Below are 71,518 nucleotides of genomic sequence, written 5' to 3'. Positions count from 1 at the left end.
AACAATCAACCTTAATTTATCTAGTTCCCATACAGAAACAACCACCAAATGACAAGTATTCCCAAAGCTATGGAAGAGCTCACTAGATTCCTGTGGATATGTTAGATTTGAGGAGATTTAAGGAAGCAATAGTCTCATATGGTATGCCTTCACCTTTTCTGAAGCAGACTTAAAATTCACGCTCAACTAGTAACAGAATTGTCCAACAAGACTGGAAGGACTTGGTTTCAGCAGTATTGGAACCTGGTCCTCAATTACAGTGGAGGACCTGGTAGAAAGATGAGGGTAGGACCATTGAACAACAAAGTAGGGCAAGACCAACTTCTTGGAGAGAGATATTATGCTGATGTACAAAGACAGTTTCTATATGATGACCACACCCTGGCTCTATGCCATGCAGCAGCTTTAAATGCTCAGGACAGAATTGAAGTTGGAAAGAGAACTGAGTCATCAGGTAACTAGGAATTAAGTTATACAGGACCCAAAAGAAACCTTCATTTATTTATTTATTTATTTATTTATTTATTTATTTATTTATTTATTTATTTTTACAAAGATTGACTTCAGCTGTAAATATAATGATACCAAATCCAGAAGCTAGACAAATAGTAATTGAATCTTTGGCTTTTGAAAATGCTAATTCACAATGCAAAAGGTTAATTAGGCCTTTAAAGGCAATTTCAGCACACATAGATGAATGGATTAGAAAACTAACTTAAGACTAAAAAATGCTTTTCATTTGATCAGATATAACTTGCCAAAAGGGAAAGTCCTCAAAGTTAGGGGCAGGGTTTTGTTTTTGTCTTTCCAGGAGAATGAAGGCATCCAACTAAGGAATCAGAAGACCACTGGACAAATGAGACATTTGAAGAAAAAGGAAGAATCATCCAGAGAAAATATCCCAAGAAAAAGAGTAAATTGGCCTATTGGTATATCATATTTCCAACAGGATAATGTGGGGGGCCCAAAACAGTTTGACCACACAACTGTTATGACAGACTTAGATAGAGGCCCAGACACAGCTTCTGTAACAGGCTTACTGGCAGGTAACACCCAGAACCAGAAAAAGCTATGAGCTGACCCCACCCAGGGAGGGCCTGCATCTAAGGGGAAATACCTGATATTCCAAACATTCCCTATACCCCTAGACAAATGTCAGCCAATCAGGGTCCTGAATCTTGGAAATCTCCTCACCCCAACCTCTGCTATGATAAAAACCCTACCCTGCCTGGACTCGGGGCTCTCTGTTCTCATGGCTGCATCAGACTGAGTCCAAGCTCTGAGCTTTAAATAAAGGCTCTTTGCTTTTACATATGGGATTTGGTCTCTGTGATGGTCTGTTGGGGGGGGGGTCCTCTCAAATCTGGGAATAACATAAAATTTCATAAATCTTCCCAAATGTTTGTTTCTGCTGTTCTCTACAGATACATAAAGCAAATGGTCTTTTTGTAGTCACAATTCAATTAAAAATTAAAGCTGGATATGGAGTTGGAACGTGGCTCTCTCTTCAGGGTTGGGGATTTAGCTCAGTGCTAGAGCACTTGCCTAGCAAGCACAAAGCCCTGGGTTCAGTCCTCAGCTCTGGAAAAAAAAAGATAGAAATATCTCCAAATTTATAAAATTAATATATATGTATATATATTTTAAACTTTTTGTCATGATATTAATGGTCATATAGAGTACTAACTCTAGAAAAAGGCTTCATGTAGTTTCCTGTACATGATTTCAGATTTGAGTCTCTATCAGGTAACTAGGAATTAAGTTTTTGTACTCTGGATGGACATAACACATTATGGTCCTTTAACCTCTTTGAGATCTGCTGCACATGACATTTAAAATGTTTAGGTTTTCTGCGGTGAACCATGACCATGCCTAACAGCGTCCTTTGAAATCGTCAAAAGGAGGATGGGGCCCCACAATGACAATTCCACCTGGACTATGGTAATGCCATTAAGCTGACAAACATCACCTAAAGATCGCCTTTGGACTACAAACTGCTCAGAACAATTTCAAGGTGGCTAGCTGAGATGGTCCAGCCTCACAGACCACTCTAGCCAGAACTTTGACATAAGCCCTGCACTTTCCCATTACACAGAAATCAGACAACAAATGATACAGCTAGCTCTTCCAGGACTTGACAATTTTCTCAGTTTTTTTCAGGGTCCCCTAAAGATGCCATCACTCCTAGACAACAGGAAGTAATTTTAAGAACATGACACCCAACAGTCCCAAGAGATGGGGTAGGTAGTTTTTGGTTGTTCAGTTGATTATGGATATTTGTCATCATTTAGGGGGGTTGGTTGCTATTGGTAATGGTCAGGAAAGAAGCTGAACAAAGGAGATTAGATTCAGGAATCTCATTCTAAAAAGAAAACAGGGATATAGAAATAGGATAAAAGGGTAGATTATTGAATCTATTTTTAAACCAAAAAAAGCAACTACTAGTCTTAAATATTTTACATTGATATGAATTATTGTATATTGATACAAATTTGAAGTTATTTTTGTTATACTGTATAGATGTTTCTATTTTTGTTTAAGACATTTTGTATATTGATACATATTTAAGGTTATTTTGGTTGGAACATACTGTACATGCATTTCTACTCTTGTCCAAGGTATAGTACCTATCCAGCTCATTTAACAATGTAATGTAAATTTCTATTCCTTGAAAGTTATTACAAACTTTAGGATAGTAAAGAAATTCAGGTTAGTAGTTAGTTACTATTACAATCAAACTTGTAGTCATGTTAAGTATGTTTTCAAGGTCAAACAGAGATATACTTTAGGATAGACAGGTGGTCTTCAAACACTTCAGAGACCTACAGAATATGGCATTTGAGATGTTTTAATAACATAGGTTCTTTTTTTATGACAATGAGACATGTCTGCTGGCAGCACCAATCTACTTCAGAAAAGATTATGGGCATTGAAGAAACTCCTCATGGAGTTTCTTTGTGGCAAAAGTTAGCCACTGGGCAAGAAAGTGCTCTTGCCTCAACTGCTGACAGTATGCTGTCCAAATTGGACAAGCAAGACACAAAAGAAAGTGACTGCCAAACTTTGCCAAGACAAGGCAGGACAGTCCTTCAAAAATCCTGCTTCACAGAAAAGTCTGTCAGCTATTCTAGGTCTGTAGGTTGAAGATGGATGCCCCAACATTGCAGAGGAATCTTGGGTGACTGTCCATGTATTCAACTGTTTCTGTCATTTCTCACATTTTTTGCAAATCACTTGCTTATCCTTCCTGCTTACTCAAGTAATATTATTTCCTTCTCATGTCTCTGATGGAGTTGAAGACTAGATAGTTATATTTTTCCTTGTGAACAAATTCAGAAAAAAAAAAAACCCTCACAAAAGAGGTGTAAAGTGTATAAGGTTGAGAGATATGAAAAGATAGTTTGGGTTCGTAATTCAAGTCAGGATTGAAAGTGAATTAGGTACAACATTTTAGACTCACCAAGATAGGATAGAGTATTTTCTCTGAATTTATCATATGCTATGGACTAGACATTGTTAACGCAATTATTGCCTGTATATATATGAATATAGTTATTGTACTTATTGTATATAGTTTTTCTATGTCAGTTAAAAATCTTTGCTTTTTTTTTTTTTGATTTTTCGAGACAAGGTTTCTTTGTGTAGCTTTGCACCTTTCCTGGAACTCACTTGGTAGCCCAGGCTGGCCTCGAACTCACAGAGATCCGCCTGGCTCTGCCTCCCAAGTGCTGGGATTAAAGGCGTGCGCCACCATCGCCCGGCAATCTTTGCTTTTTATTTGGACAAAAAGGGGGAAATGTGTGATGTTTTTATTGTGTTCTGACAAATAAAGCTTGCTTGGAGTCAGAGGGTAGAGCTAGTCACTACCTAACCATAGAGATTTGGAGGACTGTAGAGAGAGGGACAGGGAGTGGTAAGGCGGGGCTGAGACAGGATCTTAGCCTTTTTGATTGGAGAAATGGAAGAGGTAGGAAGCTACTGGCAGCTGCTCCTGGTTCTCTGATCTTTTAGGTTTTACTCTGATATCTGATTCCTGGTTTTTATTGATAAGATTAATTAGATTTATGCATCATGTATATGTGTGTTCCTTTGTGTGGGTGTGTGCACATAAATACAAGTGCCCTTTGAGGTCAGAGACATCGGATCGGATCCCCCTGGAGCTGGAGTTATAGGTGGTTGTAAGTTGCCTGATGTGAATGCAGGGAGCTACACTCTGGTCCTCTGGGAAGCAGTACTAGCTCTTAACCACAGAAACCACTGTTTCTCCAACCACATACATTGTTTTTGTTTGTTTGTTTGTTTTGTTTTTCAAGACAGGGTTTCTCTGTGTAGCTTTGCACCTTTCCTGGAACTCACTCTGTAGCCCAGGTTGGCCTCAAACTCACAGAGATCCACCTGCCTCTGCCTCCCGAGTGCTGGGACTAAAGGCATGCACCACCACAGCTGGGCCATACATTGTTTTTTGAGTGCTCATATGAACCTTGTAAGGATGCAGAGCAGGTGACAAGAGAGAAACTTGGGTTTGATAGACTCTGTTACTTACTAACTGTGTGGCCCTATCCAAGCTGCTTAACCTCTCTGAACTTTGCTTCTTTTCTGCTGTATACATTGTGTCTAGACGGTCTTTTCTCTAGGGAAGGTCCAGCTACTGGAACAGGCTGGTGGGCAGGAAGAGCTTCTGAGCTTTTGACTTATTAGCATTTTACTTCCTGAGCTGAGACAAGCTGATCTGAAACATCTCCACTCTCAGGTTTGTTCAATGATTTGCTGTGGTGGTATTGTGTTCCCCAAAATATTGTGCACCCTAATAAATTTATCTGGGGTCAGAGAACAGACAGCCACTAGATACAGAGGCTAGAAAATGGTGGCAGTCAACGCCTTTAATCCTAGCATTCCAGAGGGAGAAATCCATCTGGGATCTCTGTGAGTTCAAGGCCACATTGGAAATGGCCAGGCATGGTGACTCACGCCTTTAATCCCAGAAAGTGAGCCTTTAATCCCAGGGAGTGTTGGTAGAAGACAGAAAGGTATATAAGGCGTGAGGACCAGAAACTAGAAGCTTTTAGCTGGTTAAGCTTCAGGCTTTTGAGCAGCAGTTCAGCTGAGAGCCATTGGGATGAGGACACAGAAGCTTCCAGTCTGAGGAAACAAGACCAGGTGAGAAGTTGGCCAGGTGAGGTTAGCTGTGGCTTGTTCTGTCTCTCTGATCTTCCAGAATTCACCCCAATACCTAGTCCAGGTTTGATCTTGTTAATAAGAACTTTTTAAGATTCATGCTACAATTTGCTCCTTCTTTGGAGGTTGGAAAGGCCAGTCATTCTATAAATAGTGCGTTCAGGTTAAACTTCAGCCAACCTATGGCCTGGCCACAGCTGGCAGGAAAATATGGGATCCAATTCCCATTGTACCGACACACTAGAATTCAAAGCCAAACTGAAATTTTCCGTAGCAGAGTTGACCCATACTGGTCTTGACTGGCATCACCAAAGATTAATTGAGTAGTTATTGTGTGATAGGAGCCCAGAGAGAAACAGCCAAGCAAAGCTCAGGAGATGGAAGGTGTTCATGCATACATTCACTTTTTTTTTTGAGACAGGTATCATATGGCTAGGTTGGCTTGAAATCACTGTGTTGCTGAGGATGATCTTTGTCTTAGTCATAGTTGTTTTTTTGTTTTTTTGTTTTTTTGTTTTTTGGTTTTTCGAGACAGGGTTTCTCTGTGTAGCTTTGCGCCTTTCCTGGGACTCACTTGGTAGCCCAGGCTGGCCTCGAACTCACAGAGATCCGCCTGGCTCTGCCTCCCAAGTGCTGGGATTAAAGGCGTGCGCCACCACCGCCCGGCTTAGTCATAGTTTTATTGCCATGAAGAGACACCATGACCAAGGCAGTTCTTATAAAAGAAAGCATTTAATTGAGGGCCTGCTTACAGTTTCAGAGGGTTAGTCTATGATCATGATGGCAGGGAGCAGACAGGTATGGCTCTGGAGCAGTCGCTGAGAGCTTTATATCTGGATTCACAGGCAACAGGCAGAGAGAGACGTTGGGCCTGGTGTGGGTTTTTGAAACCTCAAAGCCCACCCCCAGCAACACACCTCCTCCAGCAAGGCCACACCCATTCTAACAATACCACACCTCCTCCAACAATGCTATACCTCCTAATCCTTCCAAACAGTCCATCAACTGGGGATTAAGCATTCATTCATTCATTTATATTTTATGTGCATTAGTGTTTTATCTGCATGTACGTCTGTGTGAGGGTCTCAAAATCCCTGGAGCTGGAGTTACAGACAGTTGTGAGCTGCCATGTGGGTGCTGGGAATTGAACCTTGGTCTTTTGGAAAAGCAGTCAGTGCTCTTAATCACTGAGCTAAATCTCTAGCCCAGGATTAAGCTGGCTCTAAATATGTGAGCCTGTGAGGGCATTCTCATTCAAACCACCACAGCCTCGAACTCCTCCTGAACGTTTCTTCCTCAGCTCCCAAGTGCTGGGATTTCAGGCGTCCGCTGCCATGCCTGGCTAGAAGGTGGAAGTTTAAAAATAATACTTGAAGGCTGGCAAGACGGCTTAGTGGGTAATGTGCTTGCCACCAAGCCCGATGACCTGAGTTCAATTCCTGGAACCCACATGATGGAGAGGAGAGAACTGACCCTTGAATGTTGTCCTCTTGACATTGTTTTAAACCACCCCAACCCCCCAAAACAACAACAAAAAACTCACCAGCAAAATCTCTGTGTGTGTGTGTGTGTGTGTGTGTGTGTGTGTGTGTGTGTGTGTGTACATGAATAAGGTTCCTTGCCTTCTAAGACCACAGTATGGGGCAGGAGAAATGGTTCAGCAGTTAAGAGCATATACTGCTCTTGCAGAGGACCTGAGTTCATTCACATCAGGGGACTTTCAACCCCATGTAACCCAGCTCCAGGGAGATCTAATGCCTCTGGTCTCTTTGGGCACTGGTATCCACATGCACATATACTCACACGGCATACAAATATACATAATTAAAAAATAAAATAGGGGTTGGAGAGATGGCTCATCAGTTAAGAGCACTAGATGCTCTTTCAGAGGACCCTGGTTCAATTTCCCAGCACCCGCATGGCAGCTCACAAATGTCTGTAACACGGGTGTAAGACTGGTCTCCAGGGATATGATGTTCTCTTTTGGTCTCCCCAGGCATGACATGGTACACATGCAGACAAAACACTGAAATGCATAAAAAGAAATAATTTCAAAAAAGAAATAAATCTTTAAAAAATATGGATAGTTTTGGCCATTCTATGGAAAGTGAATTGAATGGAGGAAATAAGGTAAAAATTACTCACACTGGCGCACGAACACATAATTAAAAGGAAAATAAATGTTAAAAAGGAATCTACCAAGAGGAGACTTTCATATGAATGTTGGTGGCTAACATTGATCTATGACTCTTTGTTCTGTGAACTATCCTCACTAACCCTCTCAATGACTGTGAGTTGGCACGTTCCAGGTCACATGGCTTAGGTACTTTGCTGCTCTCTATGCTGTGCAAGGAAGCTCCTTGAGGCAGATGTTTGGGGTTTTTCTTGGGCCACACTCACTCGAGGTACAGCAGTGCAGAAGAACACTAGCTCGCTGATGGCTCCACCATCTTCAAGTCATGTGACTTGGGGTAAGCCGTTCCCTGAGCCTGAGGTTTCCACATCTGCCAAAAGAGGATGATGAGAACTGTGCCTGAGAAATGTCCCCACGAGGACACAGGAGTGACTATGAAGACCCCGGCTAGGTGTGTGTCACACAGCATGGAGCTGGTGAGCGGGCCAGTGTGCTGCCTGGTGGGTATCACGCCAGCACCCGGAACTGACAGAGCTGCTATTGCAAACACTTCCCCATTAACTCACGGCTGAACCTGTTAAATGGGTTCCGATTGAGACCTGTTCTACAGAGCACAAAGAGAGTCAGTAAGCCACCCTGAGCTGGGAAATGACAGTCAGGACTGGATGGAACCAGGCAATCAGCCTGCTGGGAGCTCACTGGAGGCCTACCTTGTGCTTTGGAAAACTCGACACTTTTTGATGTGGTATTTATTTACTTAGAGACATGCATCACGTAGCAGTAGGCCATCTTAATCCCTAACCATCCCTCCGGCCTCCCTTTCTTTCCACTTTCACGTGGGTTCGGGGATTCAAACTTGGGTCGCCAGGCTTAAGAGGCAAGTGCCTTTACAGCTGAGCCATCTCACTACCCCAACCCCCCCACCCCCTTGCTTCTTAGGCACAGGGTCTCACAGGACTGGCCCAGAGCTTGCAGATGTATTCCTGCCTCAGTCTCCAAGCATGAGGATTCAGACATGATGAACTAAAGCCTCCTGGTGGTTAGGCCATGTGAGATGTGCCCAGGTACATGATAGGTACTGCAGTATGGTTGATGGAGTGGAGCTGTTTCCTGTAGGCTTGGTGTGACCATGGAGCAGAGCAGCTGTGGTGACCCACAGAAGACCTTGGCCTGCAGTCATAGCAACGGGAGAAACAAACCTATACACCACACACCTAAGCCTAAGGTACTGGGGCTGTTGACATTCCCTCTTGGAGAAGGGAGATCACAAGACCCTCCCCTGAGATTCCACTCACCACTCCCTCCTGCCCTGGCTACTGTCATCTTAGAAATGCCAAGGCTCATGCGGGCTGCAGACTGGGGTGGGACTTCTCCGTGATGGCAGCTGCTCGTGAGTCACTCACGCTCCGTACGTATCCTGAGAAACTCAGGAATTCTCCAAGGTGGACTTGGTGGTTCTTTGTTCTGTCCCTTCCCTAAGTGAAGTGAATAGATGTTTAAGTCTCCCCAGGAAAGGCACCCAACCGCAGGGCTCTGTCATTCTGTGTACACTCTTATTGATGACCCAGAGATATTCACAAACGTTGTCGTCACTGAAACTCGACAAACCTCTTTCCCAGAGAAGTGTGTGTGTGCTACTGGGGAGGCAACAGATGCACACACATTGGTTTCCTTCCTGTTGCTGTGACAAATAACAAGACCAAAAGCCACTTAGGGGAGGAAAGGATTTATTTAGCTCAAGCTTTCAGGTCACAGTCCAGTTCTTCACTGAGGGACGTCAGAGGAGGGACTCTGGCAGGAGCTTGAAGCAGAAGCCGTGGAGGAAAGAATGCTGCTGGCTGGCTGACTCACACAAGCATGCTTAGTGAACTGACCTTTCTTATACAGCCCAGGACCACCTGCAGAGAAACGATGCCGCCCACAGTGGGCTTGGCTTTCCTGTATCAATTAATAATCAAAGGAATCCCTCACAGACGTGTCCACAGGCCAATCTGATCGAGGTGATTCTTCAATTGAGACTGACCTCTCCGGTGACTCTAGGCTGTGTCAAGTTAAAGCCTAGTATATAGGACTATATACTAGGAACCCACACACATACACACACACTATACACACACACAGTATACACATACACATATGTACGCATGTACATGTTCTGGAGAGGAAGAAGGCAGAGGCTGGATGAGTGATGGTAGGGCCCAGAGTGCACAGGTCGTAGCTATAGTGAGACTTCTAAGGAGTTACTATTTGAGCAAAGGACATGAGTGAGCGAGAGTTCTGGGAATTCTGGTAGACAAAGGGTTCAGAGGTACATGAGAGCAGGTCAGTACAAAGGCCCTGAGGCAGCACTGTGCTTGCTACGTCCAAGGACTAGAAAAGATCAGGTGGGGCTGGGGTGGGGCACACAGGGGAGAGTGGAAGGGGATGAGGTCAGAGGGGTGTGTATGGATGAGAACACACCTCCACCCATCTTCAAGATTTCTCTGTCATAAAAACAAACAGGAGCACCGGGCGTAAAACAGTCTTGTCTTTCAAAGTTGGAAGCAAGGTGCTATGGGATCTCCCAGGATAAACAACACCTTTTCCTCTTCCTAGACCTGTGCTCCCATGCTCGGGAACATCAGAGCGGAAACTGGGACCCCCTAGGCATCTCCGTGACCAGGTTCCCAAGCACAGGCTCCCGGTCTGAGCCAGTGCCTAAGGGTGGTCAGGTGGACGGCCCATCCTGAGGAATCACACTACCTTAGGGCTTGGAGGAGAATGCAGGCTTCCTCTCACTTAAGCAAAGCAACCGGAAGACGAACCCCTGCTGTGCTGATGTTTCCAGCGCGGGTCTTTGCACTGGGGTGCGGTGGGCTCAGCGCAAACACGTGTGGATGAGCAGTTCAGGGACCCAAACTGACCTGGATAAACCCTAAATGGGACCCAGTGGATGCATGTCTTTGGGCCAGTCTGGGGTCTTTTAGGTTGTGCTGGGTCATTTTAGGTGTGCCTGTGTTTTGAACTTAGCATTTGGGATCATGTCAGAAAGGGTAGGCTGCAAGGGAACTTTAATCTGTTAACGGTTCTGTGAAAAATTAACATGAGACCCAGTTCAGAGTCCAGCTGTCACTTTGGTTGGTTTCTAGTTCACGTTTTGGTCTGTAAGACAGCTTGCTATCACTTCTTACTCTTCAACTAACTTGCTGGTCACTGAGTTGAACAAGGTGCCGGCCTCGCCTGTAGGGGTGGATAGGACGCCAGAAGGCCCCATGAGGTATCAGCCCCCCCTAACTACACAGGGCAGTAACCAGCACCACCCTCTAGTCTAGGTACTGAGAGGAAGTCTTGGGTTTTTGTTTTTGAGACAGGGTCTCATGTAGCCCAGGCTGGCTTCAAACTCATGCTATAGCTGAGGATGACCCTAAACTCCCGATCTCCTGCCTCCACTTCTGGGGTGAGGAATGACAGGCAGTGTTCTCAGTTTACGAATTGCTGGGAACTGAACTCAGGGCTTTGAGCATACTAGGCAGAAGGTCTACCAACTGACTCTATTAAAAATTCACTAGGGAGGTAGAGGCAGGCCGATCTTTGAGTTTAAGGCCAGCCTGGTCTACAGAGCAAATTCCAGGACAGGCAGGGCTACACAGAAAAACCCTGTCTCAAAAAAAAAAAAAAAAATTTACTATTATTTGACACCTTTGACCTTAGCCCTTGGGAAGTAGAGGCAGAGACAGGCAGATCTCTGAGTTTGTCAGCCTGGTCTACACAGTGGGAACCTACCTTTTTTTTTTTTTCTTCAGAGCTGAGAACCGAACCCAGGGCCTTGCTAGGCAAGTGCTCTACCACTGAGCTAAATCCCCAACCAGGGAACCTACCTTTTTGGTTTTTTGGTTTTTTTGTTTGGTTCCCCCCCCCCCCTCCTCCCAGAACACTGGCTCTGCCTCCTGAGTGCTGGGATTAAAGGCAGTGCCACTGCCGCCCAGCCTGGGAACCTATTTTAAAAAACATTTATTGTCTGTGTGTCTTGACTCTCCTGTGGAAGTCAGAGGACAACTTTATTGAGTAGGTTTTCTCCTTCTGCCTTTAGGTGGGTCCCCCACCATCAGATCCATCAGTCTTGCAAGGCCGGTGCTTTTATCTGCTAAATCATTTGGCTGTCTTTACTGTATTTTTTCTTTTTGAGACCGTCTTGCGGACTGCTTCAATCCTCAGGCCTGTTGTCTGAGCCTCCCGAGAGCCATGCACGTGTCACTACGTCAGGCCGAGGTTTAGGGTGTTTAAGGCCATTGTCAAACTGAGGACTTAAAACAGTTGCACTTCAGAGCATTGCTGGAGAATCTAGTGGCTTGCATTGGATTGAGCGAGGGTAAAGTGGCAGGTTGCATCGTGTTTTTACACACCATTCCAATTTGTGGAAGCATTCTGATCCACAGCAGGCCGTCCTCCCCAACCCCCAGCCAAACTTTGGCCTTTCTAATCAACTCGCTCATCACCCTAACCTGGGAGGAACATAGAATGATTAGATTAAGGAAAGCCAGGAGGCACGTTTTCCTGAGGTGACATTCACCCCAGGCATTCCACTGCAGACCACATGTCTCTCTGGTCTCTGCCCTCAGGGTCTAAAGTACTCTGGCCCCTGCGCGCTGAGGGCGCCACTCAGGTGGCTCTAATGCGCACTAAAGTTCTTCAGGTGAACGGAGGAAAGGAATTGGTCCAGGTGGTGCAAAGAGCGTGGATAACGATTTAGGAATCTGACGCTGCCTCAGGCACGGGGGTTGTGATGGAGCGGGATCCTGTCCCGTCGTTTCGGCCTAACTCAGAGCCTGTGACACAGCACGGCTTTATACGAATTTTTTGAGTATCTTGACATCTAATAGAGAAGCATCCCGAGAGAAGTCCGCAGTCAGAAGAAGAAAAAAAATACTTCTTAAGGACATGAAAACTTTCGCAAAAGTTTTCCAGGAAAAGGCGGCCGCGCCTAACAGAAGGAGCCCGGGAGGCCGCCGCCCCGGGAACGGGCGGGGATGATGAGTCCTGCGGCTGCAGCGGGGGAGAGGGCGTGAGGCGGGCCGCCGCATGAGGTCACCTGGCACCCAACCAGCAGCAGCTGCGGAGGACGCGGCCGCGCCGCGGAGGGAGGCGGTGTCAGGCTCCGGCTCCGGGGACCTTTCCCTCCCGCCCCTGGGGGGGCGTGGCTCACGGGGACCGCTCCGCCAATCCGCGCTGCCCAGCCTAGGCCACGCCCCTCAGCGTCCTCCAGGCTCCGCAGTGGTCCATCGGCTGGAGCTAAAGGGCCCCACCCACCCGCCCGTCCCCGCCTTCCCCGCCCGGGGCCACGCCCCTGGAGGTCCGGCCCGCCCACTTCCCCCGCAGAGTCCCGAGGCGCCGGGCCGCTGCCCCGCCCACACCACGCCCACCGGGGCCCGCCCAGCGGTTTGAAGTGGCTGGGACCGCAACCCCCTCCGAGTCGCGCGCGAGGCGTGAGGCGGTGCTGAGGAGCCGAGGCCGCGGGCAGCTTAGACGCCGGGACTGTCCAGCGAGCGAGCGAGCGAGAGAGCGAGCGCGGCGGGAACCCGCAGCCACAGCAGCCCTACAGCCGCAGCCGCCGTCCGCGGAGCCCAGCCCAGCCGGCCATGGCGCTGTCGATGCCCCTGAACGGGTTGAAGGAGGAGGACAAAGAGCCCCTCATCGAGCTCTTCGTCAAGGTGAGCGCTCGCCGTCCCGGGCGGCCCGTGTCCCCCACGACGCCCCGAAGCGCCCCCACGTGGCGTCCCCGCGGCCCGAGGCAGCGCCGTGCCTCCCGCGCCCCCTGCCCATTGTCTCGGCCCCGCGCCTTCCCGCCTCGCAGCGGGACCCTGGCGGACCCCGCGGGCTCGGCGACACAGCCGACTCCGCAGGGCGGGACGCGCCCCAGCCGCGCCGCGTGGGTCCTGTCACCCTCCTCGCCCTGTCCGACCCCACCCCGCCCGCGGAGCCCGGCTGATCGCCCGGCCAACTTACTTGAAGGCTGGCGCTCCGCCGGTGTGAAACTGAAACTTTCGATGCGAAGCTAAATAAAATAAATAAAATAAAGGGGAAAACCGGGAGCGGGGCTGGGTGGCGCACGCCTTAAACCCAGCAACGGGGAAGGTGGAGCCAGGAAGATGGGGAGTTCAGGGCCAGCCTTGGCTACTTAGTGAGCTCAGGGCAAGCCTGGGATGCGTGGGACCCCTCAACCCTGCTCTCCTCCCCCCTGGGGGAGGGGAGATTCCTTTTCTTCCCTAATGCGGGCGTGGTGACTAGGCTATGACCCAGCGGTTGAGGCTTGAGGAGTGCCTCGAGTTCGAGTCCAGCTACAAATGTGAGCCCACGCCCTCCCCCCCCAAAAAAAACCCAGACAACAACGGGGGGGGGGGAAGATAGGAAAAGAAAAAGCGAGAAGAAGGGTGGATGCCCCAGGGCTTCCGGAAAAGACGGAGATTCCCGACTCGGGTTTTCCTGTCCGGTATTTTTACCACCATCTGGTTTTCTTGTTTCTCAAGCGCGGCGCCTTTTCATATGATGCAACCTTTTTGGCTGCTCCGGTTGGTGTTGCCACCTCGACAAGCGCTTTTGGTTCGAAAGAAAAATTGATTGCCAGAAAGAATAATTCTCAGCTCCCTCGGGCTTTAAAAGGTTCATTCCTCTCGCCCCTTCAGCTTTTAAATCCTGAGACTGCCTTCTTTGCCTAGAAACTATGCTCTCCGCGCCCCTCCCTTTGGAGCGTAGGGAAGGAGAGAAAAGTTACAAACATCTGGGTCCTCTGCTTTCCTGAACCGCCTTTGAAACCCCGAGATTCTGTCAGCCGCTAAATAGCCAGGCTTATGTAGAAACAGGCGACACATTAGAAATTCAACAGGAATCCATACTAGTCTGCCCTTTCTTAGTTTTCATTTGAAAGAGCGGAAATTATTGAAGGATATGTTCCAGAGGTGGAAGGCAGAAATCTGCAGGGTGTTAACAATGTTCGTCTTAGTATTTTTCTTTCAGTTGCCAGTTTTAGAAACGGTTTGGTCTAGAGCAGTTGTTCTCAACTCGTGGGTCGTGACCCCGGGAGCTAACGACTCTTAGGGGCCGCCTAAGACCATCGGAAAACACAGATATTTATTTACATTACAATTCATAACAGTACCAAAATTACAGTTATGAAGTAGCAACGAAAATAACTATGTCTGAGAGTCAACCACAATATGAGGAACTGTAATAAAGTGTCACAGCATTGGGAAGGTTGAGAACCACTGGTCTAGAGACTTGAAAGAAAGGCATAGGACTCCCAAAATATCATTGTCTCTGTGACTGAGGCCGCAGACATAATTTAACTTTGAGGTGCGTAGGAAGGAATCTGAGCTAAGGGAAAAGGAAGAGGGGAGTGGAGAAAACACAGAGAAGGGATAAGGCTAGACCAGAAACCTGGACACAATGAATTTTCCTCTTCTCATCTGCTCTCTCCTGTTTTTCTTCTTAGAACTCATTATGTAGTCCAGGCTGCCTCAGCCTGCCGAGTGCTGGGATTACAGGTGTGAAACATCATACCCAGCAGGAAGGAGTTCAGATAAACTAAACACAAAGCAAAACAACCTCCAAACTGTATATATAATCTGAAGAACAGTGCTTATTGGTAAAATCTTAGAAGTGTTATTCAACTCAGAATTATAAGCTGAGTAATACAAGCCCAGCCCTTTAAATCCCAGCACTTGGGAGGCAGAGGCAGGCAGACCTTTGAGCTGGAGGCCAGCCTGGTGAGTGCCAAGTTAGCCAGGGCTACATAGGGAGACCCAGTTTCAAAATCAGCAACAAACATAACTTAGAGTCACACACAAATACTACCATTTCTAGCTTCTACTCAGTGTGGTTCTGGAGGTCTTAGCCAATACAATAACAGCAAGGAAATGTTTAAAAACTAGGAAGCGGTTGGAGATGTAGCTCAGTGGTAGAACACTTGCCTAGCGTGGGCAAGGCCCTGTGTGCAATTTTTAGCAACACACAAACACACCCTTAGAAAGGACATGATGGATGCCTGATGCCCTGCTCACTGTTGATTTAATACTTCCATGAGGAGATGGGTGGGTGCACTTTCCCAAGGATGAGTCACTTGCATGCCCCTTCCCAGTCTTCCATATCTGTGGTGTGAACCATTGAATTCACAGGTCTGTCTGCACTTGGAGCCAAAGGCCAGTCACAGAATTCTGTGCTCATTGGTTGGGCCATCCTGGGCAATTTTTCTCTCAAGCTTTATTATTTTCAACTGTGAAATTATTTTTTACTCTTCTGTGCTTAATATAGGGCCATTTTATGCTGATCCAGACCCGGTTAGTTGTTTGAAAGGAGAAAAAAGAGAAAAGTAAAATGTGGTAAAGGGTGTTGATTTCTTCTCAAAACCTGTATGTGGGGAAGGCAAATGGGGAAATACTCTTATAAATAGTTATTTTGAAAGTAAGAAGGGACAGAAACTGGTTGTCTAGGGTGATATGCTAAACAGCGTTAGTTATTCAGCCAACTGTCCTGAATTTGTAGCAGATAACTTTTTTTTGGGGAGGGAGTGATGGGGAACATGGGATCTCACTGTAGTTCAGCCTGGCCTGAATTAGCTCTGGAGCTCACACTGGCCTCAAATTCACGGCAGTCCTGCTTCAGCCACCCAAGTGCTCTATGTACAGGCTTGAGTCACCACTATGTGTCCGAAAACTTTTTGTGTTAAAAAAAATTGCATTCATGCTGGGCGGTGGTGGTGCACACCTTTAATCCCAGCATTGGAGGCAGAGCCAGGCGGATCTCTGTGAGTTCGAGGCCAGCCTGGTCTACAGTGCAAGATCCAGGACAGGAACCAAAACTATACAGAGAAATCCTGGCTCAAAAAAACAAAAAACAAACAAACAAACAAAAAAAACGAAACAAGACAAAACTTCATTGTGTGTGTGTATGGGACAGCACACACATGGAGGCCATTGGGCAGTTTATGAGAGCTAATTCTCTCCTCCTACCTTGTGGGTTCTGGAGCTTGAACTCAGCTAGCCAGGCTTGCTCAGGTGACCCACTAAGCTGTCTTGCCTGGTCTATATCTTGTCCAGAGTGCCTGGATGTTAAGGTACTCAGTACTGGAAAGGAAATTGCTTCTCTCCCCTTTCAGGGCATTTAAAAAATATGTGATTAAAAGACATTTTTATCTTTAGGTATGTATGTAAATGTCTGTATGTGGGTATATGCACATGTTTGCAGGTGCCCTCAGAAGAGGGTGTCAGATCCCCCAGAGCTGGAGTTACAGGTGGTTGTGAGCGGCCCAACATGGATGCTGAGAATCGAACTCTGGTCCTCTGTAGGAACAGTGGGGGGCCCTTAAGCCCTGAGCCATCTCTAGATAATTTGTTGTTGTTATTAGTGTATGTCTTGTTTGTCCTTTGAAATTGGAAACAATTTTCTTTGTTCTCCCTGACCTCATTTTTGTTTTTTGGTCTTTTTTTTTTTTTTTTTTTTTGGTTTTTTGAGACAGGGTTTCTGTGTATAGCTTTGTGCCTTTTCTGGAACTCGCTCTGTAGACCATGCTGGCCTTGAACTCACAGAGATCCTCCTGGCTCTGCCTCTCGAGTGCTGGGACTAAAGGCGTGCGCCGCTACCGCCACCCTGCATTTTTTGCTCTTTCTTTTGGACAGGTTTTTCCTTTGTGTCTCAGCTATCCTTGAACTCCCTGTGTAGCCCAGGCTGGCCTCTGACTTGCAGCAGTTCTGTCTCAGCTTTCTGAGCGCTGACGTTACAGGCATGCAATACCCTGCTCTCCTTGAAACACTTATTTCTTGGATCCTGATGTTCTGAGTCATGAACCTTGCTCTTGGTCCTTTGTCCTACTTTGTCTAGCCCTGATTGCCAATACCATGTGATTTTTATCTACTTAACTCTCTCTCTCTCTCTTTTTTTTTTTTTGGTTTTTCCATACAGTTTCTCTGTGTAGCTTTGGAGCCTGTCCTGAAACTTGCTCTGTAGATCAGGCTGCCCTCCAACTCACAGAGATCCACCTGCCTCTGCCTCCCGAGTGCTGGGCTTAAAGGTGTGCACCACCACCGCCCGCCTCTACTTAACTCTTTTTCCTTCCTAATTTAATACTTCTGATCTTTTCATGTATCTGTCCTTATTTTTCACCAATATTTCTTATTGGCTATAGCCATAATTATGCAGCCCAGGCTACCCCTGAATCAGTGAGAGTTTTCTTGCCTCAGCCTCCTGAATACAGCGATTACACACAGGAGGAGAGTAATCAGGAGTCTGGATTTTTGATTTGTTGTATAAGCCCAACTTGTTTTGACACACTGTTTCCCCCTCTCACTGGTTGCGTCTGTATGAAGTGATACATTTCGAATCCCAAGTAGGAGTCAATCCTTCCCAGTGTTTAGTTTTATGGGCTGTAATTTAAACTTTATGTAGTACCCTTTTGAATTGTGATATCACTGTCTACAGTAGTCCCCAAGCTTCTGCGATTGGGAGTGTTTTTTTTAATATGCAATTTTCTTTTTTTAAGAACATTTTTAAAAAAGATTTATTTGTTTATTATATATTATGTATGCAGTGTTCTGCCTGCATGTATGCCTGCAGGCCAGAAGAGGGCACCAGATCTCATTACAGATGGTTGTGAGCCACCATGTGGTTGCTGGGAATTGAACTCTGGACCTCTGGAAGAGCAGTCAGTGCACTTAACCTCTGAACCATCTCTCCAGCCCCTGGGAGTGGTTTTTATAGGACATTAATCTGCAGAGTGAGTTCAAGACTTGGACTAGATGGTGATAACCTGTCTCAAAGAGAGGACTGGGTTGTAACTCCGTGGTAGAGTTCTTACTCAGCTTTTTAGGTCCTAGGATTGACCCCCAGTACCACAAAAGAGAACAGATGGCAAGAGGTATGTGCTTATGGAGTCATACAGTTCATGGCAAATTAAGCCAGGAGACAGACATAAAGGTTGAAGGAGGCTTGAACTTGACCCTGAAAGGTAGCGGGGAGTAGGTGGGTTGGAGGTAGGTAGCTGAGAAAGGGAATGTGAGTTTAGACATCATTTGTGAACTCCAGGAGCAGCTGGTAGTGATGCCTCTGAACGAAGAGCCCGAATTCAGATCCTGACAAGATCCTGACTAGTCAGCTGCTCTGTTAGTGTGCCCATTTTTGCACACTTTGCTCTCCCGGGCTTCTCCTGTCCCTCCTGGCTTACTCTCTGCTCACCCTCCTAGTCCCGTTGGGGAAGATGTGAATGGATCCTGCTGCCGGTCTCAAGTGGGAGATTTTTATGTTTCCTTTCAAGGGCAGATTTCAAACCTTTCAAACAACAGATGAAATCATTTTTCTGTAGAAACTGGTGCCGAGATGGAACAACTTCAAATTCAGTGAAAGACAGTGTTCTCCTTTCTAACTGGTTTGCGCCTTCGGGCTTTCTAGAGAGCAAGTTAAGGACTTGGAATTGTGTAAAATGTGAGGTTAGTGGAAACTCTGTCCTTGTTACCTTTTCCCAGGGCTGTTTCTATAGACCTGAAGCAGGTTTCCTTTTGGCAAATGCCAAGTGATGATTTTGGTTAAATACAAAATTCTGAAAGGAGCTCAGAATGGGGAAGAGACAGGAGGTATTGGAGCCAGGGAAGCCTAATGCAGAAGTGACAGGTGAGGGACAGTCAAGTTGTTCTGGAAGGATGCCTGAGGGGAAGGAAGGATGCCTGAGGGGAAGGATGCCTGAGGGGGTGCCTAGGAGCCAATAGAGGAGTGGTGAGCAAGACTTCCCCTCCCCCTGCTTCACCACGGGAGCTGAGGAGCCTAGCTTCTAGCTTCTCGCTTCTCTTTTCCGGTGTTTCCTGAGTAGGGAATGAGTGAGTCTCTGGGAAGTGAGTTAGGCAGGATGGGAAGTATGATTAAGGCATGATGAGTTAAGATTTTTATCAAGTAGAGCAAAAAGCTCGGATAGTTTGCTCAGCTAAAGGCTGGTACAGAGACTGGAAAATGACATTAGGGTTCTGACTACAAACCCTGGAGTATGATAGAATGGAACTCTAAATTAAGTACAGGACATGCGATTCTGTGAATGTCTTAGGAGCTTTTAGTTCTGGTGCCTTTCATGAGACTTGGCTCACAAGACCTCAGCAGTCAGTACCAAGTATCACTGAAGAATATCAATTAGCTTTTTGTTTTATTTCAGTTTTTATGGTACTAGGGATGGAACCCGGGGCTTTATGTATGCTAGGCAAGCACACTTACACTGCCATGCCTCAGCCCTTTAAAAACTTAATTAATTTGAGACACGGTCTCACAAAGTAGCCTTAGCTGACTTGGAACTCTCAATATAGACCAGGCTAGCCTTGATATTGCAGGCACCCCACCTCCTCCTGAGTGCTGAGATTAAAGGCAAGTGTCCTCACTCCTGGCTCCTTTTTAAAAATACTATTTATCTTACGTGTATGGGTGTTTTGCCTGTAGTGGATTAAATGTGTGTACCCCTCATTGTGTGGAGCTGGGGTGTGGGTTCTGGGAACTGAACTCAGGTCCTCTTGCTGCTCCTACACCTAACCACTGAGCTATCTATGCAGCCTCAGGTCTGGGGCTTTTGATCTTCCTGTTTCAGCCTCCAGAGTAGCTGGGACACCAGGCCCAACAATTAACATTATTTAATTTTTTCCCTCTTTATTGAAAATATAGAATCATTATCATGTATTAGACTAATTATAAACTTGTGAAAGTCACAACCTAATGTAGGTAAATCAGACCATGTTTAGAATAAGAGCGTTGGAGCATTGTTTGAACACTAGCAGTATTGTTCCTAGGGCTAAATATGGACCCCAGAGAGCACTGCAGGGTCTTGTACTTCTACTATTGGTGGGGTTTTGTTTCCTTTTTCTTTGAATTTAAAATGCTTGAAGCCTAATAGTCTTTCATGCTTTTGATGTTGGTGTTGTGTATGTGATGAAGTTATTTCCAGCTTTATGGGTGAACTAATTCTTAGGAAGAACATTGAATTCTCATTGTAACCAAGTTGTAAAGCTGTCAATCACCTGGTGTAGCACAAACACAATTTTGTCAGCTCGAAGCATGGCTATTTACTTGTATGTGTGGGAGAAGAAGAAAATAAACTCTGAACAGCGGGGATACAAAACTGCAGTTAGATGGATCCCAGGTAGGGACTTGGTAGGCTCTGCCAGTGCTCTGTGTGTGCCGAACCACCAGACCAGCTGCTGTATTTTCGGAGGTGGAGAGCAGGTGGCAAATTACTCAAGTGAGCAGTCCTTAAAACTAAAAAGGAATCAAATTAGGTGTTTGTGCCACTTAGGAATACTGGGAGAGTAGTCGCTGTGAAATTTGACTACATCCACTAGCTGGAAAAAAAGGAGGTGGTTGGTTCCACTTAAGAAATTAGATGTTGGGCGTGAGCGTAACAAACATGCGAGGCTGGATTGAAGCTTTTGCAAAAATGTAAGCTGATGCAGGGTGTACCCTCTTGTGTTGCTTGACCAGAGGACAGCATATTTTAGTGAATACAGAACTCCAAAATTTTGCCCTAAAGATGGTTATTGCTTTTCAAGTGTTCATTAAGTCCAGTAAAGGTCTCCAGCCATCGGTAAAATGGGTGTTAATTGTACTTCACAGTCAGTAGGGCCCTTAATTGCTAATATGCCCTAATCCTTTTCAAAAACTTCTACTAGTGAGTCCTTGAGAATTTTTGTGTAATGTTTTATTTAGTCCTCCTGTGAGAACAGCTCAACCTGATATGTAACATGTATTGAGTTGACTTAAGGAAAGCTTACTTAGGTTTTATAAAAGAGACATAGACAGTGTCCAGATCTGTCTTCCTACAAACACGTCTCCTGTCCAGTCTTTACTAGAAGGAAGCAAGAGGTTTTTTTTAAAAGATGGTGTCTGTGTAGCCCTTGTTGCCCTTGACCTTACAATGTAGATCAGGCTGGCCTCCAATGCACTGAGATCAGTTGCCTCTGCCTCCCCTGGGAGTAAAGGAATGCAGGACCACACCTGCCCTCAGAAAGCAAGGTTTTCTGTGTGTGAAACCCAGCAGCAGTTACAGCCGCCCCACCCTCTACCAACCGAGCTGTAGAAGAGCACCACTAATACTTAGAATTGTTCAAATAGGTGTTGATGAAATGGTTTTAAGGTAGGAGTTCCTTTTGTACTCTTTAGGAGATCTGTGTAGCAGGCTTTCTCAGACATCCAGCCCCCAAATAGTGACACAGAGACTTGTTGGTAATTATGAATGCTTGGCCTTATCTTATGCTGTCTCACTAGCTCTTATAACTTAATTTAACATGTTTTTCTTCATCTATGGTTTGCCTCAGAGCTTTTTACCTTTCTTTCATTCTGTATGTTCTACTTTACTGCTTCTTCTGTGCCTGTCTGGCTGGGTGCTGGCAGGCTGGCCCCTGGCAGGCTGGCCTCTGGCAGGCTGGTGGCTGGCTGGCTGGCTGGCTCTCCTTTTCTCCCTGCCCGCCAGCCCCTCCTGTCCCTTTACTGCGTAGCTATTGGCCATTTAGCTTTTTATTAGACAAATTAGGTGCCTTAGGCAGGCAAGGTAAAACAGCAACACATCTTTACATAGTTAAACAAATGCAACACACCTTTATATAGTTAAACAATTATTCTGCAACACAAACAAATGTAACACATCGTAATGTCTCCTTTCTGTATGTGTGGACTGGGAAGTGGTGAGATGGTCTGCCTAGGTACTGTTGAGTACGGGTAGGGAGGGATAATGACCCAAGCAAATGGCAGTTGAGAGACCAATAAGCACAGCCTTTCTTGTCTCCTGAAGGAGCTTGCAGTGTATCTGGAAGATGGGTAGGTGAGCCATGGTTGACGAGTGTCAGGTGCTAGCCCCTTCTTTTGACTGTAATTTACGGTGACTTTATTCCATTTAGTCTTCAGAAACCCAGATGAAGCTGGGAGGAGGAGTTCATGTCTGTATCTTGCATTCCTGAAACTGAGACAGGAGAATTATCACAAGTTCCAGGCTACCTTGGATTACACAGTGTAGGACTCTCAAAAAATTAAAAATATAAATAAATAAAAATGAGCTGGGTATGGTGATACAAACCTATAATTCCAGCACTCAGCAGGCTGAAACACAAAGATCTCTTAGTTCGAAGGCCAAAGATCCCATAGTCAAAAAGCAAAACCAAACAGAATAAAATCTAATCCTGGCAGTAAGGAGGTGGAGGCCGGAAGATCAGAAGTTCAAGGTCCTGGCTGGCCCTGGGATATGATCTAAGCTAGCCTATGCTACTTGAGAACCTGTTTCAAAAAATAAACAGAAACCCTCTCACAAACAAAAAGCAAAATTCATTGAATTAAGAACTTCAGAATGATTTTCTATGTGACAGCCTAAATGACGTAATTGATTTAAAGAGGAGTGGAATATTTAAGCATGAAAGGTATTACTGAGGCTATAACTGGCCTGTTAGTTTAAAGAGGCTCATTTATTAGTTCTGTATTCCGTTCTGCAAGTTTGGTTTATTTAAAGTAAAACTGACACTTGCCTGAAATTTGCTGGTTGTTTGTTGAATTTGTTATAAACCCTTCTCCTCCTCTTCTGAGTGTGTGTGTGTGTGAAGACTGTTGGTGGGTAGGGGAGAGGGAGGGGAGAGGAGAAAAGGAGGAAAAGAAACAGAGGGAAAGGAATCATGGGGAAGCAGGGCCACACCCCATCACTCATGACTCCCAATACCCCTTTCCCCGCTGTCTCTCTTTCTCTCTCTCTCTCTCCCCCTGTACAGCACTTCATCACAAGTAGGCACATGTCTCTAGTTTTCCTCTCCAACTAAATCTGCATGCCATAGTGATGGAGAAGTTGCCCACTGATGTACTGCACCTACAACAGTGCCTGAACTAGTTACTAAACAAAGGAAAGGAAAAACAACTGGCTTCCATCTGCAAGTTGACATGGGGGGATGGGAAAGGCTGTAGAAGACGAAGGTATTTCAGTTGATCATTGGAATGGCAACAAGAATCCATGGAAGCAAAGAAGTATGGGGCATGTTTAAAACCAATCTCGCTAGAACATAAAGTACATTTGCAGCCACAGTGGGAGATAAGAATTGCTATAAGCCAGTGGTTCTCAACTTAGGGGTGTTGAATGACCCTTTCATAAGGGTCGACCAAGAGCAGTAGAAAACAGATATTTATATTAGGATTCATAACAGTAGCAAAATTACAGTTGAAATAGCAATGAAAATAATTTTATGGCTGGGAGTCACCACATGAGGAACTGTATTAAAGGGTCGCAACATCAGCAGCATTAGGAAGGTTGACAACCACTGCTATAAGCCATGTTTTTTGAAAATCCAACTGTGTTCCTCCTCTTCCTTACTCCCCAAGTGCAGAAACCATTTTGTTGCTCTTTGCTAAATAAAAAACTAACTTCAAATCCACAGCCTGTCATTCAAGCCCACAACTGTCACCGTCTAGACCCAGTGAATGGACACATGTACCTCCTGCTTCCTGGGCCTTTACCCTAGCTGTTTGGAGTGCTTCTGTTTCTTATTCCTGAAGCAGCCTTTCCTACTGCATTCCCACTTGTGGAAGTCTAGGTGATTCTGTTCATATGTTTTTATTAATTCTTCAGGATCACTTTCCTGTTAGCTCTCTGTGGAAAGCCATTTTCTTTGCCTCACATGTCTTTGCCATAATAAAGAAAGGCCCGTGTAGGTAGGACCCCCTGATGTTCATCTTTGTCTCCACTGCAGGATTTAGTAGATCACTTGCTTCCTAATAGGCATGCAGTAAGTCTTACTGTGAGTCAATGCACTTAGGTAGAGTTGCTAACTCTACTGTTGGTTAGAGTTGGCTGGAAATCCCCTTTAAAATATGCAGTCCTTTGGAAAAGGACCGTCTGTTTAACAGTTGTGTTTGGTGGGTAGTTGACAGAAAATAAAGCATAGGCTGGCTGATATTGCTGGCTGTGTCATTAAAACCCCGATGATTTAGTGGTGAGATTTTGCCTGGTCAGCTGTCAACTCCATTTCTCGAAGCCTTCCACTCACTCTCGAGTGACTTGTCTTTAGTTTGGAAGGGGTCTCAGCTTATAGAGAGTCTCATTTGACTCTAGCTTTAGGATAGCTGGTGAATTACAGTTAGTGCTGAATTTTAGTTCATCTTCAAAGTCCAAAGCAGTAAATTAGGAATTTTCTTTTGGAAGCTGGAGAGATAACTTGGCAGTTAGGAGTATGTGCTGCTCTCGCAGAGGACTCAGTTTGGTTCTTACAACTGCCTGTAACTTTTTTTTTTTTTTTGAGAATTAAAAACTATTATTGTACAAGGGTCAAAATGGATGGGAAAGTATAGACGTAGCAGGCAGTCACTGCCCTGATTAGCGTTGTATGCCCATTCCAGTGGTCATTAATGGACCAAAGGTTCCACCACTCTGCGTCATGGTTTTCCCAATGCTATCCATCAGCTCCCAATCCCGAATTCTGATCCTGAGACAAGAGAAGGTGCCAAACAGTGCCTGGGCCACCATGCCCATGGCATAACCCACGACAAAGCCATCTTCACATGCCCATGGCATAACCCACGACAAAGCCATCTTCACATGCCCATGGTGTAACCCATGACAAAGCCCATCTTCACATGCCCATGGTGTAACCCATGACAAAGCCATCTTCACATGCCCATGGTGTAACCCATGACAAAGCCATCTTCACATGCCCATGGTGTAACCCATGACAAAGCCCATCTTCACATGCCCATGGTGTAACCCATGACAAAGCCCATCTTCACATGCCCATGGTGTAACCCATGACAGCCCATCTTCACATGCCCATGGTGTAACCCATGACAAAGCCCATCTTCACATGCCTGTGGTGTAACCCATGACAGCCCATCTTCACATGCCCATGGTGTAACCCATGACAGCCCATCTTCACATGCCCATGGTGTAACCCATGACAAAGCCCATCTTCACATGCCCGTGGTGTAACCCATGACAGCCCATCTTCACATGCCCATGGTGTAACCCATGACAGCCCATCTTCACATGCCCATGGTGTAACCCATGACAGCCCATCTTCACATGCCCATGGTGTAACCCATGACAAAGCCATCTTCACATAGTCGAAGCAGCTGGGCTGGGACAGCTGTAGGGACCCAAGGCCACCAGCATCTCTTTCGCAGCCACTGTCACTTGGCTCTAGGTCTTGCCATGCCTTTAACTCTCAATTCCAGAGAATTTGGTGTTCTCCTGGCCACTGGGCACTAGGCATGCATGTAATGCACATGCAAAGGCAAAAACACTCGTACAAATAAAATAAAAAATAAATAAGTACCCATGCCTTTAATCCCAATATTGGGAGGCAGAGGCAGGTGGATCTCCTGGAGTTTCAGGCCAACCTGATCTACATACTGAGGTCAGTCTCACCACCCCTATGGGGGCGGGGGGAGGCGTGTGCAGCGGTGTGGAACAACTGAAAAATATGAAAACAATAAACAAAACCAAAACTTTTTATTTTTCTCTGTTTCAGGTGCCTTAGTTGTCATCCTCTCCCCCACCCCCTCCCCCAACTAGGGACTGAACTTTGATACAGGGTCATGTAGTAAACTGCCCTGCTTTCTGGTTGCTGGGATTGCAGACATGTGCCACCACTCGTGGCTCTAGGGAAAGCTTTCTGTGTATGATTTTTTGTTGTTCATTTGAAATAGGGTCTTATTCTGCAGTCCAGTTAGGCTTTGAAAGAGAACTTTCATATGGTAAAGTATAGGAGTCTTTTCTTCTCTAATGCTGGAACTGAGAGCAGTCTTTCCTAAAACAAAGTGAAATTTGAGCTTCAATCAAGCTTGCTTTCAAGATTTCACTTGCTTTCCCCACTGCTTATATCGTCTGTCATTTCACAGACTTGGTACCACTGCCTTCTTCCCTGTTGTTTGGCAGCTATCCCTTTAAATCTGTTTTTCTAAGTAGGCTGTGATGCTGGGGCTTCAGTAATTGCCAAACCTGCCACTTTGCCATGTCTCAAGCAGAGTCAGGACTCACCCATAAAGCACATTGTATTTCGTGTCCTCTTCATTGCAGCTTTTTCGTGACTGCGGAGAGGCACAAATCAGTGCCAGTTTAAGCAATCTTCATTAAACCAGGAGCTGCTTCAGGCCCAGGGGAAGCCGAGCAGATGCACTGTGAGCGCCTGTGGCCGCCGAGGATTGTAGTGTAGGAAGGAGCACTCCTCCAGAGTCCCCGCAAGCCTTTTCCTGGGAGCCATTGTAACTGCCTGGCTGGGAGGCTTTTTCCACTTGCAGAAGCCTGGTGCTAGTGGATTTAGAGTAGATGCTGAGTCTCACGGACTTGTTTTATGTTGCCTTTCCCAACTGCAGGGCAGAAGGGATGCACAGAAGAGCGGTCCATAATAATTGAGCAGATACAGACATTTGTGGAGTGCTGTGTGTAACTGCACTGTGGATTAACTCATTGAACTATTTACTATTCAATAAAATGCTTGCTGAAGAACAGTGCTGGGCTCCCCCACCCTCACCCCTCTTTGCACACGCTTTATTCCAGAGGCAGCTAGAGGAAAAGAAACAAAACAAAAATAAATAAAAAAATCACATGACTGGGAAAATGCAAGTGCTTGTTAAACTCACAAGAAGCCAGATAAATATGTTGAAAGGGTGAAGAAAGTACTGGGTTGGGGCTGGGGATATAGTTCAGTGGTAGAGTGTTTGCCATGAGGCTCTGGGTTCGATCCCCAGTACTATAAAACAAACAAACAAATCCATATAAAACAAATGAAAAAGAGAAAACGATTAGGGAAGGTTAGTGCCTTAGTTCATACTTGTTTGGCTTTAGTATCTCAAAGTGGTTCTTAGGATATACTCAAATGCAAGCTTAACTTCTTCCCCAAGTTAGTCGGAGGGCGGTTGTTGGTCAGAGTATCATCATCCGTGCTTTCGGTGTCGGCACTGGAGTGTCGGTCCGGTTAGAAGGTGCCGTAATTCGGATTCATGTTTCAGGTGTACAGTTAAGTTTAGTGCTTTGCTGTTTGCCAGAATGTACTGGTGAGAGTGGATACTGGAGAGCTGGGAGTGGGTTCAGTGGGGAAAGGGCTTGCCATGCTGGTGTGAGAACTTGAGTTGGGATCCCCAGCACCCATCAAGCCAGAGTAGCATGTGCTGTTATCTCAGTGCTCCTGGGAGACAGACAGACACATGAGAGTCTCTAGAGGCCTGCAGGCCAGCTAGTCTACATGAGCAGTAGTGAATAACAGAGACCCTGTCTAAACAAGGTGGAAGGTGAGGACCCACACCCAAGGTTGTCCTCTGACCCCTACATGCATGCTGTGGCACGTATACACACCTCCACACTTTATTTTAAAAAATTGGATGCCAGAGCCATGCAACTGTGTTTAAATCCTGACTCGCCGCTTCACTTGGTGTCTCCACTGAGGTAGCAGAACCTGACTCTTGGGCTTTGGTAAGATTAAAAGTCTTAGTAAGAAAACCACTTAGAGTGTGACCCACAGCGGGCCCACTCACTTGCTCGAATGCCGGCCGCCTCTGGGATGCAGCTAAGACTGCACTGGCCTGTGGGTTAGTTAACGTGTGCAGTGTGTGTGGTTTCAACCTCTGGGATGTTACGAAGATCTGCTTGGCTGGCTTGGCAAAGAAGTGGAGAGCTTTCCATTCTAAATCAAAAGTGAGGAGTTAGTGTGACAGAAGCCCCAGGATCAGCTGGGCCTCCTTTCTGAGGTAACTGGCAGCTCACAGTTGTGCTGGTAGTCACCAAGTGCCTGACAATGAGTTCCATCTGAGTCCTCCTGCCTCAGCTCCCAGGACTCTAGCTAAAGCATTAGGAAGAGTGTTTTCCCCTGCTTCCTCTTCTACAGTGAAATTTCAAAAGAGGTCAAGAGTCCATCTGTGACGTTGGATAGAGTGGTTCTGTAGGGGTACTTTTAATTATTGATTTTTGGTTTCCCGTGCTTCCAAATTCCATGCTTTTTTATTTTTATTTTTATTGTATGCAATTATTAAATTGATTGGTCATATGTTAACCAGTATTAAATAATGCTCTCTTAAGGGGAAACATAGATGTGTATGGATATTTTAAAATCTTCTCCATCCCAAGAGACTTTGAGTTCATTTAATTTGTAAGAAGAAACGGAGGTAGTGTAAATTTACATGAATTTTTTTTTTTCCTTTTTGAGAGAGTCAACTTATGCAGCCCAGGCTATCACTGAAATCGAAATCCTCCTGCCTCTGCTTTCTGAGTGTTGGGTTATATGGTTATGCTACCACACCCTGACTTACAGGTGTTATGCTTAGATTTTTCATCTCTAGCCGGCCTGGAATTCCTGATGTAGGTAGACTTTGCCTAGAACTCAGGCGTCTTGAGTGCTGAGAGTAAAGGCTTGTGCTATCCTGACCGGCTAGTGGTTTTTAAGGGCTAAGGGTGGATTTGCAGTCTCCTAGTCTTCATTTCTAGACTCTAAGTGTCTAGTTTCCATCTTTCTATCACAGTGGGATGGTAATAAAGCTGTAAAACTTGAGTGTATGGTTGTAATTAGTAGGTGACTCAAGGATCATAAAGTGACTTTATCTTTTATCTTATTATAATGTTATAAACTTTTTGAAAGTACTTAATTTACTCCCACACAGGACACAGTAAACTGATAAAAGCCAAGATACTAAAGTCAGGATAATAGACAGCTCTGGGTGCTGATTATGGGCCAGGCACAGGATGCCAGCCTTTTATATGTGTTAGCCAAGTTAATCCTCACATAAACTCTGAAATAGGCATGTCAATTCTGTGTCATATGTGAGGTTCAGAGAGGGCCAATAAATATAGGCTGGGATCTGCACCAACGCTGCTTAGAATTCCTGTCTGAATCTTTCTTTGTTTTTAGGTGCTGACTCTTGAACCCAGGGCCTCACACATGTCACTCTGTCTGTGCTCTACCATAGAGTGACAACCCTAACACCTCTGATAAAATTTAGAAGGAAATTAGAGGGTTTCCATTGCTTCACCTCTTTGTGTTTTGGGGGCCTGGTTGATTAGTCTCTTGTAAAAGACTTTAAAGAGTCTCTCTAGAAGCACAATAGAGGAACCTCACTTGCACATTGTGTATTTGGATTTCAGAATTGTTTTCCAGTTTAGAAATGTCAAACTGGGCCAGGTTTAATAAGCTACATTCTAATTTGTTAATGTTTTTCTCAAGTCGTTTCTCTTTCCTTTCTTTTCTTTTTTAAAACTCCCCCTTCAGAGGAGCCCACCCTTTGCATTGTTGATAGAAGAAAAGCAAGGAAGTTTCTTTTTGTGGAGAGAGGAAATGGCCCCGTTCAGGACTTCATCCATATTAGGTATAAACTAAATATAGCTGTGTGATCCAGGGGTGAGGTCACACTTACACAGTTTCCTAAGCAGGGCTAATGAGGTCCGCCAGTACTTTTCAATCTGCCTCCCTGGCTTTTTGGCTCCCTGAAAAGGCTACTACATGGATTAGTCCTGTGGTCTTCTATATGGACCTCTGCCCCTTAACATATACCAAACCATTTATAAGGACTCTTAGAGTAAAGAACTAAAATGTCTTGACCTTCTCATTGTCTTCTCATTCCCTTTCAGGCTGGCTTTATCAATGTTCAGCTTTTGTCAAGGGTATTTTTACTTGGGCTGTACTAGTGTAAGAAGCCTGTTCTATGTAATTTTGTTGTTGTTCAGTATTTTCACTGGTTAGATTCCAGTGTGGTTAAGTGACAATAAGATTCGCTCTGATTGGCTGCTTATAGAGGTAGCGGAGAACTGAAAGATGGGATAAATCTCCTGGTTTGGGCCAGAATACATTTTGTTCTTAGATAAGGGCTCTTGAAGCTCCTAAAGCATTTTGACTCATAGTAAATGTGTTCAACTCTTGTGACCCTTCCTAGAGCCCTTTGCAAGCGCTCCAAGACACCCAACCACAGAGAATGTACATGCTTCTAAGGAAGCCTTGGATTTGCTTATGGCATATCTTCTTCTTTTCTGTAAGTTTTCTGAGACAGGGTTTTTCTGTGTAATAGCCCTTGCTGTCCTTGAACTCAATTTATAGACCAGGCTGGCCTTGAACTCAGAGAGAGCTGCCTGCTTCTGCCTCCCAAGTGCTGGGATTCTTTTATTTCATTTTTTTTAAACTTTGAGAGGGGATCTTATTCTATCCCAAGCCGTAACTCACTGTAGAGTCCAGGCTAGCCTCAAACTTATGGCAGTCGTCTTGCCTCAGCCTTCTGAGTGCTAGAATTTATAGTTATGAGAAGCCACCATGGCCATATAAGGCATAACTTTAAAAAGTTTTTGAAAATTTATTTATTTAGACAGTCCAAGTCTCATTCTGGCTGACCTGAAATTTGCTGAGCTCTCTTTCCTTGGCCACCCAAGTGCTGAAGTCACAAGCATGTGCCACAATGCCTGGCTGCTCATGGCATCTTAGGATGGATAGCTTGGAGCAGAACTAATACTCAACACATTGCAAGGGTCTTAGGGAGTCAGTTTACGGAGCAAAAATGTTCTCCAAGCATCAGTTGAGATAGCCCTGCACTCTTTTTCTCTGACCTCCTGGCTGCCTTAGCAGAATGAGTCCCTTCTCTCTGGTCCAGCTAGTGCCCGTTCTGCCATTCATCTGAATCCTTTCTCATGCTTCTTTGTTCCTGGCTGATGGGAATTCCAGGAGTTCAGGATCAGGGGTGTGCTGGTTAATCTTCACTTAGCCAAGAGGCCAAGTGTGGTGGTCAGGCTTCATTGTCCTCTGGCTGGATTTGTATCACCCAGGAAACAACACCTGGGAGTGTCCAAGGGCATTTCTAGAGAGGTGTAACTGAGGACTGCAGATCTGCCCCAAGTGTGGGCACCCTCCTCCCGTGCTGGGATAAAGAGGGAAAGGAGGAAAGGAGCTGTGTGCCAGCATCCGTTGTGTGCTTCTTGATGGTGGATGCAGAGTGGCCAGATGCTCTCCTGCAGTGCCTTGCCTTCCATAGTAGACCGGCCTCTCAAATTGTAAGCCAGACAAACTAACTCTTCCTTAAGCTACTTTTGCCAGGAATGTTGTCATAAAATGAGGAAAAAAAATGAATATATCTCATCTTTTATAACTGCCTATCATATTGGGATAAATGGAGATACAGGAGAGAATCCATTAACTTAGTAAATATTTGTTAGGATTCTGGGGCACACTTTTCTGCATATTACAGGTATAAAAGCCTACAAAGAATATTATGTTTGTTGCTGGTGTGGTTGGTGTTCCATCTTACATCATAGCAAACGCCACAGATAAAAGTCTATTTGGTCTTTAAGCTTACAACATGCAATTTGGGTTTGGCCAGGAGCTTATTCTATAGCCACTGGTCTCAACTTAATAACAGGTTAGCAAGGGTGTTAGAGTCTTAAAGTCATGTAGCTGGCAGGCCAGGCTTAACTCCTGCATGCATGGTAACAGGTCTCTGCTGTTGTCTGTAAAGTGGGTGCTGGCTAGGCCAGGCTAGCTTTATTTTAGATGCCAAGGTTGTAGCCTTGGGCTTGAGTAGAGACCCAGACAGAAAGTTAAAGCGTGGCCTACGGTGCGCTTGCAGCTCAGCTGGTAGAGTGCCTGCCTAGCATGCTCGAGGCTCAGGGTCTGATTCTCAGCACCACATAAACTGACCCGATGGCCCATGTAGCTAGAAGGTGGACAGCAGGCTCAGAAGTTAACTGTCATCTTGTCTATGCAGTGAAGTCAAGGGCAGCCTTGGACTGTAGGAGACCCTGTCTCAAAAAATGGGGAGTGGGAGGTGGGGGAGAAAGTTGAGACCTCTCAGGTCCATAGTCAGGTCCAGAAAATTAACTTTTCACAATCAGACATAGTAGATTGGAAAACAAATGTGGATGAATCAAAGTGCTTAGCAATATGGAGGCAATCTGTGAGAAAATTAAAAACATTTGGACTGACTTTATTTATTCCAAATAGACTATTTGAATGATAAAGGAGTTTGGTTGTATCTAAAGTAAGGCAGGGGGCTGGGGATTTAGCTCAGTGGTAGAGCGCTTGCCTAGCAAGTGCAAGGCCCTGAGTTCGGTCCTCAGCTCTGGAAAAAAAGAAAAGTAAGGCACGCACAGAGGTATTGTTTAAATTTGCCTTTATCATATTCTTTTGGGACTGTCTTTAAAATGGTAACTAAAACTCCAGTAATAAACATGCTCTTATACTATTCAGATTTTTTAAAAAAATAGATCTGCTAAGGAGGTAAAGAGATAAATACGAATTCCGAATATTAAGTTTTAATAGCTGAAGTAAGATAATTTTGTATATAATTTTTTTAAAATATAGTTTTCAAGTGTAACCTTGGCTGCCCTGGAACTCACTCTGTAGACTAGGCTGGCCTCAAACTCAGAGATCCGCCTGCCTCTGCCTCCTGAGTGCTGGGATTAAAAGCACGCAGCATGGCACCACTGCCTGGCTGTAATTCTGTTTTTAAAGTTTACCCTCACATAAACTTATTTATGTTTTGAATTTGTTTTGTATTGTGTTTGAGACAGGGTCTTATGTACCTCAAGCTAGCCCTGAACACAAAGTAGTCCTTCTGCCTCAGCTTCTAGGCCTGGCAACATATAATCTCTTAAAAAGAAAAAACTTACCTAGAAAATTTAGATATATTTGGAGGAAAAAACTTAGGCTTTTGATTTCATAGTTGAACTCTTAGTCAAGTGTCTACACAGGCCTGTGTATTCCCAGCTCCTTAGGACGTTGAGGCAGGAGGGTCACAAGTCCAGGCCTGCCTGTGCTGCCGAGTGAGGGCCTTGCCCCTCTGGGTATCTCCTTGAGACCCTGGCTCAAAGTGCTTGCCTAATATGTGCAAGGCCCTGGGTTCAATCCCGCTATTGGGGTTGGGAGTTGGGGAGACAAACCCCAACTAGCTGTTGCACATAAAATTTAGGTAGTGAGGCTAGAGAGGTGACTCAGCACTCCCAGCACCACAGGGCAGTTCACAACTGTCTGTGACTCAGTTCCAGGGGACCCGACACCCATCATAAAACACCAAGGCACATAAATAAAAATAAATATATTTAAAAAATAAACAAATTTAGGTAGCTGCCATAGCACAGATGGGAGGAATTTTCCTTGTTTAATTATTTTCACTCATTCCCAGTATTCTTGATAATTTAGGTTGCAGTTATATGTATTTTAAGTTAACTTTAGGGAAGAAAAACTTTGTGCTTGAAATAAGAACAAGTCATTCAGGAGAGCTGGGGTGTGGAATTGGCCTGTCTGGCTCATATCATCAGTCTGTGGTTGTGGTGACATGACATGGCAGAAGTTTCCCAGGGGCTTTTCTCTGTAGACAACCACCCTCAGGCATAATGGGCACTGCCCACGGGTGACACTTGTACTTGAACCATGTTCAGTTAGAATTGATAGGTACTATACTTATAAAATATGCACTAGACTTAAAAGACTTAAAGAATGTAATGCCTTATGTTCTTTTTTCTTTTGTTTTGGTGTTTTGAGACAGGATTTCTCTGTGTAGCCCCTGACTGTCTTGGAACTTCCTTTATAGACCAGGATGGCCTCGAACTCACAAAGATCCTCCTGCCTCTGCCTCCCGAGTGGTGGGATTAAAGGTGTGCGCCACCAATTCTAGGCCAATGCTCTAGGTTGAGATGATGATGTTTTAGATGTGTTGAGTTAAATAAAGGTACTATTTATAGTGGAGCATGATGATGCATGTCTTTAATCCCAGCACTTGAGAGGCAGAGGCAGGTGTGAGGCCAGGTTGACCCACACAGTGAGTTTCATTCAGGGCAGCCAGGGCTATACAGTGGGATCCTGCCTCAAAAAGAGGAGGGGTTTATTTACATTAATTTTGTTTGTTTTTTGAGATGGGGTTTCACTATATAGCCCTGACTGACCTGGAACTCACTATAATCTTTGTTTATTTACTTTTTGTTTTGTCTTTCAAGACAGGGTTTCTCCGTGTAGTTTTGGTGCCTGTCCTGGATCTTGCTCTGTAGACCAGAGATCCGCCTGGCTCTGCCTCCCGAGTGCTGGGATTAAAGGCGTGTGCCACCACCGCCCGGCTTGTTTATTTAGTTTTTAAAGATGTATTTTATTTATGTGTGTATGTCTATGTCTAGCATGTGTGTGCAGGTGTTTGGAGGCAGCTGGAATTACAGGCATTTATAAGCTGCCTGACATCAATGTAAACTCAGGTCAGCAGCAAGACCTCTTAACTCGGAGCCAATTCTCCAGCCATTTATTCAGTTTTTTGTGACAGACTCTCACTACGGATCTTAGGCAGACCTCAAACTTGCTGAGAGTTCTAGGGATGTGCTGACTGACCCCTGCTGTTCCTAAGAGTTTTTTCCTTTTTCTTTTTTGCTGGGGAACAGGCTATCTCGGAACTGACAGTGGTTCTCCTGCCTCAGCCTCTGAGTGCAGGGTTATAATTGTGTCATTTTTTTCTTTTTCTGAGACAGAGTCTCAGAAAAAGTTGTGTTGCTGACCTTGAATTAATTCACCATAAAGCTGAGCATGTCCTTGAATTCCTGATATTCCTGTCTCCGTCCTTCCCCCTCCTCCGTCCTTCCCCCTCCTCCGTCCTTCCCCCTCCTCCGTCCTCCCCCGGCCCTTTTCTCCATTGCTGTACTTACAGGTGTGGGCCACCATGCTCACCGTACAATGTGTCTTTATTGAAGAATTTGGAAGAAAAAAAGATGGGTCCCCAGGGAAGGAGGTGGGATCACTTTCAGTCAAGGTTTTAAATTATATGGTTTATAATTTCTTCTGAAGAAAGAGCAGCCACTGCTTCTCCTGGGCAGTGAATACAGATAAGCAAAGTTTTTATCGTGGTCCTGCTCTGCTCAGGTGGAGTGTCTGGGTTTTCTCCACCTGACATGCTATTTTTAAAAACTATTCTGGCTGAGACAGTCCAGGTTTGATTTTATACAGATTAGAACTCCTTTTTTCCTGTTCATCATGTGCTCCAAGTAGGGAACCAGAGTACTGGGGCATTCTCAACTGGTGTTAATTCCCTCCAGTAGTGCACTCAGTATTTTAAAATTCAAGTTCTATTATATTTAAGCAATTTAACATTTGTGCAGCATTTATAAACATTTGGTGCATTTTCTATTTTTTTTTCTCTGTGTAACAGCTCTGACAGTCTTGTAGACTAAGCTGGTCTTGAACTCACAGAGATCCACCTACCTCTACCTCCTGAGTGCTGGGATTAAAAGGTTAACCACCACCTGGCTGCATTTTCTTAAACGTGAAAAAGAAAAGAACCTTCTCATTCCTACCTCCCTCTCTCCCCAAGTGTGTGCTGAGGTTGGAAACAGTTTTGGTTGTAGACTGTCCAGGGGAATAGACCCCTTTACTATGTCTTGAAGGGCTGGACACTACCCTGCAGCAGGCTGTAGCCTCCCGCCGGGGCCCCCCCCCCCCCCCCCCGCTCCCCCCCCCAACTATGAGGCTTTTCTCTATCCAGGTGTTTAACCCAAAGGTTCCCCAGCCCCTTGAGCTTTCTGTAATGTCCTGTCATCCCAGTCATTGTCACGACAAAAACACAGGGCTGTACTTTTCTGGTTTGGTTGGACCACACTTTCTTTCTATCTCCATTGTCTCTCTAGCCAGCCCTGCCCAGCCTGGCTCCATCTGTCTGTCATCAGTCCCATACCTCAGCCTGATTTTTCCCTCGGTAGGTTCTTACTGCCTTAAATGGAAGTTGGACTTTGGCCTCTGTGTCCCTATATCAATTCCTTTCATTCCTTTCTTGAGTGATCTCTAGCTTCTTCCTCCTGCCACGCCCGAAGCTCAGAACTACACTCTCTGCCTTACTGATCACTTTCCATATGTTGACTGTCTTTAGAGATTTTCAAAATGAGTATTGAATAGCGATAATAATTTGAAGTGCACGTTCTTCCCCATTTTATAGAGGAAAAGCTTGAGAACCAGAGAGGTTAAATAAGTCTCTAGTATCACACAGGTAGTTAGTTAGAAGCACCAGTATGCTTCAAACCAGGCATTTTGCTTTCAGTCCCTGTTAGAGACACTGAGTTCAATACTCTTGATAGGCTGGGCCTGTGGTGTTGGTTACGCGGTGGTGCTCGTGGCTGGCCGATGGAGCAGAGGGCTAGTATCGGTGACGGAAGATTCACGAGCCATAGTTATCTTTCTAGAGCTTTATTGGGAGAGAGAGGGAGAGAGTGGGGGGGGGGGAAGAAACACCGCGCAGGGGGGAGTACGGAAGGAGAGAGTGTGGAAAGAGAGAACACACAGAGGGCACGCCCGCTTTTTAGGCTGGGACGCCGTTGCAGGCTGGTGATGTAATTAAGGACATAATCCTTACATCTGGCACACACCTTTAATCCCAGAATTTGGGAGGCGGAGTCAGAGGCAGGCGGATCTCTGAGTTCAAGGCTGAGGCCAGTCCAATCTACAGAGCAAATTCTAGGACAGCCAAGGCTGCACAGAGAAACCCTGTCTTGAAAAAAAAAGCAAGCAAGCAAGCTCTTGGTAAACATTTGTCAAACAAACCAATGGATCATTTCTTCTTTGAGCAGAAAAATCTGCCTTTTAATGTTGTTTCAGATGTCTGTTGTGGCCTGGTCTTGTGCTCACTGAGCCTAGTCAGAAACTCCATTTTTCTTAGTCTAGGTGATGTCTGTGAGATATTCCAGCATCACTAAGTGCCCAAGGGTAACCAAGTACTCAGAGAAAGGAAGGACGGGCCTGGAGTATTTATCTTCACGAGATCAGGTCTGTTCATTCCCGCTTGTTTGCCTGCTGTAGTGCTTGGAGATGAGGGTGTGCACAACGCTGAGAAAATAGAGCTGGGTTCCAGGACAGGGCGTTCTGTGTGATGTTCTGCTCTCAGACCTCGGGGGGCAAATACTGCCCAGCTCACTCACAGAGTAGAGCAGTCTAGATGGCAGCCTGTGGGAAAGAGCTAATTATAGATGGAGCAGCACCCTGGGATGCTGGCTCTTTTGTCCTCAAAGAGCTTCCCTTCCCTTGGTCCTCAGCACAGTCTTCCATTCTCCACACTGGGGCTATCCCTTTTGGTAATACTGGGGATTAAACCCCATGAACTAACTCTAGCCTTTCCAGCTAGTCTAAACTAGAGGTAAATGACAGTATTGGTATAGCTACTTGTGATTGTGAATAATAGAAAATCCGAGTTCAGTGTGGCTTCAGCAGCCAAGGAAATACATCGATAAAAGTACAGCAAGAGTATGGACAGCTCCGTGTGTGGCAGGCACACCAGATACCAGCTGTTTCTTCCTGACTCCTGGCTCTGTCTTCTGGTATTGATTTCAATGTCAGGATACTATCAGTCACATCCAAGGAGTCCCTTCTAGAATCTTTCGTGTGTGTGTTTGTGTGTCTGTGTATGTATGGAAGATTCTGGGAATTGAACCCCAGGCGTTCTGCATGTGAGAAAAGTATTTTACCACTGAGCTCTGCCCCATCTCTCTTATTCATGAGAGAGAGAGAGAGAGAGACAGAGAGAGACAGAGAGAGACAGAGAGACAGACACACAAAGAGAATATGAATCAAAGAATCTAAGTTGCTCAGGCTGGTTTTGAATTCTCCATGTAGCTGAGTGTGACCTTGAATTTCTGATCCTCCTAATTCTGATTCTACCTTCGAAGTACAGGAGTTAGCCGGTGTGTGACACCATACCCAGTGTGTGTGTAACACCATACCCAGTGTGTGTGTGACACCATACACAGTGTGTGCTGTGTGGAGGGTCTCATGAATGCTAGGCAAGCCGTCTACAAACTGAAGTACACCCTAGTCTCCTTAATTAAAATTTTTGATAAAAATATGTCAGGAAAAAGCAATACCTTTTCTAAGGCACTGGCCTAAAACACCTTCTTTGCGATTCAGACTTAATTGTTAACCAATGAAAGTTAGTAAGTGGTAAAGTATTTATAGCAGATGAAGTCCCATGGGAAGTTAGAGAAACAGTGAGATGGTAAAGTCCAGCACAGGCCGTAGGCATGCAGACAGGAAGAGTGACGGTACACAGCAGTGACTCAGGAGACCACAAGGAGAGTCATGACTGCGAAGAAAAGGGATAGGCTTGCTCTAGCCCGTCACTCTGTAAAGGTGGAGAACCTTGATCAGGGCCCCACAGCTACGATCTTTACAAGGTCTCACGATCTGCTGCAACAGAGCTTGAGAGGTTGGATGATGGGTTTGGGCTAGAGAAACCTAGAAGTTTCTTTCTTTTTCTTTTTCTTTTGGTTTTCCAAGACAGGGTTTCTCTATGTAACAGGCCTGGCTGCCCTGGAACTCACTCTGTAGACCAGTCTGGCCTCGAACTCACAGAGATCCACCTGCCTCTGCCTCCCGAGTGCTGGGATTAAAGGGGCACACTACCACCACCCGGCTGAAGTTTCTTAGAGGCGGGATTTGGGGCTTGACTGAAGGGCCAGGAGAGCAGAGTTCATCTCAGACAGAGGAGACTGTGATTTTAGTCATGCACCATACAGTCCAGGATGGAAGGGGCTCCCTGGGATCACAGCAGGGACCTCATCTAAGGGAAGAGGCAGAGGGTTCTGACAGACCTCAGCTTTACAAAGTGTGTGTGTGTGTGTGTGTGTGACCTTTTCTTTTAAAAATAGAATTATTAGCCACAGATAGATGAATCAGAGTTTGGTCATTTATCAAGGAAACAGATACCATCTTGAGTCTCTGGAAGGTGAAGTGTCTGTCTCAGCTCTGCAGGTGTAACCGTGGGCAGCTGTAACCCTGGGTAGCTGTGGTGAAGAGGATGCTTTAGACTTGCACTTAGCAGGGCATTTAGCTAAAGCAGTTGACCCATTTTAGTTACCACAGTGAGTTTGATTCCAGGTGACCTTCATAGTAACAGGGGTAAGTTTATTTAAGATGGGGGGACAGTAGCTGCTGTATTTCAGGTTGGTCTCTCCCTTTTAAATTAAAGAATAATATGAAAAGACTTTTTTTTCCCCTTCTTGTTTGTTTGTTTGTTTGTTTGTTTGGGACAGGTTTTCTCTGTATAGCCCTGGTTGTCCTGGAACTCAGACTGGCCTTGAACTCACAGAGATCCTCCTGCCTCTGCCTCCCTGGTGCTGGGATCAAAGGCGTGCGCCACCGCTGGGCAACTCACGGCACTTCTGAGAAAATGTTAAATGAGTGCTACTTTACTTGAGATGAGGTTGGGGAACTTCAATGTATTTCAGACTGAAAATGTCACTGAGTTCTCATCAGAGTAAGCACTGTAGACTACAGGTAACGGGAGGGCAGGAGTCAAGTTTTCTTTCTCTCATTGGATCTCTTTTGGGTTCATTTGGGTCCTCACATGAGTAAGGAATGGACAGAAACGTTTCTGTATATGTGTTTGTGTACATAAAAGGTCAGAGGTCAGCCTTGGCTGCTGGTCCCCAGGAACGCCTACCATCTTTCTTAGCATTTTTATTTGATGCATATAGATGTTTTGTCTGAATATATGTCTGTGCATCACTCATGTACCTGGTACCTGCTGAGGTCAGATGGGGGTGTCAGGACCCTGGAACCAGAATTGCAGACAGATGTGGATGCTGGGAATTGAAGCTGGGTTCTCTGGAAGAGCAGCAAACGCTCTTAATCACTGAGCCATCTCTTTATCCTAGCCTACTTGCTTCTGGAAAGTAAGTAGGGTACCCCAGCTTCCACCCACTTTAAAACTATTAATCTTTAATTTTTATATTTGTGTATGTTTGTATGCTCGTGTGCATGCAGGTACTGGAGGAGGGAGAAGTTGTGGATCTTCTGTGGCTGGAGTTTTCAGTGGGTGCTGGGAACTGAACTCAGTCCCTCTGCCAGAGCAGGAAGTGCTCTTAACTGCTCAGTCTCTCCAGACCCTACCCTCTCTACCCCTCCTTTAAAACAAACAAACAAACAAACAAACAAACAACCCAGACTGAGCCATCACCTTCAGCTCCTCCTTTTTTGGGGGAGGGGGAGGGAGGTGAATGTCATGTAGCACAGGCTAGCTTTTCTTTAACTGGCTTTATAGCTGAAGATGACTTCTTATCCCCTTGCTTCTCCCTCCTGAGTGCTAGGATTAGAGGCTGGACATGTGCTATTGTGCCCAGTTTTTGAAAATTTAATTTTAAATGGTTGAGGACTAGGGATGTAGTTTGGTAGCGCACTTGCCCCATCACCAAGAAAAAGTTTTTAAAAAAAAATTTGAGCTCACTGAGATCCTCCTGCCTCTGTCTCCCAAGCCTGGCCGTTCTTGAATGTCTTTGGGTGGTTCTTTTGAGAATATAAAAAGGCTTGGATTAATTAGATTTGGGTATGCTCTAGTTAAAATGAGATAGGGTAGCATTATTTTTGTTTGATTTTTGAGAAATAGTTTCACTATGTAGCCTTGGTTGGCTTGAAATTTGCTATGTAGACCATGCTTGAACTCAGAGATCCTCTGCCTTTGGCTCCCTGAGTGCTGGGATTAAAGGCAAGCACCATCACTTTGGGCCAAGAAGCATTCTTTTAATAGGGGGTGGGGGAAACACATACTGTTGTTTACCAACTGGTTATCAGTTACTGACCTTCAAAGAGTAGAGTCCAAAGAAGAGTTTAACCATGGAGCAAATTCTTTCCAGGTGTTGATTTTTTTTACCCCTCAAATTTTTTTCTTTGTCAGTGTTTATGAAAATTCAATGTATTCACCAAATGCATCAGACTTTGAATTACTAGAAGTGTTTTGTAAAAATTGCAATGTCAAACCCCCACTGCAGATGTACTGAAAGAGGCGGGATTTCATATAATTTGCATTTAAATCTATTTCATTGACGGCTTTGTTTCTAGGTATTTGAGAGTCCCGCTTCTGTGGACTTTTCAAACAGATTTCCTCCTTTCCAGAGCTTGTCCACATTCATTCTGGAATCCTATTTCATTTTCATATATTTTGGTAGAAAGGTTTTGATTTGCTTTTTTGAGGGGGCTGAGGAAGGGGGGAAAGGTTCATGTCCATATTGCTAAATACTGTAAATTTATGTATTAATTATGTTTATTGCATATGAATTACACATACTGAGAAGTAAGAAAGGACATACAATGAGCAACAGCTTCTTCTGCCCCTTACTTTGGAGCCTCGTGTTATTTCTAACCCTTTGTATGTGTTGACTGTTGATTCCTGTAACAATCCAATGAGATCCGCACAGTCCTTTTTTGTAGAAGGGGCAAACAGCCTAGCAAGGGCCGGTCACTTGACTAGAGGGAGTGGGTGGGGTTTTCTGAGAGTGGGTCTAGGTGAACCACCCTCTGCTGAGTGAGCGGATCCAGGTATTAACTGGATTAATTCAAAGGGCTTGCTTTGCAAGAGCAGAGTTCATCTTCAGGGGTAAAAGCTCCTGTGCTGGCCTGGAGTTGCATCTAGCCTTGCCTGGTTGTGTATGATTGAAAAGGGATCAGCCAGCTCCTGTCTCAGTGGCCTAGGCTTCAGGAGCCAATGATGCTGATGCTGCAAAACAAAATGGGAACACCTCAAGTCTGCTGTCTTTCTTTGTTGTTCTTTTGAGACAGGGTTTCTATTATGGAGCTCTGGCTGTGTCCTAGACCATGTCTGCAATCTTGTCCTTGGCTGTTTTATTTGCAAATGCAGAGCTTGGAAACAGTGATTCCTGCATGCCATATCATTTGACTTTATTTATCAAATTATAGAACTGTGATGTGGTACATGTAGGCTGGCCATGGCCTGAGATTTTTGATACCCTAAATAAAGATTATTTTTGTTTTCGCTCCAATTGCTGCACTCAGTTTTATCATGTGGAATTGTTACTAATTTATTGCATGTCTGTGGGCATAGTTTGTGTGTTACAGTGTGTATGTTTGTGCTGTCTGTCAGAAGACAACTTTGTAGAGTAGATTTTTCTCCGTCTACCTTTACATAGGCCTTGGGGATTGAACTCAGGCTACCAAGCTTTGCTGCAAGAGCTTTTACCTGCTAAGACATCTCATTGACCCTATATACACACACATACATATATACATACATACATATATATATACACACACATACACACACATGCATACATACAGACACACACACGCACATTGTATACATAGACAAGCTAGCACAACACATCAATAGAAATAAATTTATGGGGAAAAATTGAAAAAGGTTCTTAGAGTCTTTCCCATTTTCTGAACAAAAAGGAACTCTGGGTATCCTAGTGACTGAGTGCTTGAACTGAAGGTCTTGTTAGACTTGTGTTCCTTTTATTTTTTTTTCTTTCCATTGCTAGTGAAACAGTCTTGAAATGATGCAGTCTAGGGGGTCTTTTCTCTACCAGGTGAGGAATTATAGGCAGAAAAAATCTGTAGCCCAACAGGTAGTAGCAGCAGAGAACTCTCGAGCCCCACAGACAGAATCAGCAGTTCAGCAGTGTGAGGAAAGAGGAGGCATGCTCACTGCAGACCCTAAAGACCCTCTGAAGGCCCAGGCTCTGCTGAGCCCTGGGGGTTTAAACCTCTGAAGAGCCTCCTCTCCCACTTTATGGGTGTCGAGCATGAAGACATACAGGATGGCTGATGGGTTCACAACTGTTGTGTGACCTGTGTGATCAGGCCCTAAATTGCTAGGTCACTCCATCAGCAGGGGGCCTGCTGGTGGGAGGATGAGGAAGAAGCCGGCCATCTTGGAAATTTACCACCTTTATTACTAGCCTTGACCCCTCTCTCTCCCTCCCTGTCTGCCTACCAGAGAGTCGTCCAACTCCTAGTCTCTCACTAGGCTTGAACCCAGAACATGCATGCTAGGCAAGTGCTTTACCACTCAGCTGAACAGGGTTTCTCTGTGTAGCACTGCCAGCAGGCTGGGTTTTGTTTTGTTTTGTCTTGTTCTTTGAGACAGGGTTTCTCTGTGTAATAGCCCTGGCTGTCCTGGAACTCACTCTGGAGGCTGGCCTCAGCGATCCTCCTGCCTCTGCCTCCCGAGTGCTGGGATTAAAGGCGTGCACCACCACTGCCCGGCAGCAAGAAGTATTTTTAAACTCAGACATTTACTAAACTCTTACCCGCATGTTGGGCACTCTGGGTCTCTGACCTAGCCAGTCTCTTACATGTGTGTGGAGTCAGCTCTCACAGCTGTTAGTTTACTGACGATCGCCCAGCTAATGAAGGAATAAAGTCACTATTCAATTCCAGATGTGTCTGAGTCTGCACTTGGGCACTCTAGACCCAGTGGAAAGATGAGACCTTGAGAGTGCACACAGTGGTTTCAGCAGGCTGACCAGAACTTGAAGATAGGTGATAGACATTGCGGGACACATTTACCACGCTGCTGTGTGATTTGTAAATAACCCTAAAGCAAAGGAAGTCATTTGAGTGCTCTGGCAGCTCTTCTTCCCTACCTGCCTCCCTCCTGTTCTCCTTAGTTCTGTTTTTTGAGATGGAGTCTTGAACCTATAGAGCAAGAAATGTTGGCCTCAGATTCACTGTGTAGTCTAGTAGTCAGAAACTCATTCCTTGCCTCAGCTTCCTGCATTCTGGGCCTGCAGGTGTGCACCTCCGCACCACAGGGCATCTCCTTTAGATCAGTAGCACCTACGCTAAACGTAAATGGAGTATTAAAATGTAAGGCACCCTTGGTAACACAGGCTCTGTATGTGTGGAGGGAAAGGAGTGAGTGGTAAGGAGACCATTCAGGTCTCAGCTTCTTTCCTCCCTGTCACCGTCACCGTCACCATCACCTCTCACCCCCAGCCGGGAACAGAGAGAAAGTTGTTAAAGCCCCTCTTCCTTACTTTTAAATCTGACTGCTCTAAGGACTGATTAAGCTAGGTTTTCTAAATGAGCAGTTCCTTAACCTTGACTTAGTAAAACATTAAAATATTCATGGCATCTGCTCCTGCCCCCTGTTCTGCAATGTGGGAGCTAATCCAGTGGTTTTTCATCAAATGCCAGTGTTGTGCAATTGTAGAATTACACCAGGCCTGGAGGAGGGAGAGCTAGTGAGCAAGAGCCACATCAGGCAGTATGGTAGACGGAAACACCCTTTCAGGACAAAACTCAAGTGAGTGCTAAGACCCACCCGCACCTCCCAGTATGGTTTGTACCCTTGGCTGCCCCTGAACTGGTAATCTTCCTGTCTCAGTCTCCTGAGTGTTAGGAACACAGACATATCCTATCAAAAGTCAGCTGATATTCCTTTTGTTGTCGTTTTGAGATAGGATCTTACTATGTGCAGTTCTGGCTGTCTTGGAACTTACTAGGTAGACCAAGCTGGCCTTGAACTCACAGATGTCCACTAGCCTTTGCCTCCCAAGTGCTGGGATTAAAGGAGTGCACCACTATGCCTGGCTTTATGTATTTGATTTTAAGCCTACTTTTTCTCCTTTGTTTAGATTGGTGATTTTTATTCTTTTAGTTTATAGGTTCTTTCCTCTGGGCCATCCGTTTGACTTTCCAGGCTATAGCTACAGCTTTCTGTTACTATGTGAAATATCGGAGAGAAGTTCTCAAGAGAAGTTTTGGTTTGGTTTATGGTGTTGAGGTTACAGCTTTGGGCCTCTGGTGCAGTAGTTGGCTGGCAGTGGCTGGAAGTCTACGGCAGAACAAATTGCTGATTTTGGTCACGAAGCAACCGAGAAGAGGAAGCTATTGAGGCCCCATTATGTTTTTTGTTGTTGTTTGGTTTTGTTTTCTTTTTTCTTTTTTTCTGAGACAGAGTTTCTTTGCATAGCGCTGGCTATCCTGGAACTTGCTCTGTAGACCTGAGTACTGGGATTAAAGTCCTGTGCCACTTCTGCCCACTAAAGTTCCATAATCTTGTCAGTGGCATGCCTACAGTGACATAAAGCTCCCCCTGGTGCCCACTTTATAAGCCTCTGTAGTGCCTTCCATGGGGGCCCTGGGGCCAGGCTTCCACAGTGGACCTTGGGGGATACTAATAACAAAGTCACAGCAGAGTATCTACTGAGTCTCTTATTTGGGTTACTCTAACTTAGTTCTAAGATAACTAGCCTTTCTTTGTGTCTCCTCTTTAGACTATTTTGCTGAGGCTTGCTAGATTTTCATTTGTTTCCAGGTACTGATACTTGTTGGCTGGAGCATTTTATCACAGCTCCTAAGTAGTTTGTCATGTAATTTTCTGTCTCTGTCATCTTGCTATTGGCATCTGTCGGTTGCCTTTCAAAAATTCAGGGTAGAGTTTCTCAGTGGAACCCCGGGCATTTCATTGTAAAACCCTGGGTCTGCTTGACTCTTCTCTTTAAATCCTGAGCTCAGCCAGAGGAGTGTGAGCTCTTATAGACACAGGGAGTGTAGGAGGAGCCCCACTGGGTCGCTAGGGACAACCACAGTGTGGAGCCTCAGAACCAAGAACGGAGAAGCAAGTGCCTTCTCCACCTTCCCACCCTGCTTCCCAGTATGACCTGCCTGCACTCGCTTTTCCTGTGGATCTCTGTGGTGCCTGTAATGAAGTCAGGGTTCCTGCACCTGCCTTGGATTCTCTGAGATTGCAGTCCTGCACTGTGAGGCTGTTTTGAATGCTTTCCTTGGGCTATTTTATTTTACTATTTATTATTATTTTGTGTGTGCTCTTGTCACAGCACACATATAGAGGACAGTGGGCAAATTTGTGGAGTAGGGTCTCTTCTTCCACCATTATGTGGGTTTTGGGGATCAAACTTAGGTCACCAGCTGTGTGATTTACCTGGTGAGCCATCTCGCCGGTTCATTCCTTTGGTTCTTAAAAAAAAAAAAAAATTGTACGTTTTTATTTTAGGTGTATGAGTGTTGGTCTGCATATATGGTTGTGCCTGGTGCTCATGGAGGCTAGAAGAGGGCTTTAGATGTCCTGGAACTGGAGTTATACACAGTTGTGAGACATCATGTGGGTTCTGGGAATCAAACCTGGGTCCTCTGGAAGAGCAGCCAGTGCTCTTAATGACTGAGCTATCTCTCCAGCCCCATCTTGGATTATTTTAAAACACAATATAGCTAAAAAGTAGACCCGCTTTAGAAAGTAAATTATTACACAGTTTGCAGTATAGGACTTACTTGCTGATTCATTCTGACTACAAATTCTGTTTATATTCTGTTATTAATAAAAATTAGTATTTTTTAAAATTAAAGTTCACTATCCTATGATTTCTGATTACAGTGGTGTCTGAGAATCTCTTTATATGGATGTCCCTTTTTTTCTTTTTTTCCAAGTTCTTTGTGACTTCTGTTTTTTAATTGAGGAAGCTTTGGCATTAGCTATGGAACCTAGGGCCTTGTAAGCACTATATCAGTGAACTGTACCCTCAACTACTAAGTACCCAGTGCTAGTTAGGGATTCAGTAACTTTTTACTGATGTTCTGAATGTTTCAGCGTTACTTTAGGAAAACAGTACCTTCTCCAACCCAGAGTGTGTGTCATCAATGATTATAGTTTGTATTAGGAAGTGACAGAGGCATTGTCTGTGGAGGGAGAGAAATGAAATAGAAAGTATTTTTTTGTAGACTTAATTTCTTTAAGACATGTTGTGAGTTCAAATGCACCCTCTACCCCCACCCCCAGGGTTTTTCTTTGTAGCCCTAGCTGTCCTGGAACTAGCTCTGTAGACTAGGCTATCCTCAACTCAAAAGATCCGCCTGCCTCTGTCTCCTGAGTGCTGGGGTTAAAGGCGTGCACTACCACCTCGCAGCCTCAAAGGCTTTTTGACTCCAAAGGAAACTCAAGAGTTCTGGTGTGTTACATGGGGAGTGGTAATGCAAATTGCCTTCTGCTCCTGGACACTCATGTGGTTGTGTTTGCTGTGTGTGGAAACAAGCGGACGGACTTCCATGTCTTGCACACTTTTGCTTTGGTAAGTCCAAACCCCAAAAAGGACTCATTCAAATGAACCGGGATGAGAAAGTAATGCTCTTGGCCACAGTATGAAGGATTAGTGGAAGTAATTAGAATGTTTCTGTCCTGAGTCATTGTAGCGCAGGCTGGCCTCCAACTTGCTATGTAGTAGAGGATAATTTTGAACTCCTGACCTTCCTGCCTCTCTCTCTCAAGTGCTGGGATTATAGGATGTGCTACCATACCACCCCCCACCCAGGTCTCCCTTTTAATCTTGGAGCATACCTGTAGCTAGAGTTTTCCTGCCTGGCCCACAGTCAGGACAAATCTCTGTCTACCACCAGTCCCACAGCCGCTCAGACCCGACCAAGTAAACACAGAGACTTATATTGCTTACAAACTGTATGGCCGTGCCAGGCTTCTTGCTAACTGTTCTTATATCTTAAATTAATTCATTTCTATAAATCTATACCTTGCCACGTGGCTCGTGGCTTACCAGCATCTTCACATGCTACTTGTCATGGCGGCGGTTGGCAGTGTCTCCCTCCGCCTTCCTGTTATCTCAATTCTCCTCTCTGTTAGTCCCTCCTATACTTCCTGCCTGGCCACTGGCCAGTCAGTGTTTTATTTATTGATCAATCAGAGCAATTTGACATACAGACCATCCCACAGCACATACCTAATAAAAATTAAAGAGTTGTTTGGCTTGGACTTGGGAAAATTCTACCTTGTTCATCATTGCCTCAGGGAAGTTAACTGTTCATTCAATAACTAGGATTAGGAAAAGCTGATTATTTTCTTGCTCCATGAATAACGTGGGATATTTATAGTGGATTCTTTTTTAATGGGAGATGATTGGCAGTTATTTAACTCTTTGGACACATTTATAAATTCCCTGGTTTTATGTTCCTTATACAGCGTACTGTTGCTGGGTGTGGTGGTATATACCTTTAATCCTAGAATTTGGGAGACTGAGGCAGGTAGATCCCTGTGAGTTTGAGGCCAGCCTGGTCTTTGAAGTGAGTTCTAGGACAGCCAGGACTACACAGAGAAACCCTTCCCCCAAGCTCCCCGCCCCAAAAAGAATACTGTCAGACCCATGGCAGCCTTTGCCTTTGCCTGGGTCAGGAATGTATGTATCCTCGGGCATGGTGCATGGTTCAGCATAGCAGCCTGTATTAGTGAACTTTCTGTTGCTGTGATAAAACACCGTGACCAGGCAACTTAGAGAAGGAAGGGTTATTTTGGGCTACAGGGTTCTAGAAGTGGGAAGCATGGCACCGGGCTCCATGCTTGCAGGCCACAGGCTTGGCTGCTGGAGCAGCAGCTGAGAGCTCACATCTCAGACCACAAGTAGGAAACAGAACAAATTGAGAATGGCTTATGGCTTTTGAAACCTCAAAGCCCATACCCAGTGACATACTTCCTCCACCAAAGCCACACCTCTTGATCATACCCAAACAGTGCCACAAACTGGGGACCAAGTATTCAAAGACAAGAAAATATGAGGGACATTTCAGTCAAACCGTCACACAGCTATTAGCCAAATGTGACTTTGTTTTTTGGTTTTTCAAGACAGAGTTTCTCTGTGTAGCCCTGGCTGTCCTGGAACTCACTCTGTAGACTAGGCTGGCCTCAAACTCAGAACAAATGAGACTTCTAAAGATAAGTAAAATGAAATCTTCATTACATTGGGACTATCCTTATCTAAGTAGTCATTAGCCAGATGTTGCTGCTGCTGCCACACTGGAAAGTGGTAATAAAGTCTCCTTTGTAGTACAAAGCATCTGGGACAATGCCCTACTGGCCTGGTCATTTCTAAGAAGAAACTGAGGCCGATGAAAGACCAAAACAATAAGTCCCGCATTTCCACCCTCCCTGCCGCTCCTAGTGTTTCTGGGTGGGATTCATAGGAAGCTCTGCTCGAGTGTCCTTGTTGGTGATCTTGTTTTTAAATGTTTGATTCTCTTTCCAGGCTGGCAGTGACGGGGAAAGCATAGGAAACTGCCCCTTTTCACAGAGGCTCTTCATGATTCTGTGGCTCAAAGGAGTTGTGTTTAGTGTCACAACCGTTGACCTGAAAAGGTAAGACATGGCTGTGGTATGGCGATTGCACATGAAGGAAACACATGTTAGTCAGATTTTCTGTGTAAGGCTAGATTTAATAAATGAGGGGGGGGGTGATAGTGTACGCCTTTAATCCCTTGGAGGCAGAGGCAGGCAGATCTCTGTGAGTTCGAGGCCAGCCTGTCTACAGAGCGAGTTCTAGAACAGCCCAGGGTACACAAAGAACCTTGTCCTGAAAAAAACAAAACCAAAAAAGAATGACGTTTCCAAATCATAGTATTTCCATTGGTGCATTCGCCGCCCTTGGCTGTGCAGTCTGGGTTTTCCTTGGACCCTGTCAACCTTAAATCTCCTGAGCAGCACCTGAAGTCAAGCTTTAATGTGGATGCAGCGTAGTCTTGAGTTTCTCAGTGTGAACATGAGCCACAAAGAGTTTTGCTTTCTGGCTGACTTCTTCCTGATCTCAAGTGTGCTAAAATGTGAACAATAGTGCTTGGATCCTGAGGGAGAACCGAGGTGGGGACATAGTTTAGTGGTAGAGCACTTGTCCAGCTGGTGCCACAAAGACTGGGGACAGTCACAGTGTGAGGTGGGCGAAGACAAGAACAGGAGCTTTAGAAAGTTGAATAATGTGTGGTCTGTTTCATTTAACCCATTTTTCAGGGAATAATGTATTTTCTGTGATATGTAAATGAAGTCTGGTATAAAATAAGAGTAGTCTTGCTAGGTTTCTCTCCGTCGGCCAGAATATGGGAGGCTAAGAAGAGTTCTGACAAGTAGGAAGCTCTTTTTTTTTTAAATCCAAGAACTTTTATTTTTCCTTAGCAAATGTGTCTGACGAACGCTTACATTCCCACAGTCCCCAAAGACAGATCCTCAATAGCTCTCCGGCCAGTCAGCCTAGCCAAAATGGTGAACTCCAGGTTCAGTAAGATCCTGTTCTTGGGGCTGGAGAGTTGGCTCATAAGTGCTGACTGTTCTACTGGAGGACCTCGCTTCAATTTTCAGCATTTACACAGCAGCTTACCATTGTCTGTAACTCCAGTTTCAGGTGATCAGACACCCTCTTCTGCCTCTGGAGAGCACCAGACACGCAAGTGGTACACAGATATACATGAAGGCAACACACACACACATACACACACACCAAAATTAAAATAAAAAAATATTTGTACCAATGGAAAATCTAGGTTCTGACAGTGAACTGTATTCAGCTTTTTGATGGTGTATGTTGAACCCAGGGCCTTGTGTGTGCTAGGTTAACACTGAACTATCCCATAGCCCCACACAATGCTCTTGACATAGATTCAGAAATGCCACAGTCTTGTTTGCTAAATACCTTCTAAACATCCAGGTTGTCGAGAGTGTCTAGGGAAGACTGGTCAGCCTGCTCTTTGACGGCAGAGCTATGGTTGTTTGTCCTGAGTTGTCACAGAGCTCTTCCCAGTTAGGTTTATTTATTACTTATCATTTGTTTTTTACTTCTTTGGAACAGTTTTTGAAATTTTGAAGATTTAAAGTGTATTTGTGAGCTGGGTGGGTGACTCTTCTCTGGGAGGCAGAGATAGGAGGATTGTTGTGCATTCAAATTTGATCTGAGCTATAGAGTGAGAGAGACTTTGTTTCAAAAAGGGAAGAAAGTGTATTTGTTGAAACTAACCAGTCTTTCAGGAACCCCTCGGAGATAGTTTATGAATGTAGAAAATAAGCCCTTGATGTGAACTAGTAAGAGTTAAAATGACTACAGGCTCCTGAGAAGGCATGGATCCGTTCATGTTGGACAGAGCTATTTTAAGAAGGAAAGAAGTCATGCAGTGCCCTGCTATTACTTTTATTTTCCTACATATATTCAGAAAGGAAGTTCTCAGTATAACTCCTAAAAATAGACCATACACCAGACACACACCCTTACTATGTCCTAAACTACGGGTGCTCTCCGATTCCAGTTTTGGCTTGGAAGAAATGAGCTGACGGCCGTGCTTTGAAAAGCTTTCTTTGACCAGTTGAGTACAGTGCCTGATTGTCTGAAGACCAGGAATACTGAATCTGGTGGGGAAGTGAAGGAGTGCATCAGGGCCTACTTCTCATTTACAGACTCCATAAGGCATTACTGCTGCAGGTTGATTGATATGAGGGCTAGTAGATTTGAGAGAATTGTACTCCATACACAAAGTGACACATAGGGAATAGGTATTTGGGGTCTTACAGCCAGAAAATACCAAGGATGTCCATTTTTCTAGGGTTATGCATCAGATCAAGAGCAGAGAACACCTGAAGTTAAGGTCTAGTACATCTAAAATATATTTCCCTCCTAGACAGGGTTTGCAATATTCCCAGGTGGCAGTCCTCCAGCCCTGCCCTACCATTCCCAAGTAGAGGTGTTGCAGGTGTTTGATATCACACTCAGCTTAAAAGTTGAGGAGGTTAAAATGAAGGTTCACAAGGCCATGATGACACCCTCCCTCTCCAGCCAGGTCATCAGTGTTCTTTCATGGAGATTGTTGCTTTTAGGCAAGGTCTGTGAAATTTATCCTTTCAGATCTTTCCTACGAGCTTACAGAGTTTTGAACATTCTTAAAAAGAAAAGTAACCCAAGAGAATGAACATTGGCTCAGAAACAACATATAATAAAGTTGTCACAAAGAATGAAGTACTCCGTGGTATGAAGTACCTTCCATAATATATACTTAGTTTTAAAGCTTTGTAACCCTTTTTAGAAATCTGTGGGGGAGAAAATGCCCGCTGAGCTCATTTTCCTGCAGATCTTAGAAACTGCCCACTTCCACAGTGAAAGTACTGATCCCAGAGCATGCCAGTGCAGAGTGACGGCCCCCTGAGAGCTACTGAGAAGCCCGCTCGCACTCGGAAGCAGTGATTGTTAGCTTTCATGCACAAGAACAGGCGGGTCTGGCTCTGGCACAGTGGCGTGTGTTCTGAGTCTCAGTTGGTGTTAATGACTGTGCTGGCATATGTTCGCCTTCTGTGAGCCTTCCAACACCGCCATTGCCTGCTCTCAGTGCAGCCTTAATGCTGTAGTGGGAGTTGTTTCCAAGCCCGTTTCTCTGTTCTTGATGAAGTGGTGTTAAAGGCATTTTAGATAACATGGCATCCAGGCTACAGGAAGAATCTATTTCAGCAATTGCTATTTGAACAAAAGCTGCAGATAAACATACATTAGAACCGGGAGTCCAGCAGCAGACACTATCACATAGCATCATGGGGAGGAAGAAGCAGGGTGCCTTGGGAGAAAGGAGTAAGGTCTGGCTCTGCACCAAGAGCCCCAAGAGAAGTTCCCGAGTCTGAGGGCAAGCAGCCTCATCTTCTTGGGGTCAGTTACTCGTTCAAGTTAGGACAAAGGGAAGGTTAACTTTCAGTATCAGCTGTGTGATGGGCAGTGTTCAAGGTTCTTTTGACTATTTTCAGACCATTTTGGCATCTTTTTTGAGACAGGGTTTCTCTCTATGTAGCCCTGGCTGTCCTAGATAGAACTCCCTTTGTAGACCAGGCTGGCCTCGAACTCAGACATCCACCTGCCTCTGCCTCCTAAATGCTGGGATTAAAGGTGTGTGCTACCACCAGCAGCTGGTTTTGACCTCTTAATGAATAGAGTTTATTGGTTTACAGGGCTTGTGTTGGCTGACAGGCACATGGCAGTAACCAGGGTTTTGATTTGAAGATTTGTATGTACTACCCTCATTTTGCCCAGACTAGTGTCTCTATTTCTCTTGTTACATCATAGTCCAACCTTCCAGTACTATAGCTTGACATTACAGGTGAGAAGGGAAGAGAAAGCAGGAAGTATAAGAAGGTGAAGGTGCGCTTGTAATCTCAGTTTGGGAGGCAGAGGCGGGAGGATGGATCCCAGTTGAGTTCCAGGCTAGCCAGGGCTACATAGTGAGATGTTCTCTCAAAAGACAAAAACAAAACAAAATATAAGATTGGTAATCTGATGAGAGACAATCAGAAGGACACACACTGAGACACATGCCTCTGTACAGTAATGACCTCTGGTTTGGAGAAGTGCATAGAAACGATAACTTTAAGAGGTTAGGTGTGTGTGTGTGTGTGTGTGTGTATGTGTGTGTGTGTCTGTCTGTGTGTCTGTCTGTCTGGGTGTCTGTCTGTCTGTGTGTCTGTCTGTCTGTGGTGTATGAATGTGTGTGCAGCCAGAGGGGAATGTCGGGTGTCCTGATCTATCACTCTCATCTTCATCCCTGAGAACTGGCTCTTTTATTTTATGTGTACGGGTGTTTTGCCTGCATATCTGTCTGTGCACCACTTGCATGTCTGGTGCCCACAGAGGCCAGAAGAGAGCATCACATCCCATAGATCTGGAGTGATGGATAGTTTGTAGCCTACTATGTGGGTGCTGGGAATTGAACCTAGGTTCTCAGTAGCTAGTTCTCTTAATCTCTGAGCCTTTGCTCCATCTCTGAGAACAGGGTCCCACCATTTTGGCCAGGCTGGCTCTTGAGATCTGCCTGTCTGTCCAAATGACAGGCACATGTGCCCATCCCAGGATTTGACCTGAGTCCTGGGATCTGAACTCTGGTCTTCATGCTTGTCCATCAACCACTTTCTATACTGAGCCATCTCCCCAGCCCGAACATTAGCTTTCTATCAAAAAAACAATCATGTCTGTCATACCAATGAATCATATTTTCTACGTGCTTTCCCTTGAGAGAATAAATGGAGGTCATTTTTTGAAATCCTGGGGAAATGTACAGTTCTATTCTCTGTTAAACATGAAAAATCATCTTACTTGCACCGTCATAATGATTTCCTTCTCCAAATGCAGGCATACCATTTGTCAGACTCAGAGTCAAGTTACTGTAGTAACAACATTGTTATGGAGGATTATTGTGGTAGTTTAAACTTCAATGTAGTTTCATAATAGTTTAAAATATAACAACGGAGCCATGAAAATGATCGTACCAGGCCTTTGAAAAGGAGTTATAAACTCAGAGCAAAATCTAATTTCCAAATAAACCCACAAGATGTTTTCAGTTTTATTGTGTCTCAAGCTGGGCATGGTGGTGCATGCCTGCAATCCCAGGGTTATAAGGAACAAGAATCTTTAGTTCCAGGCCAGCCTGGGCTACACGTGAGGCCCTATCTCAAAGCAGCAGCTGCAGCAGCAGCAACCATCCCTCAAAACAACAGTCCACCATCATGTATGTCTTTCTTGTCCTACTTTCTCAAGTTGAGAAATGGGTGACATTTCCTGGTGGATCTTCATTAACAGCTGCATGAATGACACATGCAGAGTAGTAGATGTAATGGCACAGGGAGGCCTTCTAGAGAATTGTAGATGTAATGGCACAGGGAGGCCTTCTAGAGAATTGCCGGTTTCCTGTGGCTATTACTCATTCAGGAAAGGCGACTTCATCTTCCTTCATGAAGCTGCTGAGGCTGCTAGTCCAGCCCTGCAGTCCATCTCAAGACAGTTTCACAAATAGATTCTGAACTAGATACTGTGTCCGTCTGTCTGTCTGCCTTTCTGTCTTTTTCCCTCTGTGCTCTTCCATAGGAGAATTTTGCTATTGCATGTTTTTTTTTTAACCTCTCCAAGAGAATGTCAGAGAGAGTAAATCCTGAGGCTATTAAGAGTGAATTAGAAAAGTGATTAGGGAGTATTTTTCTTTTTTTAAAGACATTTTTTAAAGACTTTTTTTTTATTTTTAAATTATGTATATATGTGGAGGCAAGAAGAGAGTATCGGATCCCCGAGCTGCCTGTTGTAGGTGCTGGGAGCTGAACTCAGATTTCTCTAGCCCCATAATGCATATTTTTCTAAATTCTACTTATACATTGTGTTATTAAAATGTGTTCTGAAGTCTTGAGTGATACTTTATTTTTAAAATATTGTTTCTTAGCTGGGCATTGTGGTGCATGTCCTTAATACCAGCACTCAGCAGGCAGAGGCAGGTAGATCTTTGTGAGTTTGAGACCAGTCTAGACTACAAAGTGAGTTCTGGGTCAGCCAACGCTGCCTCAAATAAAAAACAAACAAGTATGTATGTATGTATGTATATAAGTATGTATGTATGTATCCATGTATCATGTATCTATGTATCTCTCGGTGTCTCTTTGTCTCTGTCTCTGTCTCTCTCTCAATCCCTCTTGCCACAAACTGATACTGAAGTAGACAAAAATGAGCTGATTATAACATGTAGCAAAAATCAGTGAAATCCTCTAACCACTTTAACTCAACAGACCTTAGGAAGGAGGCGCCTGTGACTTCCCAGCTGTGACTTCATTAGTCAGCCAGAAGATTCCAGGTAGCGAGTAGTAAGGAGCAACTAACTGAGAGAAAAGATCACAAAACAGTTAGAGATCCCCTACTAGTAACCTTTGTGAGGCTGGGTGCTTTCTGTTTTCTGTTTTGTTTTATTTTTGATTGTTTATATAATGTCAAGTATTCTCTTGCTATATATAATGCAATGCATTGAAAATTGGTACCTTTGAAACAACTCAAGACAGTCCTTTCTGCTCCCTTTCGGTCAGAGACAGGTGACCCTCAAGAGCCAGCTCCCTGTGGGATCACTGTGCTGTGCTCATATTTTATACTGAGCGACTGCAACCAAGCCACCAGCGTCATGCCTTCCTGTTGTTGTGAGTGGGGTGAATTCAATTTTAATGGAAATTAAGCCACTTAAGCTACTTACATTAGCCTCAAATGGGTTCCCCTTTTCCTTTCATTCTCTTTTGTTCTTTTTCTTGTTTTTGTGTTTCTGGTTTTGTTGTTGTTGTTGTTGTTCTTGTTTTTCATCTGGAAACAAACTGGGAAAGAACGGAACAATGTATTTCCGTCAGAGTCCTAAACCAAAGCTACAGTGGGAGGCAAGGTCTCAGCTCTGGAGTGCTGCACAGCTCAGGCAGAATTTCAAGGTGTGAACTCAGGGCCCTGGCTTTTTTCACTTCGGGGAAACTTGAATGAGCTGCAGAAAACGGGTTGAGGGCCTTTTAGGAAACAGATGGAAGATGACCTAGAGTGGTCAGCCACTGCCTCGGGGGTTCTCTCAAGCTTCAGCCTCTGTCTGGAGAGCATCTGTAAAAGGGGCTGTTGTGGGTCACATGGAACTAGCATCCTTAATGTGCCAGGGAGGACTAGCAGTTGCAGATGGCTCTGTGGGCTGTCACAGAGCCTGTGAAGAGTCACCTCCCTGCCTGGCACTCCTGCAGATTCCCCACTGAGGGAAGCTGAGGTTGTTCCCAGTTCCCCTCTCACTGGGAACGAGGGCCTTTATTTCAACAACTAATCCTTTTACGACCTTGATTGTTTTCAAAGTCTGTATAGCTTTCAAATAAGATAGACTAATTACCAGTCATTAATATTAATGGAAATTGGTAATCACAAGTATGCCTGGCTTCTTGTCCCATTGTCAAATCCTCTAAACATTTTATTATTATAAACCATTTGATCATGCATAACCAATTCTGAACCCTTAACTCCATTAAAGTTAAAACTGATATAACCTAACCCCTTCATATAATGCTTTGTTAATGTGACACTGGGAGTACTAATGCCTTTTTTTTTTTTTTGGTTTTTCGAGACAGGGTTTCTCTGTGTAGCTTTGTGCCTTTCCTGGAACTCACTTGGTAGCCCAGGCTGGCCTTGAACTCACAGAGATCCGCCTGGCTCTGCCTCCTGAGTGCTGGGATTAAAGGCGTGCGCCACTACCACCCAGCGCCTTTTTTTTTGCATACCTTTGTTTAGCTGTTATTTACTTGGTCACTGGTGGAGCTGGTGACCCGTAGAGCTTTACCCAGTCCTTTTATTCAGGTTTATTCATTCACCTTGCCCCTTCCACTAAGAAACATGTTTTTTGGGGGTGCTTAAAAATTGCCATGCTCGCCAGGCGGTGGTGGCGCACGCCTTTAATCCCAGCACTCGGGAGGCAGAGGCAGGCGGATCTCTGTGAGTTCGAGGCCAGCCTGGTCTACAGAGCGAGATCCAGGAAAGGCGCAAAGCTACACAGAGAAACCCTGTCTCGAAAAAAAAAAAAAATTTGCCATGCTCAATTGTGGAAGTAAGAGCTAGTTATGTGGTCCCTTCCATGGGCTATTTTTAAAGCATTGAGCCTTTTCTTCCCCTTTATACAACTCTAACCTGTTCATAAAATAATAATTGTAAAAATATAGGCTTTATGTTTTTACTGTGCCTCCCAGTGCTGGGATTAAAGACATCACTGCACAGCTAACCTTTATATCTTTGATTGGAATATAGCCAAAGAAAAAGGTCCTTTTTTTTCTAACCTAATTAAAAGATGGAGCCAGAGTAAAGTATGAATGAATGGGACCTGGGGAAGTGGATATAGCAGGACTAATTGTAGTGTGTAGGGCCCATTCTTTTGGAAATCCTCTTTAATGGAAAAGTAATTCTCCTTTGTGATATACTTAAAGATGGTTTTAATTCAGATTCTTTGCATTTGTGGTCAGGAAGGAAGGAAGAGGGCAAGCAGGCTGGCTAATTTAAAAATAAGAGAACTAGCTCTGTGGCTGTGATGGCTGTGGGAAGAAGCTCTTTGAAGGGATATGTTGCTAACTGCTTTTTTTTTTTAACTTAGAGTTTACTTTTTTAATTATGAAAACTTTCAAACATATCAGAATAGAATTAGCCAGATATGGTAGGTAGCCCATGCCTGTAATCCTGGTACTGGGGAGGCTGAGGCAAGAACATTAGAAGTTCAATGCCCGCTTGGACCTGGGTTCAAGTGAATTTAAACACTGTGAATTTGGGGCCAGCGTGGGCTACATGAGACCTTGTCTGTTAAAAAAAAAAAAGTAGAAAATACTTTCCCATATTTTCGATTCAGTTGCCAAAATCTATCATTTTTGTGTTGTTCTGTTCTTAGCCTCTTTTCTGAACTATGTTAAAGTAATTCCTGGCCGTTTCAGTCCTGTGATGTATGTCTCAGGTACTGGGGATGTTTTCTTTTTCTTTGGCTCTCATCTGTGGCTCAGGCTGGCCTGGAACCCTATACAGCCTGGGCTGGTCTGGAGCTAAGTGATTCTGCCTCAGCCTCCTGAGTGCTGGGATCACGTGCCAGGTCACCACACTGGGCTACGAGGGTGATTTATTTAATATTTGTATTATTTATAATCATTGGTATGCTTGTGTCTGTGTGGATATGTGCACATGAGTGCAGTGCCATAGGAAGCAGAGGCATCAGATCCTTTGAACTGGACTTAAAAGTGGTTGTGAGCCACCCCATGTGGGTGCTAGGAATCTGAACTTGGGTCCTTTGGAAGAGCAATGTGCACTCTTAACCTCTGAGCCATCTCTCCAGTCTACGTGAGTTTTTAAATGTGGGCTGCAAAACAAAAGGGTCCTAGACCTCACTTTGTTTATTGGTATTCCCACCCCCCACATGCCCCAAAAAAGACAGGGTCTCTATATAGCTTTAGTTGGCCTGGAATTCACAGAGATCTGCCTGCTTCTGCCTCCTGAGTGCTGAGGTTAAAGGCATGTGCACCACTATGCCTAGTTTAGACCTGGCTTTGGAAATACATACCCCAGAGGCGAGATTAGATTTAGAGTGAATGTCGTGGTGCTTTATGATTTCTTTGTCTTGTCACTGTCAAATACACTAATCATCTCACACACTGATGCTGATGTTCACTGGAGGGCTGGGGGAGCTTTTTAGTCAGGTAGGAACAACATTCCTTCTTGTTGGTGGTTATAATCATAAAGTCTAGCCATCTTTATCGGCGCTTTACAATATTTTTACAAAAAATTTTTTCAATTTTTTTCTAGTAGGAAAATGTCTTGTTGCATTTTGGATTTCTTTAGTAATTGTATATTTGGCTATGTGCTCACTGGCTTTTCTCTTACCTCTTTATTGTTTTTGAGACAGAGTCTTGCTTTTAGAGATTCTACTCTCTTTGTTCTTTGAGTGGTACTCAGACTGGAGGGGATGAATCTCCTGCCTTAGCTTCCTGAATGTTCAGATTATAGGTGTGCCACCATTCCCGGTTGCCTTTTGTCATTCTTTTTCTTTTTAGATTTTATTTTCATTTTATGTGTATGTGTGTTTTGCCTGCATGTATGTCTGTGCAGTGCCTCTGGAGGCCATGAAGGGCGTCAGATCCCTTGGACTGGAGTTACAGCTAATTCTTGGCCAACATGGGTACTAGAATTCGAACCCAGGTCCTCTAGAAGAGCAGCCATTGCTCTTAACTGCTGAACCATTTCTCCAGCCCCTCCTCCCTCTTACATAATTCTTTGGGCCTATACCTACTTAATCTTTGTTTTGGGAAGGAGTCTCTGTCTATACCTTTGGCTGGCCTCAAACTCACCAAAATTTGCTGAGAGTGAAGGGGGGTATGCTACCATTCCTGGCTTTACTCAATTTTTTGATGACTTAGTCGATTTGGACAAGTCCTTACAAAGCATAAGTATTTTTTACACACTGAATAGTTTATCTATTTTGTGCTATTTCTTACCTTGCTCATACCATCTTTTACATATTAAGAGACTAGATAGTCTCCCAGTCATCTCTCTCTGTTAGTCTGACTCATATGGACATGGTAAAGGGATCAGGATTTCTTCTTACAGTTCAGAACTGTGGGAGCTTGCTCTTCTTTGTTTTATTCCCACCCCTCAAACAAAGCAAAACAAAGAAAACTGGAAAAGAATGTAGGCCTAGAGAAGTTTGGCTCATCTGCCCTGCTCAGCAGCAGGTAGTGTAAAGTTGAAGCTGCAGGCTGACCTTCTTAAGTCTGCCCCCTCATTTCCCAACACCTTTAGGCAGCCTAACTGAATTTGGAATGAGAATGAAGAACTTTGTTTTTTTATCTTTTTAAATGTTATTTATTTTTAACCATATGTTTGTGTGCCTGTGTGTGCCTGTGTAATGGAGGCTAGAAGAGGGTGTCAGAGCTTCTGGATTTAGAGTTACAGGTGGTTGTGAGTTGCCCTATGTGGGTGTTGGGAGCTAAACATGGGTCCTGTAAGAGCCATACATATTCTTAATTGTTGAGCTTTCTTTCCAGGCCCAGGATGAAGGATTTGTCTTTCGGTTGGTAAAGCAGAGACTCTTAATGTTCTCACCGTACATTATGGGCTGTTGGGGGGTTTCTGCTTGTTAGAGTACTGTGCAACTCTTAGACTTAGTGAACCCTGGGGCTTGCTCATTCTTACAAACTGGAGGGTTAGAACCACTCCAGAACGCACTGTTGCCTTTAGAGTGAAAAGTGATCTCATCTTGACCACTGTTTTGCTTAACAGGAAGCCTGCAGATCTACAGAACTTGGCTCCCGGGACCCACCCACCATTTATAACCTTCAACAGCGAAGTCAAAACGGATGTAAATAAGATTGAGGAATTTCTTGAAGAAGTCTTGTGCCCCCCGAAGTGAGTATCAGAATGTGTGGGCATAGTGCCACCGCTTTGAATAAAGCTTTGTTTGTCTCTGGACACTCTTTAAATTCTCACAACGTTGAATTGGGGATAACCAGGACTCCTTTGTAAGATTCATGCTTCATCAGGGTCAAATGGACTTTCTGCTTAGCTATACTAAGAAAGATTGGAATCAGTCTGAGCTAGAGAGTCCCTAATCTGGCTATTGGTGGGCAAAACAGGTTCCAGCTCACCCAGTTGGAAAGTCTAGATGGGCTGTGGAGCTGCCAGACCTACAGTTGGTTCTTGGTCAGTTTTGAAGGGAGCTTTTTGAAGCTCCAGTTCAGGGCAATTGCCTGCCATTCCTTAAGTCATTCCAAACTTTGAAGTCCCACTTGTACTATAATGGAAATTCAAAATGCAGATTGAAGGTTTTGTATTCTACTTTTATTTTCAAAGCATTATTAGTTTTCTTTTAGGCTTTACCAGCCTAATTAACCTGAAAATGTGTTTCTTTTTTTTCTTTTTTAAAGATTTGTTTATTTGTATATTTTATGTATATGAATGTTTTGTCTACATGTATGTATACACACCAGGAGATGGCATTGGATTCCATTATAGACAGTTGTGAGCCACCATGTGAGTGCTGGGCATTGAACTCAGGACTCCTGCAAGAACAGGAGTCTTAACCACTTAGCTTAACCACTGAGCCATCCCTTCAGCCCTGAAAATGTGTTTCTTTTTTTCTGACCCACCCTTTCTTGCCAGTTGCTTTTACCTTTACTCTTCATGTCCAGATAATTTTCCCAGCAATGGGGATTACTGGATCAGATGGTTCCAAAATTAGTTGCTCAGTATCTGTCCATCTCCCCGCTAACTCACCTCCATCCATCCATCTACTCATCAGTCCATTCATCCACTCATCATCAGTCCATCCATCCACTCTTCAGCCCATCAGTCCACTCATCAACCCATCAGTCCACTCATCAGTCCATCCATCAGTCTATCTTCTGTTCAGCGATTATACAGCACAACAGTGTGGATCAGCAGGAAAGGAAGCTTAGCTCCTGCTCTTGAAAAAACATAGCAGCAGCCAGGCGTGGTGGCACACACCTTCGATTCCAGCACTCAGGAGGCAGAGGCAGGCAGATCTCTGTGAGTTCAAGACCAGCATGGTCTACAGAGTGTGTTCTAGACCAGCCAGGGCCACAGAGGGAGACCCTGTCTCAAAAAACAAAGCACATAAGCAGCATAGCCAAATGACAAGTGGGATGCAGGAGTAGGTGAGGAAAGGTTTGTGTAGAAGAGCTGACCCTCCCTTAACTAAGCTTTACTTGTTTAGTTGAAGTCCGTATGCACAGTTAAATGGAGACGTGACGGGCATTGTAGGGCAAGACTGTATTGGCTGAAGGGTGTTTCTTTTGAGGACTACAAAAAGGAAGGATGCAGATCAGCACGTTGTGTGCTGGGCTGGTAATTTTGTGCTAAACCTAAAACTATATTCTCTTAATCCTGCTCTAAAATACTAACAGCTTATGAGCCCTCCTCCGTCCTTCCTTCTCTGTGAGAGTCTCAAGTTTCTTTTATCTCTGTTTTCCAGTAGTCCTGAGGTCCTTTCGTTTTCTGAAAAGTATCTGCAAATAACACTTAAAAGGATCCTAATTCCCTCTCCCAGCCCATGCGTCTAATTTGGATGCCAATAAACCACAGCCAAAGTCTCGGGCACAGCAGAAAGAGGGACTTTGTACACTCAACTAGGAACATGCATCTGACTTACTGGAAATGGCTCTAGATTGTTGCATCATAGAAGCCTCTAGATCCCTCTGTTCTTAAGTCTGTCAGCTCTGAGGAAGGTACCAATTGGCAACTTGTTCTCAGACCACTGATTGATAGTAATCTTCTCATGTAGTCAGGTTCATTGTGTTGACCTTAAACTCTAAGTGGAGAAGCAGTTTGAAGACAGTCTCTATGAAGGGAATTGTATTTTGTCACAAGCCATTTCTGAAATACTCATTCTGTGCATTTTTCCAAGGATATTTTAAGGTTTTTTTTAAGGTTTATTATGTATACAGTACATATTATGTATCCCTGCACACCGGAAGGGGGCGCCAGATCTCATTACAGATGGTTGTGAGCCACCATGTGGGTGCTGGGAATTGAACTCAGGACCTCTGGAAGAGCAGCCAGTGCTCTTAACCTCTGAGCCATCTCTCCAGCCCTATTTTAAGTTTTTAAATCAGTGCATGGATAAATTGTGTATCCACTTGGGCCAGGCAAACATTTTCTTATGTTTTCTTCTACTTTTCAGCAGCAACAAAGTCAGTTTTATTATTCCTTCTTGCTACAGCTCCTCAGAAGGTTGATATTAGGAAAAATAGAGCTAAAACCAAAATATTCTGGTTTCTTGGCATCTGATGTATTAAATTAGACCTTGGAAATAAACATTTTCCACTCTTCCCTTTTCTTTCTATTATTTGTTTATTGAGACGGGACCTTACTGTGTTGCTTTGGTTGCTACACTGGCCTTGAACTCAGAGCTCTGCCTGCCTCTGCCTCTGGAGTGCTGCAGTTAAAGGCATGTGCGACCATGCCCTGCAACTTTTTTTTTCTTTTTCTCTGTGTGTCTCTGGCTTTCCCAAAACTTGCTCCATAGACCAGACTGGCCTCATAGAGGTCCACTTGCTTCTGCCTCTTGAGTGCTGGACTGCAACTTGTTCTTTTTTATATAGAAATTTCCTCTCCATTTTATTTGGGCAGGTTATAAAGCTGCTCTAACTGGAAATGGATGGGAAGTCTTTCTGTTTTAGTGTTCAGTGTGCTAAGCTCTTCCTAGAGTACTTTCCTTTTTCTTTATAGCCTGAAGAGTTTCTGAGTAAAGTTTTATATAGACAGGATTTTATTTTTGTTGTTCTTCATCCTCCCTTCTCCCTTTTCCTCTTGCTTAAAAAAACAAGGTCTGATGTAGCCTAGGCTGGCCTCAAATTCACTTATGTAGCTGTGACTCTCTCCCGGCCTAATGAGCACTCTTGATGCTGTGCCCTGTTACAGGTAAGGGGGATAGGCAGCAGAACTGCCCTAGCAGGTAGACCAGCCTGTCCAAAGGCAGCGGCTGGAACTGTGAGCATTGTGATGCCACCCCTGCAGGCAGATGGATGCAAGGGCTCCACCATTTCCTGAGATGTGGCCACCAGTGCAAAGTTGAACACAAAGAAGCCTTCTGTGAGAAACTACGGGGTCTAATGGCTTGCTCTTGTCCTCTGGGGAAAGTATTATTATTATTAGTTAATAATTTAATTCCTCTTGTTTTTCTTTTAATAAAGGAACTACTTATCCAAAAAGCTTTAAAACTTGGTTTAAAACGTTTTATTTAATGTGTATGTGTGTGTGCCTGAGTGAGTGAGTGTGTGTGTGTGTGTGTGTGTGTGTGTGTGTGTACACCTGTGTGTGTGTGCCTGAGTGAGTGTGTGTGTGTGTGTATGCCTATATGTGCGGGAGCCTGTGGAGGTCAGAAGAAGGTGTCAAGTCCCCTGGAACTGGAGTTCCAGGTGGTTGTGAGCCACCACATGGTGCTGGGAACCGAATCCGTGTCCTCTTCTACAGGAGTAGCAAGTGCTCTTGATCACTGGTCCGTCTCTCTGGCCCCAAACCTGGCTTTTTAACTGAATTGTAATTTGCTCCAAGAGCTGAAAGGTTAGGACAGAAGACGACAGATGTCAGTGTGTAACTCCAGAGGCAGGCTCTGTATAAGAGAGGCCATTTTATTGTGTTTTGTGGTTTTAAATTCATGATCCTCCTGCCTCAGCTTCACAAGAGTGGGGGTCACACTGGGCCAGAGAAGACACTGAAGAGGCGCTGTCTTCTCTATACTGGCTCTGTTAGCGTGCTCGGTGTGGGTCTTCATTGTGAGTGGGAGCCATAGGTAATACGCCACTGCGAGCTGGTTGTTTTCAGAGTCAGGGAAGAGCCAGGGGTGTTGGCTTTGGGATTCATGTCTCCACTCAGGTTAGGAAGAACGTCCGTGCACGTGTGTGATTCCCATAAACACATTCTATTTGTTCACTAAGACACGTGGTGTAATGTTTATGGGAGAAGTTTCCAGGGTTAAACAGAGAGAAATTTGGAGACTAGGTGGACCTATTAAAAAGAAAACCAGCCTGAGTTTTTTTTTTTTTTTTAGAAGATAAACCTTTACTGAATTCACAATAGCAAGCAGAAGAAATGTAAATACACTGATTCCAGCACTCAGAAGGCTGGGGCAGGAGGATTGTGAGTTTGAGGCCAGCCTGGAATATATGTGTGTGTGTGTGTGTGTGTGTGTGTGTGTGTGTGTGTGTGTGTGTGTGTGTGAATGTTTGTAAATGTATATGTGTATGAGAGAGACACAGAATAAAACATTGCATTGTAATACAGTTTCTTTCAAATTTTGTTTCTCCTTCATTTTAATTTAAGGGAAGTAGACCAGAGAGCGTCCTCTCGAATAAGTTGAAAATAAGTAGTTTAGTGTGAAATTTTACCTTACTTTCCAGGGCCTTCCAGCTGATTAATATTCTCTGAAGCAGGGCTCAGGGACTGAATGTCTCTAGGCCATCCTCTGAGATGAAGCAAGGTCTGCTGAAGGAAGGGGGAGTGGCCCAGACTTTTCCACACACAGACTTCCATTCTAAGGAAGAAACACACTGAATACTTGTGGTTGAAATTTACACACGTAACGTACATGCGTGTGCACACCGATTCAAAGCTGTTGTATCATGACTTAAAGTTGAAAACTTGGTCACAACACAAAAGAGGGTTCAGCATGATGTCTGACATCCTATTTATATTTATTGCGTAGCACTGCGGTCCTAAATATACTACAGCATGTTAGCACAGAGGGACTGGGAAAGGCGGGCTGCTGTTAGGAAGTGAATGGTCCACCTACTGCTTTGTCCTCAGCTGGCTGTGGATGATCAAGATGCTTGACCAGCCAGGGCTCCTCCTGCTGTCTGGTCCTCTCAGGCTGCTGCACAAAGGCCAGGCCAGTGCCCAGCATACTAAGCACCCAGCTGTGAGAGCTGTGTCCCCCGCTGCAGAGAGTTTGAGTGTGACTTGCCTTATTTCTTTGTGGTTCTTTTAAACTTGTTCTGATAGCCTCTTGGCACCAATGGTTGCCGTGTTGGACGTGAAGGTGGAGTACATTCCCTTTACCATGAAAAGCTCCCTTGGCTGGCCTGCTTGAGAAGTCTTATCCTGGGACATCTGTTCCTGTGTGTTCTCCTGGCCCAGACCCCTTAACAAGCCATTTCCTTAGCATTCTAATCACTAAATGGAGCTGGGGAGTGGATGCCCTTTGATTGCCAAGAATATTAATATGTGAACAAAAACACCATGCAGAGCTTTGTTTCCTAATGAAAAAAAAAATTTAAAAACTACCATAGAAAACAGGTGATGGTGTTCCTTAGGTCAGTAACTGTTCAGAGATGTCTGCAGGTGTCACCTGTACAGTGGCTTGCAGATTGATAGGACTTGGGGTAATTTCTTCTGGAAGGATCTGTAATCCAGCTTCACCTTTTCTATTTAGGTACTTAAAGCTTTCACCAAAACACCCGGAGTCAAACACTGCTGGAATGGACATCTTTGCCAAATTCTCTGCTTACATCAAGAACTCAAGGCCAGAAGCCAATGAAGGTAAAATAAAATAAAATGAAATAAATTAGATTGTCACAACAGAAACAAAACCCAAACAACAGTTTGAGCTCTTATGAAGACAGTGAGTGTGAGGGAGTGTGTGGAGTTCAGGCTTTCCTGTAAGGATCAGAGCTGTCGGTGGAGGGCAATGAGAACCCTGGGGAAGTGGTTAAATCGCTGCTCATCCAGCACCTGCTCCGGTAGATGTGTGATGGGAGGCGTTGAGTTCTCAGACATTGAGAGTTACTCAAGGGAACCCCGCAGAGAACTGAGGACACACCCCGGGGTGGGCAGATTGGTTGTGGTGGTGAGATAGAGTTAGCTTTGATTGACTGATTACTAAATCACTTGTTTATTGTGGGGGACTGGCAGCCTAAATGAGCTCCTGTGCTTTGCTGTGTATATGTGTGCTAATTTCTCCTCTTGAGCAGTTTTGGGTGTGGCCTTTAGGTGATTGGACTCACCAGCTTTCAGATCTCTTTACATCATAAAACTAGAAATTTTGGTTCAGGTCATTATTATAGTTTAGTAGTATGGAGACAACTTGTTTGTTTGTTTGTTTGTTTGTTTGTTTGTTTTAATTAAAAGATATGGAGTTTGAGGCCAGCCTGGCTACATGAAAGTGTCAAAAAAAAAAAAAAAAACCAAAAAAACAAATAAACCCAAACCTAAAAAGTTAGAACAGTAACAAAAAACAGACAAAAGTCTGCCCTCTAAAAATGTGTTGCGCCTGCTCTGGCTGTAGGCAGGGTGGTAGTTTGGGCTGGGCTCCAAAGCCCTGGCAGCCTAGGGATGGTGTGGGATGGGGATGGGGGTTGATGATCAGTGCTGTTATAGCAGCAGATACCCCAAAGCGAAGCTCTTGCAGGTTCCCTGGTACTTCAGCTTCCAGCTCTAAGCTTCCAGCCTTTCATAGTTCAGTGTGGGATTCCGTGTCTTTACTCTTGGTTTCTGGAGTGTTTTTCTTCAGTGAAGGCGGAGGGGAACAGTTTTAGTGCCCAGGCTTGGCTTACATCTATTTTTATAATGTGTTCCAGCGGCTGCCTTGGATTAGAAGCAATTTTCTTGAGTAATTAGCCATTTTCCTGACTAAAAATGTTTCTCTCTCTGCAATCTATACTCTAAGCAAGTGGTTAAGTTGGAGCCCCCTCTTCCCAGAGTGTGGTTTTTGCTCTCTGCTTGTGCAGACGATGTTTTCACAGAGCTGGCTTTTATACCCAGGTCTGCTAGCCGACCACCTTTGTGCTCTTGTAATGTTTTTATTTCTGTGTGCAGTTTTTGAGGGCTGAGTTTCAGTTGGATTTCTTTTACTACATGATGGGTAGAAGAGGGAAATAAAGTGAGTTTTCCTTTGCCTTGGGGGATGAGGGCTTGGGAAAGAGAGTGACTCACTTAAGTATAACTTTGTATTCTATTTTTTACCTGTCAAGTTGTTATTGCCTTAAGTGGCCACCTACGCCTACTGTCTTTAGAGTGCTGCAGCCAGTAAGAAAGGACGAGGCAAGCACTTAATGTAGAAGGCTTTATTCCTAGTCAATACCTACTGGTAAATAAGAATTCTAGTTGCCGAGCTACCTCTTCCCACAGGGACTGTCACTGCCCCGAGACTTTAGAAAACACTTCGAAATCAAATTTGCGTTGAATGCTGTCCCCTTGTGTGTTTGCCGCGGTTCTCTTACCGTCTGTTGAGAGCAATTACACGCTTTTAATAAGCCCAGGCAGCGGCGGCAGCCGTCTCCCAACACTCTCACACCAGCAGTTTACACAGACGTGGGCGTCACGTTTTCATTGACAAGTCTTGGCTTTATCAGCCTGGTAAATATTTGTAAAATCCATTACATATGAGGAGTTTAAAGACCCTTAGGACCTAATTCTAAGGGTTTAGATGTCTAGGTACTATCGTATTAGTCTAGTGAAAATGGGCAAGGGCTGGTGCTTAGATTGATGTATCTATTTTACCAAGAGAAATGTTTGTGTCACATTTAACACTTCCGCCTTGAATCTGCCCATTCAAATCATATAAGTAATAGAGCAAGTTTTTGCTTATTGGAAAAGCTAAGGGATAATTTTTTAATGATATTTTTTGTTCTTTGAGATTATCATACATGCACACGATGTATTTTGATCCTATCCTGTTCACTCTCCTCCTCCTGCTAACTCCACCCAGACTCCTCATCTCCCCACTCTTTCAACTTCATGTCTTTTTTTTTAATAACCCACCGATTACAATTATGTCTATCTTCTGTATATTCCTGGGTGTGGGGCCATCCACTGGAAACTGGTGACCTACCAGGAGCCACACCTTTAAAGAAAACTGACGCCCTCCCCCAGAAGCCATCAACTGTCAATAGTTCCTCAGCTAGGGATGGGGCTCATGAGTCTCCCCATTCCCATGCTAGAATGCTAACTGGTTTGGGCTTGTGCAGTTACCACAGCTGCTGTGTGTTCTTGAGTGTTCATGAATCCTGTCCTATCCAGAAGACACTTCCTCTGATCCTCTCTGACTTACTGTTGGAGAGTAAGTTCAATATAATTTCAGTACGTAATTCAATAACAGATCCTAGGTGACTGGAGTCATTTTATAAAACCATGTTGTGCATGTTCACATTATGTATTAGAAATGCTTCCTGTCAGCCGGGTGGTGGTGGCGCACGCCTTTAATCCCAGCACTCGGAAGGCAGAGCCAGGCAGATCTCTATGAGTTCGAGGCCACCTGATCTACAGAGCGAGATCCAGGACGTGCTAAAACTACACAGAGAAACCCTGTCTCGAACCCCCCCCCCCAAAAAAAAAAATGCTTTTTGTCATTTGTGACCCCAGCACTCCTGAGGCTGAGACAGGAGGAGAAGACCGTGAATCCCACCACCCCCACCCCAGTCCTTCCAGTAAAAACAAGTGTGCTTCGGGCTTTAGAAATGCTCCTTATTCAATAGGATTTGTATCTGCTTTTGGCAGTGACCATTGCTACTATTCTATCCTAGATTCCAATTACGTGTGGGCAGGCCCAAGCCTTTCCTCCTCCTCTGAGATGGCGTCTTACTGTGTGGCCCTCAGCTCTCCTGGATGCAGATTATAGACTTGTGCCACTGTGTCTAGCAATTTTATGCATTTTAATTTTGCCAAAATTTCAAAAGTTTGTATTTTCTGTAACTTCAAAGTGGTCATTTCCACAGACTTCTGACTCATGTGTGTCTGCGTTTTTAAATTTTGCTATATCCATAGGCCAAAATGTTTTTTATTTTCATAATTAATTTTAAGCTGTGTATACTGCATTGCACTTTGTTTCTTTGTTTTTTGGGACTAGCTTCTTAGAGATGGGGAGTAACAGTCCTAACTTGCAGACAGATCACTTTCTGGCGACCTGCTGCTGCCCCCCAGTGGTTAGTCTTGGTGTTTCCTTGTCCTAGTGACAGGCCTTTGCCTGGGAGCTGAGCTTTAGAACTTGGTTGGGCTCATTGACTAGTACTGTTTTTGGAACCTCCTGGTGCCTGTTTGTGTCTTTTTTCGTTGGCCATACCTTACGATGAATCATTAATTATTATTAATAATGACATAAATTATTACTAATTTTCCTCTCTCCATTTTCACTGTTTTTGTTTGTTTGTTTGTTTGTTTTGTTTTTTTTTTTTAAGACAAGGTTTCTCTGTGTAGCCCTGGCTATCCTGGAACTTGCTCTGTAGACCAAGCTGGACTCAGACTCACAGAGATCCGCCTGCCTCTGTATGCTGGGATAAAAGGTGTGTGCCACCACCACCACCCAGCTGTTTCTTTTTCTTTTAAGTACAACCATAAAAAGATTTTTCATCATGCCCTCAATTCCTTACTAACCTAGCTATTTTTAACCCTGGGTTCTTATTAGTTCATATTATTAATAATTGTATCGTTGTGTTTTAGCTATATCTGCTTTACCATTGGCTTGTATGATATTAAAAGAAGGTAGTAGCTATTGCTGTGTGTTTTAATCTTTATTTTAAATGATGATTCCTTGCCATGTCTCCAGATTCAGCTGAGTGCTCATAATTTCCCAAATTTATTTCTGAATTCTATCACCCTCTGCTGCCTATTTGTTTTCTTAAAAAAAAAAAAAAAAAAAAAACAAGAAAAACCCCTCCTGTTTGATTGTGGAGACAGTGAGGGTGATCTTGATGAATCCAGCCTATGTGTTTGTTGCTGTCTGTAATCAGATTTGAGGGAGGGTGCGTACCAGCTCACAAAAAAATGACATGGAGACTTATTAATTATGAAAGCTCAGCCTATAGCTTAGGCTTGCCCCACTAGCTCTTATAACTTAAATTAACCCATATTTTTATTAATCTACATTTTACCACATGGCTTTTCTCTTTCCTGTTCTTAGTATCCAACTTGTTCCGAGTTTTGATGGTGCCTCTTGTGGATCTTGATTTTCTCCTCTATCTCTCCTGCCTAGTTATTGGCCATTCAGCTTTTTATTACACCAATCACAGCAACACATCTTCCCACAGTACACACATAAAACTTGGTATTTCCCTAAGTAGAAACTTCATCCATTCTCTTTTTACATGTTAAAGGGGATTTTTCGTTTCACAGCCATACCCGGTGCCTCCCTTATTCCCATCTCCCCACAGACACTTAGCAGCAAGCTCAATACATTTTCTAATTTTTATGTGCATTGGTGTTTTGCCTGTATGTATGTCTGTGTGAGAGTGTCAGAAGCTCTGTAATTGGAGTTACAGACAGGCATGAGCTGCCATTTGGGTGCTGGGAATTGAACCCGGGTCCTCTAGAAGAGCAGCCAGTGCTGTTAACCTCTGAGCCACCTTTCAGCCCCATTCTCCATACATTTTTAAGAAACTCATTTTTCTTTTTCCTGCCTGGCATGGTGATCCAGTAATTCCATCACTCGCAAGACAGAGGTAGGATGACCGGAGCAAGTTTGAGGTCAACCAGGACCACGTAGTGAGACTCCGTTACACATAGTATACTGTTTGCTATCATTTTCTGTAGGAAATTGTAGCAACCACCATATTGGGAATACTGGAAGATTTCCATTTCCTCCTTGGGATTGGGAGCTAGAACAGGGTGCTCACTGTCACTGCTTCTGAGAGTTTTCCTGGTAGTGTCAGCCTGAGAGAAGAAAATGAAAGGTCCATGTCTTCATTACTTTTCTGTCGCTGTGCTGAGATACCAAGACCAAGGCCACTTATAGAAGAAAGCATTTATTAGGGCTTACAGCTTCAGAGGGCTAGTCCATGGTCACCACGGCAGAGCATGGGAGCAGGCAGACAGGTGGATGTGGTGGTGAGGCACTGGCTGAGAGCTTCCATCTGATCCAACAGACAGACAGACAGATACTGGAATGGCATGTATGTACTTTTGATTCCCCAAAGCCCATCCCCTTGGGACATACATCCTCCAAAAAGGCT

General features: G+C 44.6%; 1 protein-coding gene and 1 pseudogene across 1 annotated transcript; one reads left to right on the top strand and one right to left on the bottom strand.

The window, feature by feature from the left end:
* Positions 1-12,694: 12,694 nt before the first annotated feature.
* On the top strand, positions 12,695-66,320 carry Clic4 (chloride intracellular channel 4). Its single transcript, XM_059255899.1, has 5 exons — positions 12,695-12,996; positions 49,017-49,126; positions 60,342-60,467; positions 66,010-66,116; positions 66,247-66,320. Exons 1-5 carry the CDS (start codon positions 12,925-12,927, stop codon positions 66,318-66,320), a joined length of 489 nt encoding a protein of 162 aa, XP_059111882.1. The 5' UTR covers positions 12,695-12,924.
* Positions 24,639-25,430, bottom strand: LOC131904432 (reactive oxygen species modulator 1-like; annotated as a pseudogene).
* Positions 66,321-71,518: the final 5,198 nt, after the last annotated feature.

This window comes from Peromyscus eremicus, chromosome 2 (genome assembly GCF_949786415.1).
Source record: "Peromyscus eremicus chromosome 2, PerEre_H2_v1, whole genome shotgun sequence".
Taxonomy (NCBI): Eukaryota; Metazoa; Chordata; class Mammalia; order Rodentia; family Cricetidae; genus Peromyscus; species Peromyscus eremicus.
The sequence above is the reverse complement of the archived record's forward strand: the minus strand, read 5'-3'. Positions and strand labels throughout refer to the sequence as shown.

Coding starts and splice junctions, on each gene's coding strand:
- Clic4 (XM_059255899.1), top strand. CDS start 12,925: ATGGCGCTGTCGATGCCCCTGAACGGGTTGAAGGAGGAGGACAAAGAG. Junction 49,127..60,341: donor ACAACCGTTGACCTGAAAAG/GTAAGACATGGC, acceptor TTTGCTTAACAG/GAAGCCTGCAGATCTACAGA. Junction 66,117..66,246: donor AAGGCCAGAAGCCAATGAAG/GTAAAATAAAAT, acceptor TGTAAGGATCAG/AGCTGTCGGTGGAGGGCAAT.